The 70,244-nt window shown below is 34.7% G+C and overlaps 7 protein-coding genes and 1 pseudogene across 15 annotated transcripts; 6 read left to right on the top strand and 2 right to left on the bottom strand.

Moving 5' to 3' along the window:
- The first annotated feature begins 5 nt into the window (after nt 1-5).
- Nucleotides 6-6,363, top strand: LOC104890558 (DEAD-box ATP-dependent RNA helicase 10). 4 transcript variants are annotated; one of them, XM_048643395.2, is made up of 14 exons: nt 6-350; nt 457-583; nt 660-796; nt 991-1,060; nt 1,437-1,499; nt 2,113-2,187; nt 3,844-3,963; nt 4,311-4,352; nt 4,439-4,513; nt 4,841-4,984; nt 5,178-5,315; nt 5,711-5,822; nt 5,897-5,985; nt 6,067-6,363. In XM_048643395.2, the coding sequence occupies exons 2-14, from the start codon at nt 572-574 to the stop codon at nt 6,187-6,189; spliced, it is 1,200 nt and encodes a 399-aa protein (XP_048499352.1). In that variant the 5' UTR covers nt 6-350; nt 457-571; the 3' UTR covers nt 6,190-6,363. The 4 variants fall into 4 exon arrangements, with proteins under 4 accessions (XP_048499352.1, XP_048499351.1, XP_048499350.1 ...); XM_048643394.2 differs by having other exon boundaries at nt 7-320; XM_048643393.2 differs by having other exon boundaries at nt 8-350; nt 667-796.
- Nucleotides 6,364-10,419: 4,056 nt separating this feature from the next.
- Nucleotides 10,420-11,793, top strand: LOC125496779 (uncharacterized). The gene has a single exon (XM_048642354.1). The coding sequence runs from the start codon at nt 10,420-10,422 to the stop codon at nt 11,791-11,793; it is 1,374 nt and encodes a 457-aa protein (XP_048498311.1).
- Nucleotides 11,794-12,945: 1,152 nt separating this feature from the next.
- On the bottom strand, nt 12,946-13,713 carry LOC125496778 (uncharacterized). The gene has a single exon (XM_048642353.1). It carries the CDS (start codon nt 13,711-13,713, stop codon nt 12,946-12,948), a length of 768 nt encoding a protein of 255 aa, XP_048498310.1.
- A 53-nt stretch (nt 13,714-13,766) lies between these two features.
- On the bottom strand, nt 13,767-14,324 carry LOC125496777 (uncharacterized). Its single transcript, XM_048642352.1, has one exon. It carries the CDS (start codon nt 14,322-14,324, stop codon nt 13,767-13,769), a length of 558 nt encoding a protein of 185 aa, XP_048498309.1.
- A 7,439-nt stretch (nt 14,325-21,763) lies between these two features.
- On the top strand, nt 21,764-28,006 carry LOC125497054 (DEAD-box ATP-dependent RNA helicase 10-like). Of its 5 annotated transcripts, none has more exons than XM_048643390.2 (14): nt 21,764-21,919; nt 22,042-22,201; nt 22,281-22,410; nt 22,605-22,674; nt 23,048-23,110; nt 23,738-23,812; nt 25,466-25,585; nt 25,935-25,976; nt 26,064-26,138; nt 26,463-26,606; nt 26,804-26,941; nt 27,341-27,452; nt 27,527-27,615; nt 27,704-28,006. In XM_048643390.2, exons 2-14 carry the CDS (start codon nt 22,075-22,077, stop codon nt 27,824-27,826), a joined length of 1,308 nt encoding a protein of 435 aa, XP_048499347.1. In that variant the 5' UTR covers nt 21,764-21,919; nt 22,042-22,074; the 3' UTR covers nt 27,827-28,006. The 5 variants fall into 5 exon arrangements, with proteins under 5 accessions (XP_048499347.1, XP_048499348.1, XP_057250399.1 ...); XM_048643391.2 differs by having other exon boundaries at nt 21,765-21,919; nt 22,050-22,201; XM_057394416.1 differs by having other exon boundaries at nt 21,788-21,919; nt 22,075-22,201; nt 22,274-22,410.
- Nucleotides 28,007-35,532: 7,526 nt separating this feature from the next.
- Nucleotides 35,533-43,064, top strand: LOC104890556 (DEAD-box ATP-dependent RNA helicase 10). 2 transcript variants are annotated; one of them, XM_010676096.4, is made up of 14 exons: nt 35,533-35,654; nt 35,788-35,939; nt 36,019-36,148; nt 36,371-36,440; nt 36,814-36,876; nt 37,478-37,552; nt 40,487-40,606; nt 40,955-40,996; nt 41,083-41,157; nt 41,551-41,694; nt 41,891-42,028; nt 42,431-42,542; nt 42,617-42,705; nt 42,787-43,064. In XM_010676096.4, the coding sequence occupies exons 2-14, from the start codon at nt 35,813-35,815 to the stop codon at nt 42,907-42,909; spliced, it is 1,308 nt and encodes a 435-aa protein (XP_010674398.2). In that variant the 5' UTR covers nt 35,533-35,654; nt 35,788-35,812; the 3' UTR covers nt 42,910-43,064. The 2 variants fall into 2 exon arrangements, with proteins under 2 accessions (XP_010674398.2, XP_010674397.2); XM_010676095.4 differs by having other exon boundaries at nt 35,537-35,654; nt 35,780-35,939.
- Nucleotides 43,065-46,990: 3,926 nt separating this feature from the next.
- On the top strand, nt 46,991-53,842 carry LOC104890559 (hypothetical protein). The gene is made up of 10 exons (XM_010676100.4): nt 46,991-47,742; nt 48,643-48,740; nt 48,831-48,876; nt 49,847-49,929; nt 50,075-50,139; nt 52,465-52,526; nt 52,678-52,737; nt 52,903-52,935; nt 53,390-53,455; nt 53,547-53,842. The coding sequence occupies exons 1-10, from the start codon at nt 47,329-47,331 to the stop codon at nt 53,589-53,591; spliced, it is 972 nt and encodes a 323-aa protein (XP_010674402.2). The 5' UTR covers nt 46,991-47,328; the 3' UTR covers nt 53,592-53,842.
- A 1,738-nt stretch (nt 53,843-55,580) lies between these two features.
- LOC125497053 (suppressor of mec-8 and unc-52 protein homolog 1-like) lies at nt 55,581-66,569 on the top strand (annotated as a pseudogene).
- Nucleotides 66,570-70,244: the final 3,675 nt, after the last annotated feature.

Raw genomic sequence — 70,244 nt, 5'->3', positions numbered from 1 at the left:
AACTAAATCCTAATTCACAGAAAAACAAACAAACCATAAAATCGAACTTTGATCCCTAAAATACTACCGACGTAAACCCCTAAAGAAAACACCACTGATTTGGGGAAGAGGCTAGGGTTTAAGAAAGAACACAAGTGTGCAACTGCAAGTCTGCAACCCTAACTCTCCAAATTTTAGCGCGTTGAATTTGCGGCGACTACAAAACAAATTTGATATCTCTCTACAAAGTTACAGATTATCAATCACAGATTTCGTTCCACAGTTTTTATCTCAAAAGTTTTCGATTGCAGGAATTTTTCGACGATTCCAAAAGTTTGAAGGTATTATTAGGAATAATTTTACTATATACTGTAAGTTATAAGTGTTCAAAGTTTGTAGTTTAGCATTCAATATTTGAGTAAGAAATTTTCAATTTAATTAACTAGTATATACGTCATTTGGTTGTTGTGATCAAAGATGGAGGAAGAAGTGAAATCATTCACGGAGCTTGGTGTATGCGAGGACTTAGTTGAAGCTTGTGTGAGATTAGGATGGACTGTTCCTACCAAAATTCAAGCGGATTCTATTCCTCATGCTCTTGAAGGTCTTTTTGTTTTGTTTTCTTCTGAATTTTGATTCATGATTAATTTTTGGAATTTTATTTCAAGTGATAATTTCAGTTTACAGGCAAAGATATAATTGGACTTGCTCAAACTGGCTCTGGTAAAACCGGAGCATTCGCATTGCCAATCATTCAGGCTTTACTGGATGCAAAATCACCTCAGCCGTTCTTTGGTTGTGTGCTTTCTCCCACTCGGTAAGTTCTCGGTGTGTTATTGGGTTGAGTTTTTGCGAAAAAAGATAATCGACTTTGCATATTATTGTCCTGTAAACCATTCTCTGTTGTGCCGTATGCGTGCATTTTCCAATATAAGCTCTAATGTGATTACGTTTGAGTTATGATGAATGTATGATACCTCTCTTCTTATTGTCTTATTTTTGTTCATCTAGGGAGCTAGCAATTCAAATTGCTGAACAGTTTGAAGCTTTAGGAGCTAGCATCGGATTGAGAACTGCAGTGGTAAGCTTTGTAGTGCATCCGCATTGAATACTTTTCATCAACGTGCTTTTGCTGGACATGATGCTTTACATCGTGGAGCTTTGGGATAAGAAGTTTTTGGCCATGTAGTAAAGCTTGGGATGTAGAAGAATTCTACAATAAATGCACATGAACCATTTGGTTCTTTCTTGACTTAGATTTATGCAATGAAGTAATCCTTAGAAGGAATTAGTTAATGCTCCATCTCATTATCATCTTATTTGTTTCTTTATATCGATATCAAATGTATTGAATATAATTGCTCTTTTGAAGCGAGTTACGTGACTTTGTTTGTGTCTGAAAGCAATTTCATTACTATATGGCTCTCTGGATGCTGACTACTTTATATCTGTTGTAGCTTGTTGGTGGAGTGGACATAAACCAGCAGCAAATTGCTCTTGCAAAAAGGCCTCATATCATAGTACGTGGTTGCTGGCATTTCTTTTTTCTCTATTACATGATTACATTGTTGCATGATTTTGAATAAATAAATGACTGATCGTTGAAACTTGCTTAGTACTGTACTAGCCTACTAGGGTGCATTAATTGTGCATATAATTTCTTGGACTTTCTATCGAGAATAACACGCTAGTGAACTCCCAACCTAATCGTTCCCCCCTGCCCTCCAGAGAAAGGAAAGATGAATTAATTAGCCAGGCAGAGCAAGCTTTTGTCATAGTGTTCAACAGTTTCTGTTAACGGCTCATGGCCTTGTTGTGGTCTGAAGATCTGCATGGTGATGAGCCAATGAAATACTTTCGAGTATTGACCTGCAGTTTTCTATTAGAGAATGTAAGTCAACGCGCCTAGGTCAGCACCTTATTGTATTTTTGATTCAGTGGTAGAAGACTGATAAGGCATGTGTGGGGTTTAATCCTTTTGCTGTATCTGAAAACCAGAAGGCATGAGGAAACATTGCATTTCTCTAGTTTTTGTTTGTTATCTTCTTGGGATGGTGGGAGTATGTCAGTTGCGCTTGCTCTAACCTATGTTACTGTTCCTTCTTTGTCATCTAATTTTACTTTTTTTTGTAGGTAGGGACGCCTGGACGTCTCATGGATCATTTGTCTAATACCAAAGGGTTTTCACTTCGTACCTTGAAATATTTGGTATGTTCTGCCTTCATATGGGCTGTATCTTTTCTGTTGGAAGGTTTATTTGCTAAGCTGACGTCTATTGTTTTATCATGTATCATACCTTCTTATCCCTATATCATAGAACTAGTTGACCTTTTTTCGTCTATAAAGACAGATGCCTGGTTGTAAGTGGAGAAAAACGCACTTATTGTTTTTATTTATTATAAAAATCGACCTGTAAGTGGATCTATAGACTATGTTGTACCACCCTTAAGGGTCTGTTTGTTTTGATGGAATACGTTTTCCATGGAAAATATTTTTGGTGGAAAATGAATAGTAGGTGTCTTTTGTTTGGTTTGATGGAAAACTATTAAGCTAAGAAGGGAAATTGTGATATTGGGAATGAGAGAATGGAGGAAAATGGTTTTCCTTCAAATTTTGGAGGAAAATGTTTAAAAAGGGATGGAAAACTTTTTTCCACTTCAGTTTTCTTTTCTAAATTCCTTTTCCAACCAAACAACAAAAAAGGGGTAAAGTTTTCCTTCAAAACGAGCAGACCATAATTTTCATTTTCCATTTGGATGAATTCCTATGTCCTTTTGTGAACTGTTTTATGTGATGTGAACAATTGTAGGGTCATTTTAGACTGATTTCCCTGCTCCATTTCATTGTCCATGATACTGTCTTTCTAGATTAGTTTGGGAGTGTTGCTGAATGCTGATTAGTGAGGATAAATATTCGGGTTGTGCTCATCATCTGTTTTTGAAGCTATTAAAACTTGTTGATTTTATTGCTAGCTGCCAATTGGGGACTTCTTATAACTTGAAAACTTTGTATGGATCTGTTTTCTACTTTTTTGTTTGCTACAAGTTGGTGCTCTTACTGTGGGATAGAGGGTGTATAAAACTTTGGGAAACAATATCTCTCTTGGTTAGCTAGATAGGGAAACTTGTATTGACATCAGCTCTTTGCCTGCTCGAATGTGGTCTTGATTTTCTGCACCCCTCAGCCCGGCGCATCATCTGTCCATTTCTGTTCATTCCCCCTCACCCCCGAGACAAGGAGAAGAGAGGAGGAATAAAAAGGAAAGATGGTATCTAATATCTGTTTTGTTTTTAAGCTGTCTTAGCCCATCCTTCTGTCGTCCAATGCCATTAAAATTTCTAAACCGCAAGTTCTTTTTTAATAGAAAATTCTCTTATCTTGTTATGCGTCTGTCACATTTTCTGTTTCCTGGGTTCGTTGTTCCTTGTACCTAGCCCCAATTTAATTCTGACCAAGTGCATGTTTATATCTCAGTCACTAAAGCTATTGTTTGGTTCTGTTAAGTTTTAATATTATATTATTCTCTCAATTGGAGTTTGGTGTCAAATGCTTAACTGTATATATGTCATTTCTAGTTGTTGGAGACTATCGGTTCTTTCCAATGATTCTTTAACAATATTAATGTGGAACAAAAAGATATGAAGGTTTGTAATTTGGGAATTTGTAATTGACTCCCTATAGCTTACGCCACACCAGTCAGCCTGGAGAATTTGCTGTCTGTACTTTAATGTCTATTTTTTTTTTCTCAAGAATGTGCTTGGTGCAAGTACCATTTATATGGATGCCATTTTTGGTCTCTTTTTGTTTTTATTTTTTTGCGGCATTTTTGTAATGTATTAGTGCTTACTTACCACGATGTTGCAGGTACTGGATGAAGCTGACAGATTGTTGAATGAGGACTTTGAGAAAGCACTTGATGATATTTTAAAAGTTATCCCTCTTGAGCGAAGGACTTATTTGTTTTCTGCCACTATGACAAAAAAGGTAACCGCTGAATATAATTGATCCTGATAAGAAGTTATGACAATTACTCCTTTTTATTGCTTGTCTTTGGTAACCTGCTGTTAGTAGGAATTGAATTTGTGCATGTATTGGCAGGAATTCAAGAGAATTCACTGAACTTCTATTTGATCTTTTTCCGTTCTTTCACCAAGTTCTCATTGAGGACTTGGAGTTACCTATGTCCATCATGGCGTTCTTTTTTTTTTTTTGAATTCTTTGGGGTGACTACAGGCTGTATCTTAAAATTTTTTTACTGGCAGTTGTTAATTTCGATAGTGATGAGGTACTTTTTTTGGGGGAAAATATGAACAAGGCCTTTTTTGTGGCAGGTTAAGAAGCTCCAAAGGGCTTGCTTAAGAAATCCTGTGAAGGTGAGATCCAGTTGCACTATTGCTAACATCTTTATCTAGACAGTTGAGTATTTTCTTAATCCTATTGATATGATTTATTTTTCCAGGTTGAGGCAGCATCTAAATATTCTACTGTTGATACTTTGAAGCAGGAATATCTTTTTCTTCCTTCAAAATACAAGGTTTGTCTCGTTGTGTGCTTCATTCTATTTATTTGTGCGGCTTAGAAAATTTGGACTCTGCAGTTTTTGATCCTGATATACCTTGTCACTGTGACTTGGGAAATGATCCGCAGACCGAGAGTTTATTTATGTAACATTCTTGTGATATATGATGTGTATTATAAGCCTTGAACTAGTTTGTTTGGCCAATACAATATATTACTTTTTGCTGATATGAGGTCAGATATGCGCTTGACTATTTGATCGCTTCCCCATTTGGCATACAGAGTAGCTTATCTTGGAGATTTCTATTAAGTCTTACTCTTTATGTACTCTTTCTTTTCTCAGGATTGCTATCTGGTGTATGTTTTGATGGAGTTGTCTGGAAGCACGATGGTTTTCACTCGTACATGTGAAGTTGCTAATCTTTTAGCACTCATGCTCCGTAACCTTGGTCTAAGAGCTGTTCCAATTAATGGAAAAATGACTCAGGTTTGCTTTCTGCTTGTTTTATATTACCGTTGTTTATCTGTTTGAGCTGTATCGATTAATGGGAATAACTTAGGTTTTCTTTCCACTTATATTATTATAATTTAATTTTTAATATATAAGGTTTTTGGTCCTCCAATTTAGAAGTTCTTTTTTATGCCCTTCATACTGATTGACCCCTACTTGTTTGTGGTAGGCAAAACGACTCGGAGCTTTAAACAAGTTTAAAGCTGGTGAATGCAGTATCCTTACTTGCACTGATGTAGCAAGTAGAGGTCTTGATATTCCTTCGGTGGATATGGTGATTAATTATGACATTCCTGCCAATTCGAAGGTCACTTTTTGATGCCCCTGGCTCTGCAGTATAGTTATTTATTGGTGTTTTTCTTTTTTATCTTTTATTGGGGGGTTGGTTGCATTTTGTGCATGGTTTAGGAGATGATGAGTTCAATGTCCATCTGCAGGAATAGGTCTATGTGCATACTTTATTTCCCCTCTTTGTTTTTGGGCGCAAGTATCATTGTCCTTGGTGGTGGTTATATTTACTCCTTTTTTCTGCATTTGCTGTGAGAATTTTTTGTTTTTGCTGTTGCTTACGTGGTATACTAAATGACATTCTTCATCTGCCTTGTTTTGGTGGAAGTGCTTATCGGGTTTTGACTGTAGAGATTTAATCTGCTTCTAATGTATGTATGATGTATCAATTTGATGTGTTATTGTTGGTTTCAGGATTACATACATCGGGTAGGAAGAACAGCTCGTGCTGGAAGGTCAGGGGTTGCCATCTCGCTGGTCAATCAGTACGAGCTGGAGTGGTTTATCCAGATAGAGAATTTGATAGGTGAGTATTATTTTGAGCATTATATACATTAATTTATTTTCTTTTGGGGCCTGTATTTATCATCTGAGATGCAGGGAAAAAGCTACCTAAGTATGCTGCCGAGGAAGAGGAAGTTTTACTCTTGTTGGAACGTGTTAGCGAAGCTAAAAGGATCTCACAAATGGTACATATGTTTACTTTTGTGTTTTGTGTTGATCTTTTTCTTAATGGTGTTATAAATCTCCCATTTGTTTTGGATGTATAGAAAATGAAGGAGTCTGGTGGGAAGAAAAGAAAAGGCATGGGAGATGACGACGGAGAGGAGATACAGAAGTACTTGAAAAAGGGCAACAAAAATGGCAATACATCGAAAAGGTCGAAGAGATGATACTTTTTACGCTAATATACATAATCGCATTCACAACAATTTTGTTAGATACAGGAACACTAATCTAGGATAATTGTGCTTTATCTCTGTCTCCATTACTGTGATAAACTCAGATATCACAGTTATCTTATTTGTAAGTTTATTATTCTTGTTCATGGAGTTTATTTACCCTTCTGATTATATCTCTTGCTTTTTTTTGAATTGCTATTATCAAACACCTTGTTATTATAATAAGGCGAATAACCAGATCTTATTACTATTCTATCTTTAATCGAGTTTTGGAAAAGATGAGCAAACATTTCCCTTGGCTTTTTAAACAGATTTGCATTTAGTCAATCTTAGCTAGAGTAAGTTATTAACGAGTTGGTCAGATTTGCCTATCCCACATTTAGTCTTGAGTAGGAAGGCCGAAGGCTTCAAAACTTCACGTTGGTGGGTGCTCTTTGCACGACCAATTTCTCATGTAATGACACGAGATAACTCAATAAAGTTGGTTGATTAATAGTGTCAAAAATGAACGGTGCAATTTAAAAAAGGGAGCATGTTTAAAGTTTCTATGGTAACAGATGTTATGGTAAGAAAGATGAATAAAAGAGAGATGATGTTGAGGAGCAAAGTCGTGGTGTTGTAGCTTCATCCTGTTGTTCTTCTCTGTCTGGAGTTGGTCATTCTTCTGGTATTTTTCTCCCTCTCTCTCCTCATTTCTTTCTTTCCCATTTGCCTTCTAAATTTCACTTGAGATTTCCATTTCTATCTCATTTTTCTTGTCGAAATTACACACATCGTGCACCAATTCATTATATTGATATCGATGTATTGTTGATGACCGTCAATGGTTTTTAAAGTTTGCGAGACAGAAATGCAAGCTAATGAAGAAAATGGTAAGTCATGGTGGATTCCTTCATCGTAATGATGTGAAAAAGGCGTTGGAGCTTGTCAATATTATGACCGGCAAAGGGTTTGCAGCTGACATTAAGACTACTTCATTTTTCTTTCACGAGTTAGTGGAGAAAACAAGGCTTTGCTTCCAAAGTTCTTCAAAATAGGGTTTTTGTTAAATGTCGCCCTATTTTTTCCTGCTAACGTCTTGTATACATACTTCTTATACCAAAGTTAGTTAGGGGTGGTGGGGAGGGATGAGGGTGGTGGGGTGGTGGGGAGGGTGGTTATGTTTAGGGTTTAGTGTTAAGGTTATGGGTAGGATTAGGATTAGGATTAGGATTAGGATTAAGGTTAGGGTTAGTGGTTAATTAGAGTTGAAAAAAAAGGATTAATGACTAACAGAGGTTAACGAAGTTAACCGCCGTTAGTCATTAAGGGCATTTGAGTGTATTTTGTTGAAACTGAGTGGTACCAAGTGTATTTTCAAAAGTGCGAGGGTACTCGGTGAATTTCGTAAAAACTCGAGGGTAGTTGGTGAAAAAACCGTTGTATTTATTTCATTTTGATATGTATTTGTTTAGTTTCTACTTTTATTGTAGATGTCGTATAACTTTGAATCAACGAATCAATGTTAATTTAAAAAAAAAAGCTTTCATCATCTTGTTAAATTCAAATGATTATATTTACTAGACCAATAACAAAAAATACAGTGTTACATGTGCTTGTACAAGTGTATATGAAATTGAGTTATCGTCATTTCTTTGTTGTTGAAACAAATTCTAAGCTCTATTCAACTTCAAATTGTCCTTGTCCAGTAGCTAGCTCATAACCTCGCAACCTACTATGTATCTAAAATCCCTATCACATACCATCTCCATTTCTTCAACTTTGCCTTAATAGTCATTTTGGTTTGTCCCACTGAGTTTGCCACATAGTAAAAATGACAGTAAAAAATACTTCCTCTGTTTCTTTTTACTTGCAACAGTTTGACTTTCACACTTGTCAATGCATAATTTCAATCATCAATATGTTTACTTACCGATAAATAAAAATTATAAAAAGTATATATTCGAAAAATATACATTCAGACGAATCTAACAAGATCTCATATGAATATGTTTTTCCTTAACTATAAATCACCAAACATAAACTAAGTAAAGTTGGTGAATAGTGTAAAAGTCAAACCGTTGCAAGTAATAAAAAAAACGGAGGAAGTGCAACTTAGCTCTCGCATGTACTCTACTTAAGAGCACCTCCAATGGGTTAAAAGACACTCCCCATATGGAGTATCTCTCCTCAAATGGGGCTCCACATGAGTGGGGTTGGTTCCCCATTTAATGAGCATGCTGAAGTTCTAGGGGAGGTGCCCAAATGAAAAAGAAATCAGAGGCTTACACGTGGCACAGGACCACTTGGGAGAGAGAAAAAAAAAACTGAACAGCTGGCCCTGCCAGCCTGACGCGCGCGCCCAGCACCAATCAGTGGCTGCCAAATGTCAACTTCCCCTTTAAAAGCAACGGTTATTTTTTAAAATAGCCGTTGCATAATTTTGCCATTTTAAAAAAAAATCTGCTAATAAAAAAAAAAAAAAATTATACCAACGTTCATATTTTTTAATTGTCTATAAATAGAGACCAATTATGCCATATTTTAGATACATTCAAATTTCTCTACCTTTTCCAATCTTTAATTTCTCTAATTTTTCTCATCTTAATTATATATTTTATTCCTCTACTCTTTAAATACTTCCAAACAAATTATCCATAATTATGAATCCTAATAATTCTAATTATGGAAATAGGCCTCAAAGAACCCCAAATTATCAATTTAATCTCAACCACCCACAAAATCCAAATTTCCCACAAAATTCTAACTCCCCACAAAATTCTAATTTCCAACGTAATCCAAATTTCCAACAAAATTCAAATTCCCCACAAAATCCAAATTTCCATCAAAATTTCGAACAAAACCCAAATCGTCAAAATACTAATATTGCTTTTGATCCAAATATGCTCAATAACCCTCAAATCCAAGCCTTATTCCAAGCATTTGTACTCCAAAGTCAACAACCTTCTAATTTTGAAACCTCGCCCCATACTCCGGTGAATCTCTCATCTCCAATGTCTCAATATATGGATCAAAATCCTACAACTCCAGGGGGAGACGGGAGCAATAACCGAATACCGATTGGAGATTATTACCAAACTCAACAACTCAGAGACGATGATGATGCTTATGATGATGATGATGAAGATGAAGCGGACCAAGGTGGAAAAGGTAAAGATAAGATACTAAAAGAAAGGTGGGGACATGATGAAGATATAGCATTGGTCTCCGGATACCTTAATTGTGGTGGTGATCCATTAGTGGGAACAGATCAGTCAAAGGCAAAGCTTTGGAAAGAAATCAAGCACATCTACGATGTTGAAGTGGTAAAAAAACCATCACTCATCCACCCAAGGACCATGAAGTCAATTAAAGCGCAATGGAGAACCATCAACCGACTCGTGACTTTGTGGGTATCGCAACTCGGTGAAGCCGAGCGAATGAAATCAAGTGGAATGACTATTACGGATGTAGAGGCTAAAGCTCATGAACTATACCAACAAAAACAAAATAATAAAGCTTTCAAATTGTACCATTGTTGGATGGGAATGAGACACCTTTCAAGATGGCAACCCGGATACGATTCAACTGTTGTGAGTCAATCAAGTTCAAAAAGGTCAAGTGATGAAGTTGTATCAGTTCGCCCGGATGGTGCGAAGAAGGCTAAGGCACAAAGAAAAATGAAAGGAGTAGCTACAAGTTTAGATGATTTCAACAACACTTTAAGTGAAATGCAAGGTGAACGAATTACAATAAGGAAAAATAAGAAGAATGATGGATTACCAAAAGCAGCGAGATGAAAAGAAAATGAGGTTCAAGATGTATCAATTGTTGATGACCAAACCATCTCTTGATGCGGTTGAGTTCGAATACTATGAGAAGCTAAGAGAAGAGTTTATGAAGTAGTTTAGTTATAAGGTTGTTTTATTTAGTATCCTTAATTCTTTCGTAATTCTAGTATTTACTATCCTAGTTTGTATTGTTTTAATATTTTTTATCTATTGAGAATCTTATCTTCTGAAAAGTGGATTACAATCTTATCTTTTGAAAATCTTTTTTTTTGGGATTGTGTAGTCCTTTCTTATCTTCAGAGATTGCACTCTTATCATCAAATGTCTATAAAAGATGAATTGGTTGAATGATAACATCACACCATAACACCATCCTTCTTTCTACAAAAAATATCATTCTTCTTCCTTCAAACCACTTCATTCTTCTTCTCTTCTTGCAACAAAAGGAAACATGAACTTGGATTACAATTCTTTAAGTTCAAGTGATGACCAGTTTGATGATATGGTCAATAACATGATTTTATACAACGCGTATCTTGAAGAACAAGAAGACTACGTAATTCAACAAGCTGTTCAAACAATTGTTGCTCCAATCATAGAAGCCACTCAAAGAAGGTCTCCCAAAAAAAAAATTATTCCAAGAGACCGTGCTGATGCAAATCAAAGGTTAATGAACGATTACTTTGTTGATCGTCCTCTATATACCGAAGACATGTTCCGACGCAGATTTCGTATGCGTCGTCCTCTTTTCTTTCGAATTATGAACGCAGTCGCTGCGAAAGACAAATTTTTTCAACAACTACCAGACGCAACTGGGAAGCTAGGTGCCTCCACTCATCAGAAATGCACAGCAGCATTGAGGTGTCTAGCATATGGATCAGCATCTGACGCAGTCGACGAGTACATCAAAATTGCTGAATCAACAGCAAAGGAGTGCCTTGTGCACTTTGTGCAAGGAATTCGAAAAGCTTTTAAGACCGAGTACTTAAGGAGGCCTACAGTAACCGACTTGCAACGCCTCTTACGTGACGGGGAAAGGCGGAGTTTTCCTGGAATGATGGGCAGCATAGATTGCATGCATTGGCAATGGAAAAATTGCCCACGAGCATGGAAAGGGTTGTATCAAGGTAGGTCCAAATCTGCAACGGTAATTCCAGAAGCCGTGGCCTCCGGAGACTTGTGGATATGGCATGCATTTTTCGGAACACCGGGAACTTGCAATGATATCAATGTATTGGCACGCTCTCCGGTGTTTGATGATCTTTATCAAGGAAGAGCTCCTGAGGTCACATTTAATGTGAATGGTAATACCTATAATAGGCGATATTACCTAACAGATGGGATCTACCCTAAATGGGCAGTGTTCATGCCAGCAATTCGACTCCCACTATCTCCCGTCGATGAGTTGTTCACCAAACGTCAAGAATCAGTTCGGAAAGACGTCGAACGTGCGTTTGGGGTTTTACAAGCACGCTTTGCAATAATACAAAGGCCATCACTCATTTGGGATGAGCACTTAATGTGGGAAATAATGCTGGCGTGTATCATTCTTCACAATATGATTGTCGAGGATGAACGGGATACATATCTAAATTATCAAGACGCATCAGACTTCGAGCAAGAAAATGCCTCGATTGCTAGTACTTCGTCTAGCCATAGGCTTGAAACATTTTCTGTTCAACCTGGTCGCTACAATGATATAGGGATGCAACAATATTTGCAAAGAAGAGCTGATGCGTGGGATAGAGATGTTCACAACTCCTTACAAAAAGACTTGGCTCAACACATTTGGCACAATTGTCGCCAATCAACCAATGATGAGTGAATTATTGTTTGTAATATTAAGTTTAGCCATTGTTGTAAGAAATCTCAATTAAGTAGCTTAATTAAAAGATGAGCATAAATTAACGATTTATCGTTTTAATAGCGTGATTAGCAATTTACATAGCATAATTAGCAACTACCGAATTTAATTAGTGTGTCAATTATTTATTGATTAATTATGAAATTAATGAGGATAATTACGATTTTTTTATTTAATTACAAAGAAATCATGTTAAATATGGAATATATAATCAATAGATAAAATATTGGTGGGGTATGGTAAAGTAGGAGAGAGAAAAGGTGGTGGGGTATAGGAAATAAGATAGAGAAGATAAATGGGGAGGTAGATGAGTGGAGGTATGTGTTTCAAATTTGAGTAAGGTAAAATGGGGAGGTAGTGGAAAATGAGGTGGACAAATAAGGTGAGGAGAGAGAAGAAATGGGGTGCCCCATGAATGGAGATGCTCTAAGAGCATCAACATTCATTAACATCCCCATAATTTCTCTCTTTTCATCTCATTCGTCCACATCACTTTTCACTAACTTTATCACATACCTTTCCCATTTCACAATTCCACACCTTCATTCATTAAGAGCATCTCCATTCATGGGGCACCCCATTTCTTCTCTTTCCTCACCTTATTTGTCCACCTCATTTTCCACTACCTCCCCATTTTACCTTACTCAAATTTGAAATACATACCTCCACTCATCTACCTCCCCATTTATCTTCTCTCTCTTATTTCCTATACCCCACCACATTTTCTCTCTCTCCCCTACTTTCCCATACCCCACCAATATTTTATCTATTGATTACATACTCCATATTTAACATGATTTCTTTGTAATTAAATTAAAAAATCGTAATTATGCTAATTAATTTTATAATTAATCACTAAATAATGACACTAATTAAATCGTTAATTTACACTCGCCTTTTAATTAAGCTACATAATTTGATAATTTTTACTAAAACAAATAATACATTTATTGTTAAAAACACTAATTAATTCGGTAGTTGCTAATTACGCTACGTAAATTGCTAATCACGCTATTAAAACGATAAATCGTTAATTTATGCTCGCCTTTTAATTAAGCTACTTAATTGAGATTTCTTACAACAATGACTAAACTTAATATTACAAACAATAATTCACTCATCATTGGTTGATTGGCGACAACTTTGCCAAATGTGTTGAGCCAAGTCCTTTTGTAAGGAGTTGTAAACATCTCTATCCCACGCATCAACTCTTCTTTGCAAATATTGTTGCATCCCTATATCATTGTAGCGACCAGGTTGAACATAATATGTTTCAAGCCTATGGCTAGACAAAGTACTAGCAATCGAGGCCTTTTCTTGCTCGAAGTCTGATGCGTCTTGATAATTTAGATATGTATCCCGTTCCTCCTCGACAATCATATTGTGAAGAATGATACACGCCAGCATTATTTCCCACATTAAGTGTTCATCCCAAATGAGGGATGGCCTTTGTATTATTGCAAAGCGTGCTTGTAAAACCCCAAACACACGTTCGGCGTCTTTTCGAACTGATTCTTGACGTTTGGTGAACAACTCATCGACGGGAGACAGTGGGAGTCGAATTGCTGGCATGAACAATGCCCATTTAGGGTAGATCCCATCTGTTAGGCAATATCCCCTATTATAAGTATTACCATTCACATTAAATGTGACCTCAGGAGCTCTTCCTTGATAAAGATCATCAAACACCGGAGAGCGTGTCAATACATTGATATCATTGCAAGTTCCCGGTGTCCCGAAAAATGCATGCCATATCCACAAGTCTCCAGAGGCCACGGCTTCTAGAATTACCGTTGCAGATTTGGACCTACCTTGATACAACCTTTTCCATGCTCGTGGGCAGTTTTTCCATTGCCAATGCATGCAATCTATGCTGCCCATCATTCCAGGAAAACCGCGCCTTTCCCCGTCACGTAAGAGGCGTCGCAAGTCGGTTACTGTAGGCCTCTTAAGTACTCGATCGTAAAAGCTTTTCGAATTCCTCGCACAAAGTGCAAAAGGCACTCCTTTGCTGTTGATTCAGCAATTTTGATGTACTCGTCGACTGCGTCAGATTCCGATCCATATGGTAGACACCTCAATGTTGCTGTGCATTTTTGAAGAGTGGAGGCACCTAGCTTCCCAGTTGTGTCTGGTCGTTGTTGAAAGTATGGCTCTTGCGCAGCGACTGCGTCCACAAGTCGAACGAAAAGAGGACGATGCATACGGAACCTACGTCGGAACATGTCTTCGGTATATAGAGGACGATTAACAAAGTAATCGTTCATTAACCTATGATTTGCATCATCACGATCTCTTGGAATAATTTTCTTTTTTTTTTTGGGAGATCTTCTTTGAGTGGTTTCTATGATTGGAGCAACACCTGTTTGAACAGCTTGTTGAATTACGTAGTCTTCTTGTTCTTCAAGATACGCATTGTATAAAATCATGTTATTGACCATATCATCAAACTGGTCATCACTTGAACTTGAAGAATTGTAATCCAAGTTCATGTTTCCTTTTGTTGCAAGAAGAAAAGAAGAATGAAGTGGTTTGAAAGAAGAAGAATGCTATTTTTTGTATGTAGAAAGAAGGATGGTGTTATGGTGTGATGTTATCATTCAACCAATTCATATTTTATAGACATTTGATGATAAGAGTGCAATCTCAGAAGATAAGAAAGGACTACACAATCCCAAAATATAAGATTTTCAGAAGATAAGATTGTAACAATATAAAATAATATCGAAACAATATTAACAAATATTAAAACAATAACATAAATAATTTCGAAACAATATTAACAAATATTAAAACAATACAAACTAGGATAGTAAATACTAGAATTATGAAAGAAGAGTACTAAATAAAACAACCTTATAACTAAACTACTTCATAAACTCTTCTTTTAGCTTCTCATAGTATTCGAACTCACCCGCATCAAGAGATGGTTTGGTCATCACCAATTGATACATCATGAACCTCATTTTCTTTTCATCTCGCTGTTTAGGTAATCCAACATTTCTTCTATATTTTTCCTTATTGTAATTCGTTCACCTTGCATTTCACTTAAACTGCTGTTGAAATCATCTAAACTTGTAGCTACTCTTTTCATTTTTCTTTGTGCGAGAAAAGTTAAGAAGTTAGGCAAAATAAATTAAAAATATACAATAAGTTTAGAGAAAAGCATACCTTTGATAATTTAGGATGGGTGAAAAAGAATCTGTTTAAACCAAAATATAAGTAGAGGGTTTGATGGTCCCCTTTATTTTGTGTAAAGTTTCAGTTCATTTCAGTTGGTTTTCACTCACAAATCCAAAAGAACAAGATCTTAATATACACATTTATAATCACAAATATCACAAAAAATTTCAAATATATGGTTTTCCAGAAAAAAGAACTCAAAATTTGTAAACTATACTAATTAAATTACCCCCACACATTTTACACTATCTAATTTTTATAGGGGTACATGAACCACACATCTCTCATGAATAGATGCAAATATGCAATCAATTCACCCCATAGGTCATAAGGCCACAAGGTTCCAACTAAAAAATTGCAGCTTGATTATTCATCCAGAACACTGGTTTGTTAATTAACAAAATAGGAGTATCACTATCTATAATCTATATGTTTATGTTCCAAGAAAAAGGCCAAGTCTTTCTAGTTTAGAACAAAACCGTTTGTACTGACTAACTGAAAATGCAAATTTCATGATTCTTTTGTAGAAGTGACCTCTATATAAGTTATAACGACCAACTCCATTGAATTATAGGCAATGTAAGAGTGGCATGTTTTGATAATATGTGATTATTAGTTTTTTTTTTTCTATTGATGGTTTTTGCTCCTAAGTTGGTAAAATTTTGGAAATTGATAGATTCGTGATGGTATAAATTTAAATCTTTACTTGTTCAATAATAATACAAAAAAGCCCGCCCTTGTTGATTTGACTTGAATTCTTTTTTGTGTTTATTTAATTTGTGGGGAGATTGGTCTTGATATCTGGATCCTGGACTCCATAAAGCTAATCAGTTAATATGATCATGCATTTATAATACTAGTAATTTTGTCGTGGCCTCAGAAAGGTGCGGTCACCGGAGACGTGACTTAGAATGAAGAATTGCAAGAATGATAAATTCCTTAGAATGATACAAATGCTTCCTTATCTCGGTTTAATGATTTGCGTTCAAATCATATTTCACCACAGGTCGGGTTTTCACAAAAAAAAAAAAAAGTTTCATTTCAAGCCAAAGTGTCTAGTCTAGGTGGTGGTGTAATTTTCGAGGAGAAGTTTTGCGTCCGGCCAAATCAGTATAATTCGACTTTATTTAATTAAGTTCAGGAAAATAAGGTGAATGGAGTGTATCTTAACCTAATGTGTATTCAGCGTTGTGTCCAACAATAGAGTTGAACTGTTGGAAAGCGTGAAAAAACAAATGTTGTGACTAAGGGTGAGTTTATCCATTATATTCACCCTCTTTTATAGACTTTGCCATATCAACTTTTCACTATTTTTACCTATTTTTTCTTATAATTTAGGCTAAATAAGATTCTATCTATTTATACACTTTATACCTTAAGTAACTCCAACTTCAACTGTAAGTTATATTTGTTAAGTAGCTAGCTCGTAACATAATATGCATCTAGAATTCATCGTGTATACTCTCTTTCTTGCTCATCATTTCTTTAAATTCGCCCAAATTCTCGTTTTGCTTTGTACCATCATTTTTGCCTTCCGGGACTCTACCCAGCCAAAAATCTAAAATGAAGAAAACTCAATAGGGGAAAACAATACAAAATTAAATGTAGGAAGTAGTACATTTACAGTTTGTACATCACAATAAAAGATATCTATTATCCTCATACTTCCACAAATATTTGTTTATATGCTCAACTTATTATTACTTATTTTCAGATAAATTAAATAAGTTTAAGCAAAGTTCAATTTTTTTGAATGATTAGGAAATGTTTAGATTAGTGTAGAAGAAATTCAGAAGAATTACGTAAAGTTAAAATAAACATACAATAAGTATCAGTATGCAAAGTTCATATAATTTTTTTTTTTTGAACATCCTCTTGATAATTTTAGGATGGGTAAAAAAAATGTGGTTGAACCAATCTAAGCAGAGGGAGTATTAATATATCATATATTCCATTGGTATAACGGCTGAAAAACTAAGAATTAGATGATGAAAATAACAAAATGTATGATTTTCCATTGGTATAATAAATAGAGGTGAAAGTTATTCGGATAAAAATTGGAATGCAATCCGACCCAAAATCGAATTAGAGTTATGGTTCTTTTTTTCAGTTTAGTTTGTTTTGGGGTTGAATTTTTCATACAATTTGATTCTTTTTTCGGTTTGGATTGATTAAGAGAGTTTGAATAAAAGAAACCGAACAAATCCCAAATTTATAGGGAATTCTCCTGGGTGAAACACAATTCAACTATAGGAAATTAGATTTCAAGTTAATTTTTCGCCAATTCCAGAGGTATGTTCTCCCAATTCCTTTTTCTATATTTGTTGCGATGTGGTCCAAAAAAATCCGTAATGAGCACCTTTTCACAAGGATGATGACTCAGCCTAGCAGATACTAGCTAGTGCTTAGGATGAGAGAGACACATAGGAGAAAGGAGAATGAATTTGAGAGAATAACATGATAGTGAAGTAAGGTTGGTGAAAGGGAAGTAAGAAAGATGAAGAGTGAAAATGGGAGGAAAAAAGAGTTAATAGAGGATAGTGGAGTCACGGGTATTTGAAAAACAAAAAAATACAAAAGTGGAAGGGCGAAACGAAGTCAATGTATTGAAATTAAAACATTAAAGTACTTAAAGGTACTAGTTGACAAAATAAAATATAAAATGTACTAGTTTACAAAATCAGTGTTATTAAAAGTACTATTCACCATTTGTTCAAATTTATACTCCCCTGTCCCTTAATAGAGTTTTAATTTTTTCATTTATGTCCGTCCCAAATAGATTTCCCATGTTTTTATTTGGTATGGGTCTACCAAAGTAAAATATTATTCACCTTTTATTTCTTATTATATTATCCACTTAAATAACTTTGTAAAATGACACATTCTCTCTTCTCAATAAACAATTTATGCATAGTGTATCAACTTTAATTATTAATTATGATAAACTAAGGTTCCACATATTTATTATACTAATATATTAAAAGGCGTGTGTAAATCAGGAACGGTGCCACGTGGCGCTTTCCCTAGGGAGTTTTAGATCATGTAATCCATGTACAATAAAAATGTGATCTCAAGTTCATGTACTAAAGTTTTAACCACTAGACCAAGTAGTATTTAGTGCTATCATATCAAAGTACAATATTAATAAATGAAAATTTTCTTATCCGGGGCATAGTCCGGACCTAATAACTAGTTATTTCTCTAATACTTGTATTGAAAAGAACTGAAAACTCTATTTCGGGACGAAGGGAGTATGAATTATACTTATTATGACCTTGTTTGACAATTAGTGGATAGTTGTTAGCTATTAGTTGATTGTATTATCTGATAGATGATAGCTGCTTATTTTAGTTGATTTGACTAGCTAATTGTATTAGTTGTTTGTATAAAGTTTTATTAAGTAGCTGATATCTGATTGCTACATTATTGTGTAAAATGACCAATAAGAACATGTGCATAATTTATTGTTGGCCTACTCATACCCAAACCTCTAACGTTAAAAAGCTCATCCCCCAACTTTTTCAAAAAGAGCTTTTTGGACTCAATTAATAAGCTAATTGAATTCTCTTTTTACGGAACATTCAAATTAGAAAATTGACTAGTCAAATCCTCTAATATGAACTTAAACTTCTAATTTTACCCCAAACCTCTCTTTACCAAACAATATAATGTATACATGTACATGGCATCTCCGTTATTTCACTAGAATTGTCCAATGTGTGCATAAGTCATGTCAATTAACAAAAGTAAAATTAGTTTGCAAAAAAAATTGAACCCGTGATCTCTTGCTATTATACATGACACAATTACCATCTCAATTAACTTTTAATCATGCTTTAAGTATTCACATTATTATATTTGTATTTTATAAATTTTGAGTTTTCCTTAATATATCTTAGTGGGAATGAAAAAAATATCAAGTTCGGAAACACAATACCAATCGGGGGCAAATCCCGAACGTTCGGGCCAAAATATTTTTGTATTTCAATTTCAATGCAAACCGGAAATAAAAATATCACCTTGATTTGTGTTAACTAAATCCTAATTCACTTTAAAAAATACACAAACTTTTATATGAGGCGGGCCACACCTTCAACTAATGGTGTGGCCACCCCTTTCCTCTCATTACCCTCTCCCCTTCCCTCATGCACGTGCCCCCCTCCCCCCTTTCTCTCATTTTTTTTTTTACTCTTTCTTTTTTCTTTTTTTTTCCTTTGATGTGTTTATCATTTTTCCTATTTTTTTGCCTCATTTTCTCTCTCCTCTTATTTGCCCTATTTTTTTCCTATTTTCTCTCTCCTCTTATTTCCTCTAGAATTTTACCATTAATTACCCTTCCCTTCTCTCACGCACGCCCCCCTTCTCTTATTTTTTTTAAAAACTCTTTTTTTTTTCTTTTTTTTTTCTCTTTGATGTGTCTCTCATTTTTTCTATTTTTTTGCCTCATTTTCTCTCTCCTCTTATTTCCCCTTTTTTTTTTCTCTATCCTCTTATTTCCTCTAGAATTTTACCATTAACACATTGATAAATAAGGACGTGGCCAGCTAATTTAAGTCCAAGCTAGGCCTTATAATGATGCTCGTGTCCCCTTTAAAAAAAGCTTAAGCGTGAATCCGTTTTTGGATAACCCTACTTAAATGTACGTGTAACCCTTATTATTTGTAACCTTATTTTATAATACGAGGAACCCATTACTTCATAATAAGTAACTATTATTATTTGTACCCTTATTTTATCATACAAGTAACCCATTTATTCTACAAGTATATCTTATATATTTTTCAAATGACTCATTAAATTATAAAAGTAACCTTATTAGCTAATAAAAGTAACCCTAATTACATGTTTGAGTAACCTTATTTATTTGTTCGAGTAACCTCATATGTTCGCAAAAGTAGGTGCTACTTTCGTAATTATAAGGGGTTACTTTTATTGAAATTAGGGGTTACTTTTACAGTAAATAGAGGTTACCTTTTGTAATTATAAGGGGTTACTTTTGTAATTATAAAGGGTTACTTCTACAGTGAATAGGGGTTACTTTTTGTAACTATAAGATGTTACTTTTACTGAAAGTATAAGTTAGTTTTTGTAACTATATGGGGGTTACATTTACTATAACTAGGGGTTACTTTTACTATAAATAGGAGTTACTTTTACTAAAAGTGTAGGTTACTTTTTACGATAACCAGAGATTACTTTTATTGAAACTAGAGGTTACTTTTTGTAATTATAAGGGGTTACTTTTACTGAAACTAGAGGTTATTTTTTACGAGGAACCCATTGCTTCATAATAAGTAACTATTATTATTTGTACCCTTATTTTATCATACAAGTAACCCATTTATTTTGCAAGTAACCCTCATATATTTTTCAAAATATCCATTTATAAAAGTAACCTCATCATTAGTTAATAAAAGTAGGTGTTACTTTTGTAATTATAAGGGGTTACTTTTATTGAAATTAGGGATTACTTTTTAATTATAAGGGGTTACTTTTATCGAAATTAGGGATTACTTTTTAATTATAAGGGGTTTTGAAATTAGGGATTACTTTTTAATTATAAAGGGTTACTTCTACAGTAAATAGAGGTTACTTTTTGTAATTATAAGGGTTATTTTTGTAATTATAAAGGGTTAGTTCTACCGTGAATAGGGGTTACTTTTTATACTTATAAAAGGTTACTTTTACTTGTGAGTGTCATTATAAGAAGTTAATTATACTGAATTAGAGGTTACTTTTTCCCCCTCTCTCTCCTCTTCCCCCACCCCCTCTCTCTCCTTCTTCCTTCTCTATAATTTTTGAAGTCCAAGAGAGAAACCAACAAATTGATGCTAAAATATGAACGAATTATAGCCTAATCATTAGTATGCAAATTGATATGTCCTTCTTCCTTCTTTGGCAGCATCTCTTTCTCTCCTGCACCATGACTATCACTCCTGCACAAACCTTTAGTATCGTTCACCATGCCATATGATCAATGATCTTTCAAACATTCTCTTTAATTTGTTGATGCCTCGACACAGCTTTCTTTAAGAGGGTTTAAATTAATTGTAAAATTCAAGCAAAATTGAATTGCAGTCTAAAATATTCAGTAATTGAAGTTCTAAAACTGAAAAACAATTTAAAAAATAAGAACTTAAAATTCAAAAGAAAAAAATTTGATTCAACAATATGAAAACCGATTTAAGTTTTTTATAAGATTAAAAAAAAAAATTGAATGAGAAAATAAAATTCCAAAATTGCACAAATTACCTTGAGGAGAGAAAGGAGAGAAGGAACTGGCGCAGGAGGAGAGAGAAAATGACAGAAATGAGGAAGGTTTGGAAGGGGAAGCCATGGAAGCAAAGGAGAGAGAGTGGCGAGCAGAGAGAAATGAAAACCAGACTGTTGGAGAGAGAGAGGAGTTCAGGAAATGGGGCGAAGAAAGAAGAAGTATAGTAAAATGCGTGGCCGCACCGTTTAGTTTATATGTGGCATGTTGCACAAAAAACGGACTCTAAAAAATATACTTCCTCCGTTTTTATTTAGATGTTACACTTTTCAAATTACGGACTCTTAGGTAATTTTTGGAGAGGAGAGATAGAGAGAATGAAAAACAAGAGGGTCCCATGTGAACATGTGATAGGAGAGATAGAGAGAAGTTATCACCAATATAAAAGTATAACATCTAATTTAAAACTTCCTAAAATATAAAGTGTACCATCTAAAAAAACGGAGGAAATATATAAATCGAACTTTGGTCCCTAAATTAACTACCGACGTAAACCCCTATATATACGAAACAAATTTGATTTCCCTCTACAAAGTTACAGACTTACAGATTATCAAACACAGATTTCGTTCCACAGTTTTTATCTGAAAAGTTGGATTGCAGGAATTTTTCGACGATTCCAAAAGTTTGAAGGTATGATGAGGAATAATTTTACTATATATCGTAAGCTTTTTAGCATTCAATATTTGAATAAGAAATTTTCAATTCGATTAACTAGTATATAAGTTGAAATTTAGCGTATGATTGTTGGTAAGATTTGTAGTTGTTGAAGGAAAGAAAGATCAAAGATGGAGGAAAAAGTGAAATCATTCACAGAGCTTGGTGTATGCGAGGACTTAGTTGAAGCTTGTGTGAGATTAGGATGGACTGTTCCTACCAAAATTCAAGCGGATTCTATTCCTCATGCTCTTGAAGGTCTTTTTTGTTTTCTTCTGAATTTTGATTCATGATTAATTTTTGGAATTGTATTTCAAGTGATAATTTCAGTTTACAGGCAAAGATATAATTGGACTTGCTCAAACTGGCTCTGGTAAAACCGGAGCATTCGCATTGCCAATCATTCAGGCTTTACTGGATGCAAAATCACCTCAGCCGTTCTTTGGTTGCGTGCTTTCACCCACTAGGTAAGTTCTTGGTGTGTTATTGGGTTGAGTTTTCGCGAAAAAAGATAAACGATTTTGCATATTATTGTCCTGTAAACCATTCTCTGTTGTGCCGTGTGCGTGCATTTTCCAATATAAGCTCTAATGTGATTACTTTTGAGTTATGATGAATGTATGATACCTCTCTACTTACTGTCTTATTTTTGTTCATCTAGGGAGCTAGCAATTCAAATTGCTGAACAGTTTGAAGCTTTAGGAGCTAGCATCGGATTAAGAACTGCAGTGGTAAGCTTTGTTGTGCATCTGCATTGAATACTTTTCATCAACGTGCTTTTGCTCGACATGATGCTTTACATCGTGGAGCTTTGGGATAAGAAGTTTTTGGCTATGTAGTAAAGCTTGGGGTGTAGAAGAATTCTATAAATACACATGAACCATTTGGCTCTTTCTTGACTTAAATTTATGCAATGAAATAATCCTTCAAAGCAATTAGTTAATGCTCCATCTCATTGTCGTCTTATTTGTTTCTTTATATCGATATCAAATGGATTGAATATAATTGGTCTTTTGAAGCGAGTTACGTGACTTTGTTTGTGTCTGAAAGCAATTTCATTACTATATGGCTCTCTGGATGCTAACTACTTTGTATCTGTTGTAGCTTGTTGGTGGAGTGGACATAAACCAGCAGCAAATTGCTCTTGCAAAACGGCCTCATATCATAGTATGTGGTTGCTGGCATTTCTTTTTTTCTCTATTACATGATTACATTGTTGCAGGATTTTGAATAAATAAATGTCTGATCATTGAAACTTGCTTAGTACTGTACTAGCCTACTAGGGTGCATTAATTATGCATATAATCTCTTGGACTTTCTATCGAGAATAACACACTAGTGAACTCCCAACCTAACCGTTCCCCCCTACCCTCCAGAGAAAGGAAAAATGAATTAATTAGCCAGGCGGGGCAATCTTTTGTCATAGACTCATAGTGTTCAACAGTTTCTGTTAATGGCTAATGGCCTTGTTCTGCTCTGAAGATCTGCATGGTGATGAGCCAATCAAATACTTTCGAGTATTGACATGCAGTTTTCTATTAGAGAATGTAAGTCAAGGCTCCTAGGTCAGCACCTTATTGTATTTTTGATTCAGTGGTAGAAGACCAGGATTGTGGGAGTATGTCAGTGTGGGGTTCAATCTTTTTGCTGTATCTGAAAACCAGGATGCATGGGGAAATATTGCATTTCTCTAGTTTTTGTTTGCTATCTTCTTGGGATGGTGGGAGTATGTCAGTTGCGCTTGCTCTAATCTGTTACTGTTCCTTTGTCATCTAATCATACTTTTCTTTGTAGGTAGGGACGCCTGGACGTCTCATGGATCATTTGTCTAATACCAAAGGGTTTTCACTTCGTACCTTGAAATATTTGGTATGTTCTGCCTTCATATGGGCTATATCTTTTCTGTTGGAAGGTTTATTTGCTAAGCTGACGTCTATGGTTTTATCATGTATCATACCTCCTTATCCCTATATCATAGAACTAGTTGACCTTTTTTCGTCTATAAAGACAGATGCCTGGTTGTAAGTGGAGAAAACCACACTTATTGTTTTTATTTATTTATTATAAAAATCGACCTGTAAGTGGATCTATAGACTATGTTGTACCACCCTCAAGGGTCTGTTTGTTTTGATGGAATATGTGTTCCATGGAAAATGCAAATGATACTAGGTTTCCTTTGTTTGGTTTGATGGAAAACTATTAAGCTAAGAAGGGAAATTGTGATATTGGGAATGAGAGAATGGAGGAAAATGGTTTTCCTTCAAATTTTAAAGGAAAATGTTTAAAAAGGGATGGAAAACTTTTCTCCATTTCAGTTTTCGTTTCTAAATCCCTTTTTCCAACCAAACAACAAAAAACGGGTAAAGTTGTCCTTCAAAACGAGCAGACCCTAATTCTCATTTTCCATTTGGATGTAGTTCCTATGTCCTTTGTTTTATGTGATGTGACTAATTATAGGGTCATTTTAGATTGATTTCCCCTGCTCCATTTCATTGTCCATGATACTGTCTTTCTAGATTAGCATAAGCATGAGAAATTGGGAGTGTTACTGAATGCTGATTAGTGAGAATAAATATGCGGGTTTGTACTCGTCATCCGTTTTTGAAGCTATTAAAACTTGTTGATTTTAATGCTAGCTGCCAATTGGGGATTTTTTATAACTAGAGAACTTTGTATGGATCTGTTTTCTACTTTTTTGTTTGCTGCGAGTTGGTGCTCTTATTGTAGGATAGAGGGTGTATAAAACTTTGGGAAACAGTATCTCTCTTGGTTAGCTAGATAGGGAAACTTGTATTGACATCAGCTCTTTGCCTGCTTGAATGTGGTCTTGATTGTCTGCACTCCTCAGCCCGGCGCATCATCTGTCCATCCCTGTTCATTCCCCCTCACCCCCGAGACAAGGAGAAGAGAGGAGGAATAAAAAGGAAAGATAGTATCTAATTTATGTTTTGTTTTTAAGCTGTCTTAGCCCGTCTTTCTGTTGTCCACTGCCATTAAAACTTCTGAACCGTAAGTTCTTTTGTAATAGAAAATTCTCTTATCTTGTTATGCTTCTGTCATATTTTCTGTTTCCTTGGTTGCTTGTTCCTTGTACCTAGTCCCAATTTAATTCCGACACAAGTGCATGTTTATATCTCAGTCACTAAAGCTATTGTCTGATTCTGTTAAGTTTTAATATTATATTATTCTCTCAATTGGAGTTTGGTGTCAAATGTTTAACTGTATATATGTCATTTCTATTGGTCGAGACTATCGGTTCTTTACAATGATTCTCTAACAATATTAATGTGGAACAAAAAGATATGAAAGTTTGTAGTTTGGGAATTTGTAATTGACTCCCTATAGCTTACGCCACGCCAGTCAGCCTGGAGAATTTGCTGTCTGTACTTTAATGTCTACTATTTCTCAAGAATGTGCTTGGTGCAAGTACCATTTATATGGATGGCATTTTTGGTCTCTTTTGCTTTTATTTTTTGCGGCATTTTTGTAATGTATTAGTGCTTACTTACCACGATGTTGCAGGTACTGGATGAAGCTGACAGATTGTTGAATGAGGACTTTGAGAAAGCGCTTGATGATATTTTAAAAGTTATCCCTCTTGAGCGAAGGACTTATTTGTTTTCTGCCACTATGACAAAAAAGGTAAGCGCTGAATACAATTGATCCTGATTAAGAAGTTATGACAATTACTCCTTTTTATTGGTTGTCTTTGGTAACCTGCTGGTAGTAGGAAGCGAATTTTGTGCATGTATTGGCAGGAAATCAAGAGAATTCACTGAACTTCTATTGATCTTTTTTTCGTTCTTTCATGAAGTTCTCATTGAGGATTTGGAGTTACCTATGTCCATCACGGCGTTCTTTTTTTTTCTTGAATTCTTTTGGGTGACTGCAGGCCGTATCTTAAAAAATATATACTGGCAGTTGTTAATTTCGATAGTGATGAGGTAGTTTTTTTTGGGAAAAATAAGAACAAGGCCTTTTCTTGTGGCAGGTTAAGAAGCTACAAAGGGCTTGCTTAAGAAATCCTGTGAAGGTAAGATCCAGTTGCACTATTGCTAACATCTTTATCTAGACAGTTGAGTATTTTCTTAATCCTATTGATATGATTTATTTTTTCCAGGTTGAGGCAGCATCTAAATATTCTACTGTTGATACTTTGAAGCAGGAATATCTTTTTCTTCCTTCAAAATACAAGGTTTGTCTCGTTGTGTGCTTCATTCTATTTATTTGTGTGGCTTAGAAAATTTGGACTCCTCAGTTTTTGATACCTTGTCACTGTGACTTGGGCATTAATGATCCGCAGACCGAGAGTTTATATATGTAACATTCTTGTAATATATGATATGTATTATAAGCCTTGAACTAGTTTGTTTGGCCAATACAACATATTACTGTTTGCTGATATGAGGTCAAATATGCGCTTGACTATTTGATATCTTCCGTGTTTCGCGTAGAGAGTAGCTTATCTTGGAGATTTCTATGAAGTCTTACTCTTTATGTACTCTCTTTCTTTTCTCAGGATTGCTATCTGGTGTATGTTTTGATGGAGTTGTCTGGAAGCACAATGGTTTTCACTCGTACATGTGAAGTAGCTAATCTTTTAGCACTCATGCTCCGTAACCTTGGTTTAAGAGCTGTTCCAATTAATGGAAAAATGACTCAGGTTTGCTTTCTGCTTGTGTTATATTACTGTTATTTATCTATTTGAGCTGTCTCGATTAATGGGAATAACTTAGGTTTTCTTTCAATTTTTCTTATATTATTATAATTTAATTTTTAATATATAAGGTTTTTGGACCTCCAATTAGAAGTTCTTTTTTATGCCCTTCATACTGATTGACCTCTACTTGTTTGTGGTAGGCCAAACGACTTGGAGCTTTAAACAAGTTTAAAGCTGGTGAATGCAGTATCCTTACTTGCACTGATGTAGCAAGTAGAGGTCTTGATATTCCTTCGGTGGATATGGTGATTAATTATGACATTCCTGCCAATTCGAAGGTCACTTTTTGATGCCCCTGGCTCTGCAGTACAGTTATTTATGGGGGTGATTATCTTTTATTGCGGGGGTTGGTTGCATTTTGTGCACGTCACTGCACGCTTTAGGAGATCATGGGTTCAATGTCCATCTGCAGGAATAGGTCTTTGTGCATACTTTATTTCCCCTCTTTGTTTTTGGGCGCAAGTATCATTTTCCTTTGTGGTGGTTATATTTACTCCTTTTTTCTGGATTTGCTGTGAGAATGTTTCTATTTTGCTGTTGCTTACGTGGTATACTAATGACATTCTTCATCTGCCTTGCTTTGGTGGAAATGCTTATTGGTTTTTCACCGCAGAAATTTGATCTGCTTCCAATGTATGTATTATGTATCAATTTAATGATGTAATTGTTGGTTTCAGGATTACATACATCGGGTAGGAAGAACAGCTCGTGCTGGAAGGTCAGGGGTTGCCATCTCACTTGTAAATCAGTACGAGCTGGAGTGGTTTATCCAGATAGAGAATTTGATAGGTGAGTATTATTTTGAGCAATATATGCATTAATTTGTTTTCTTTGGGGGCCTCTATTTATCATCTGAGATGCAGGGAAAAAGCTACCTAAGTATGCAGCCGAGGAAGAGGAAGTTTTACTCTTGTTGGAACGTGTTACTGAAGCTAAAAGGATCTCACAAATGGTATATATGTTTACTTTTGTGGTTTGTGTTTTGTGTTGATCTTTTTCTTAATGGTGTTATAAATCTCCCATTTGTTTTGGATGTATAGAAAATGAAGGAGTCTGGTGGGAAGAAAAGAAAAGGCATGGGAGATGACGACGGAGAGGATATACAGAAATACTTGAGAAAGGACAACAAAAATGGCAATACATCGAAAAGGTCGAAGAGATGATACTTTTTACGCTAATATACATAATCGCATTGACAACAATTTTGGTAGATACAGGAACACTAATCTAGGATAATTGTGCTTTATCTCTGTCTCCATTACTGTGATAAGCTCAGATATTACAGTTATCTTATTTGTAAGTGTATTATTCTTGTTCATGGAGTTTATTTACCCTTCTGATTATATCTCTCGCTTTTTTTTGAATGGCTATTATCATACATCTTGTTATTATAATAAGGCGAATAACCAGATCTTATTAATATTCCATCTTTAATCGAGTTTTGAAAAAGATAATCAAACATTTCACTTGGCTTTTTAAACAGATTTGCATTTAGTCAATCTTACCTAGAGTAAGTTATTAACGAGTTGGTCAGATTTGTGTATTCCACATTTAGTCTTGAGTAGGAAGGGAAAGGCTTCAAAACTTTACGTTGGTGGGTGTTCTTTCCACGACCCATTTCTCACGTAATGACACGAGATAGCTCAATAAAGTTGGTTGATTAATAGTGTCAAAAAAATGAACGGTGCAATTTAAAAAGGAGCATGTTTAAAGTTTCTACACAATTTGAAGGGTTTTGGAGGTTTTCGTTTCCATTAATTAACAGATGTTATGGTAAGAAAGATGAATAAAAGAGAGATGATTTTGAGGAGCAAAGCCGGTGTTGTTGTAGCTTCATCATGCTGTTCTTCTTTGTCTGGAGTTGTTCATTCTTCTGGTATTTTTCTCCCTCTCTCTCCTCATTTCTTTCTTTCCCATTTGCCTTTTAAATTTCACTTGAGATTTACATTTCTATCTCATTTTTCTTGTCGAAATTACACACATCGTGCACCAATTCATTATATTGATATCGATGTATTGTTGATGACCATCAATGGTTTCTCAAGTCTGTAAGATAGAAATGCAAGCTAATGAAGAAAATGGAAAGCCATGGATGTCCTCCAAATAAGTGCACCTACAATACAATTATTAGGGATTCCTTCATCGTAATGATGTGAAAAAGGCGTTGGAGCTTGTCAGCATTATGACCAACAAAGGTTTTGCAGCTGACACTGAGACTACTTCGTTTTTCTTTCACTTACTCAATGATCCCAGAATTAGTGGAGAAAACAAGGCTTTGCTTCCAAAGTTCTTCGAAATAAGGTTTCGTTAAATGTCGTCCTATTTTTTCCTACTAACGTCTTGTATACATATTTTTTATACCAGAGTTAGTTGGGTCTGTTGGGGTGGTGGGGAGGGTGATTATGTTTAGGGTTTAGGGTTAGGGTTATGGGTAAGGTTAGGATTAGGGTTACTATTAGTATTAAGGTTAGTGTTAGTGGTTATTTAGGGTTGAAAACAACAAAAGAAAGATTAATGACTAACGAAAGTTAACGAAGGTTAACGGAGTTTACCGCCGTTAATCATTAAGGGCATTTGAGTGTATTTTGTTGAACTGAGGGGTACTAGGTGTATGATTAATGACTAATGGAGGTTAATGGAGTTTACCGTTGTTAGTCATTAAGGGCATTTGAGAGTATTTTGTTGAAACTGAGGGGTAGCAGGTGTATTTTCAAAAGTGTGAGGGCACCCGGTGAATTTCGTAAAAACTCGGGGTATGTGGTGAAAAAATCGTTGTATTTATTTCATTTTGATATGTAGTTGTTTAGTTTCTACTTCTATTGTAGATGTCGTATAACTTTGAATCAACTAATCAATGTTAATTTCAAAAAAAAAAAGCTTTCATCATCTTGTTAAATTCAAATTATTATATTTGCTAGACCAATAACAAAAAATACAGTCTAAGCTAAATGTGCTTGTATAAGTGTATATCAAATTGAGTTATCGTCATTTCTTTGTTGTTGAAACAAATTCTAAGCTCTATTCAACTTCAAATTTTCTTTGTCAAGTAGCTAGCTCATAACCTCGCAACCTACTATGTATCTAAAATCCCTGTCACATACCATCTCCATTTCTTCAACTTTGCCTCAATAGTCATTTTGGTTTGTCCCACTGAGTTTGCCACATAGTAAAAATGACAATAAAAAAAATACAACTTTATTCTCGCATTCACTCTACTTAATCCCACCATTTTGTCTTTTACGAGCTCTACCCAGCCAAAAATCCAATAATGTTAGCAAAACTCAATAGAGCAAACAAAAAGAAACACATAAAGTACTACATTTAAAGTCCAACCATCTATCTCAATAAAGGTAACAAGTGTCTTCATAGTCACAAAAAATTTGTTCATTTGTTCAACTTATTTTTACATTTTCTAGAAAAATAAAAAAGAAAATTCAGAAAGTTAAAGAATAGCTTTAAATTTTCAAATTTATTGAGAAAAGTTAAGAAGTTAGGCAAAATAAATTAAAAATATACAATAAGTTTAAAAAAAAAACATGATGAAAAAAGCATACCTTTGATAATTTAGGATGTGTGAAATAAGAGTGTTTAAACCAAAATATAAGCAAAGGGTTTGATGGTCCCCTTTATTTTGTGCAAAATTTTAATTCATTTCAGTTGGTTTTCACTCACAAATTCAGTCCAAAAGAACAAGATCTTAATATGCCACATTTATATTCTCAAATACACAAAAAATTTCAAATATATGCTCTTCCAAAAAAAAGAACTCAAAATTTGTAAACTATACTAATTAAATTATCCCCACACATTTTACACTATCTAATGTTTATAGGGGTATGTGAACCACACATCTGATCTCATGAATAGAAGCAAATATGCAATCAATTCACCGGCATAGGGCCATAAATCATAAGGCCACAAGGTTCCAACTAAAAAATTGCAGCTTGATTATTCATTCAGACCATTGGTTTGTTAATTAACAAAATAGGAGTATCACTATCTATAATCTATATATTTATGTTCCAAGAAAAAGGCCAAGTCTTTGTTTCAGTGTGACTGACTAATTGAAAATGCAAATTTCATGATTCTTTTGTAGAAGTGACCTCTATATAAGTTATAACGACCAACTCCATTGAATTATAGGCAATGTAAGAGTGGCACGTTTTGATAATGTGTCATTATTAGTTTTTTTTTCTCTATTGATGGTTTTTGCTTCTAAGTTGGTAAAATTTTGGAAATTAATAGATCTGTGATGGTATAAATTTAAATCTTTTCTTGTTCAATAGTAACATAAAAAAGCTCGACTTGTTGATTTGACTTGAATTCTTTTTTGTATTTATTTAATTTGTGGGGAGATTGGTCTTGATATCTGGATCCTGGACTCCATAAAGCTAATCAGCTAATATAATCATGCATTTATAATACTAGTAATTTTGCACTGGCCTCATAAAGGTGCGGTCACTGGAGACGTGACTTAGAAATGAAGAATTGCAAGAATGATAAATTCCTTGGAGTGATACAAATGCTTCCTGATCTCGGTTTAATGAGTTGCATTCAGATCATATTTCACCACTGGTCAGGTTTTCGCAAAAAAAAAAGTTTAATTTCAAGCCAAAGTGTCTAGTCTAGGTGGTCTGATTTTCGGGGAGAAGTTTTGCGTCCAAATCAGTAAAATTCGACTTTATTTAATTAAGTTCAGGAAAATAAGGTGAATGGAGTGTATCTTAACCTAATGTGTATTCAGCGTTGTGTCCAACAATAGAGTGGAACTGTTGGAAAGCGTGAAAAAACAAATGTTGTGACTAAGGGTGAGTTTATCCATTATAAGGGTTTTTTGTCCCAAACTACCTTTAACTTTTATGTTTTTGCGAGAAACTACCTTATAAAAAAATTGTTGTCCCAAACTACCTTACTTTTACCATTTTGTTGTTGACAACTACCTTAGGCCGATTTCCGACGTTGACTTTTGTTTTTTCCGCTTTTTTATTGTCATATTATATCACTTGACCTTTTCAAACCCTTTTTTTTAGTTTTCCCCACCCTAATTTCCTCATTTTCCGGTGTGCGCGCGCTCTCTCCCTCATATCTATGTGACACTTTGTACCACCAATCCACCATTAAATTCCTCTTCTACTTAAACTAAAATTGAAACAATCACCCTCCTCAATTTCCACAAGGGTAATTTTGTTTTTCCCACAATTTTGAACTGAAAAAACAAAAGTCAATGCCGGAAACCGGCATAAGGTAGTTGTCAACAACAAAATTGTAAAGTAAGGTAGTTTAGGACAACATTTTTTTTATAAGGTAGTTTCTCGCAAAAACTTAAAAGTTAAAGGTAGTTTGGGACAAAAAACCCCATTATAATCACCCTCTTTTATAGACTTTGCCATATCTTTTTTTTTTTGAGGAAAAGGAGCAACATACCATTAAATAATCTCAAACCATACAAACTAAGCTAAGATCCCCCCAAAGAAGAACCTGGGAGGTCCGCATAAATGTTAGAAAGCAGCGAAATAGGAGAGTCTAGTTTCTCTTTTAGGTAAAATATTCATACAAACCGGGGGAGGGTCACTCAAAATACAAATAATTTCCAAACCATTTTCCTTTCAAAATGAAGGGAAAACTATTTTCCTTCTTTCTCTTGTACACTCCTCTCACTACCTCCTTACTTTCCCTTTCATTTTCCTTTCATTTCATCATTTTTTTTACATCGAACCAAACAACGGAAAACTAATTTTGGAGTTGTGTTTTCCATTGTAAATTGTTTTCCATGAAAATCATTTTACACTGAAAATATTTTACGCCCTACCAAACGAAGCCGAAGAGTGAAAATGGGAGGAAAAAAGAGTTAATAAAGGACAGTGGAGTCACGGGTATTTGAAAAACAAAAAAATACAAAAGTGGAAGGGCGAAACGAAGTCAATATCGAAATTTTGACCATTTTTGTCGGAAATTTGAGAAAAGGTACTGAAATTAAAACATTAAAGTACTTAAAGGTACTAGTTGACAAAATAAAATATAAAATGTACTAGTTCACAAAATCGGTGTTATTGAAAGTACTACTACATATTTTGTTCAAATTTATACTCCCCCGTCCCTTAATAGAGTTTTCATTTTTTTCATTTATGTCCGTCCCAAATAGATTTCCCATGTTTTTATTATTTGGTATGAGTCTACCAAGTAAAATATTATTTACCTTTTATTTCTTATTGTATTATCTACTTAGATAACTTTGTAAAATGACACATTATCTCTTCTCAATAAATAATTTATGCATAGTGTATCAACTTTAATTTTTAATTATGATTAACTAACACATATGATTTCTCTAATACTTGTAGTGAAAGAAATGAAAACTCTATTTTTGGGACGAAGGGAGTATGAATTATACTTATTATGGCCTTGTTTGACAATAGCGGATAGTTGTTAGATGTTAGTTGATTGCACTATCTGATAGATGACAGTTGATTATTTTAGTTGATTTGACTAGCTAATTGTATTAGTTGTTTGTATAAAAGTGTTTTACTAAGTAGCTGATATTTAATTACTACACTATTGTGTAGAATGACCATAAGAGCATGTGCATAATTTATTGTTGGTCCACTCATACCCAAACCTCTAATGTTAAAAAGCTCATCCCCTAACTTTTTCAAAAAGAGCTTTTTGGACTTATTATTATTATTAAAAATAATTATATAACTCAAGTCATTATTTTATAAGAGCACTTATACAATGTTTCACACTTTCCCTTAAAAAAAAGTTTCACACTTGAGAAGTCGGCAAACTGAACTCTTTTTTTTTTAATATAAAATAGAACAAGATATACAAACAACTATGACTTGAGCAAAAAATAAATAAATATTGTGCAACTTCAAATAGCTAGAGAGATTTGGAATTCGGTAAGAAAAGGTATACCGAATCTAAATTTATAATTTGTATGTCACACTTAGCTTATTTTGAAATGTAATCCGAAATTAGTAGTTTCGTTGTCATGAATTTGAGATATCATTATTTTATATATTTCTTATTTTTGCGTCAATCTTATGTTCTTAACATGTGGCTTTTAATTTTCTATTATTTAATAACAACAAAATAACTTAATATAATAATAGCAATGACATTTATAATGGTAACAACAAGATTAATAATAATTACCAATAATAATTTAATAAGTACAACAACAACAACAATAATAATTCTTTTGAACAAATCCCTATGTATTTTTTTATCTTTGTCACTTAGAATCTTGACACAATCCACAATTAGAGATAATCTTTTAGATTTTTCTTAATATATAAGAAAAATATATAGTCATGTGGGGTCTTGTTTGATTCGTCTCAATGAGTACTTTATTAATATTCAATTATTATAATTTTTATTAATATGTAGTGAAAGATATTTAATAATAATAAGTTTTTAAATATAAGCATGATATGATCTGAACTGATCTGATCTGATCTGATCTGATCTGATCTGATCTGATCTGATCTGATCTGATCTGATCTGGTCTGATCTGATCTGATCTGATCTGATCTGATCTGATCTGATCTGAACTTATTTTTTCTGATCTGATCTGATCTGAACTTATTTTTTCTGATCTGATCTGATTAGATCTGAAATAAGCAAAAATAAGGTGAACTGAACATAGCCTTAATAAGCTAATTGAATTCTCTTTTTACCGAAAACTCAAATTAGAGAATTGACTCGTCAAATCCTCCAATATGAATTCAAACTTCTAATTTTACCCCAAACCTCTCTTTACCAAACAAGACCTATATATTTTTCATTTCCTAACTGATTTGCTAAATTACGCCCTATAATTTCCTAGTAACGCCCTAAATACGTATAAAATACTGTATTTTTATATTTTTCATTTCTTTTCAAACTTTCTTCTCTTTCCTCACTTCCCCTACACAGCTACACATCCCTCCACACCACCACCACCTTCACACCACCATCACCACCTTCCATATTTTTGTGAGAAAAAGGGTAAAAAAAAACCCCAAAAAGGCACAAAGCCATAAAAAATCAACAGGCGTCTTCCTCCCTGAGACACCATTAACATTTTTCTGATTCTTCATTCCATCACCACCGTACCACCTTCTCACACCCCATCACCACCGTACCACCCATCTCTTCCGCCAAGCTTCAACATAGACACCTCACCAAAGCTTGACCGTCAACACCACCAAGAAATGATTTTTTTTTTAAAAATGGTGAGGCGTCTAATATAGACGCCCCACCACCGGTGCGGACGTCTATGGTAGGCGCCTGCACCAGTGGTAAAAGTAGCTTACAACAAGATTTGAACCAACTGACCTCTTGCTATTATACATGACACAATTACCATCTCAACCAACTTTTAAATTTTAATCATGCTTTAAGTATTCATATTATTATATTTGTATTTTTTAAATGTTGAGTTTTCCTTAATACTCCCTCCGTCCCAAAATACAGTTCCCATTTCCTTTTTTCACGGTAATTTATGTAAGTTGAATCTAAGAGGAATACTAAAGATTTTTTGTTTATTTAAATAAATTTTGTATGGGAAAAGATGATTTTAGGAGAGAGAATGAAGAATATTGGTGAAAGAGCATTAATTGCAACATTTTGGTTGAATAAACAAAGGAAAAAACAAAATTCAAGAAGCAAATAAATGATGGGACATGATTTTTCTAGACAAATTACGTAAAAATGTGGAATCAAATATGGAAATGAGAATCATATTTTGGGACACCCAAAATGGAAATAGGAACTATATTTTGGGACGGAGGGAGTATATTTTAGTAAAAATGGAAAAAAAAATATCAAGTTCGAAAACACGATACCAACCCCGGGTGTATAAAACTTTGATCTCTAAATTAACTACCGACGTAAACCCTGCCCCCTATATATACAAACCAAATTTGATTTCTCTTTACAAAGTTACAGATTATCAAACACAGGTTTCGTTCCACAGTTTTTATCTTCGACGATTCCAAAAGTTTGAAGGTATGATTAGGAATAATTTTACTATATGTTGTGAACTTTTTAGCATTCAATATTTGAATAAGAAATTTTCAATTGGATGAACTTATAAGTTGAAATTTAGCGTATGATTGTTGCCTGTTGGTAAGATTTGTAGTTGTTGAAGGAAAGAAAGATCAAAGATGGAGGAAAAAGTAAAATCATTCACAGAGCTTGGTGTATGCGAGGACTTAGTTGAAGCTTGTGTGAGATTAGGGTGGACTGTTCCTACCAAAATTCAAGCGGATTCTATTCCTAATTCTCTTGAAGGTCTTTTTTGTTTTCTTCTGAATTTTGATTCATGATTAATTTTTGGAATTGTATTTCAAGTGATAATTTCAGTTTACAGGCAAAGATATAATTGGACTTGCTCAAACTGGCTCTGGTAAAACCGGAGCATTCGCATTGCCAATCATTCAGGCTTTACTGGATGCAAAATCACCTCAGCCGTTCTTTGGTTGCGTGCTTTCACCCACTAGGTAAGTCCTTGGTGTGTTATTGGGTTGAGTTTTCGCGGAAAAAGATAAACGATTTTGCATATTGTTGTCCTGTAAACCATTCTCTGTTGTGCCGTGTGCGTGCATTTTCCAATATAAGCTCTAATGTGATTACTTTTGAGTTATGATGAATGTATGATACTGTTCCTGTCCCAATTTCCTTATGATATCTCTCTTCTTATTGTCTTATTTTTGTTCATCTAGGGAGCTAGCAATTCAAATTGCTGAACAGTTTGAAGCTTTAGGAGCTAGCATCGGATTAAGAACTGCAGTGGTAAGCTTTGTAGTGCATCTGCATTGAATACTTTTCATCAACGTGCTTTTGCTCGACATGATGCTTTACATCGTGGAGCTTTGGGATAAGAAGTTTTTGGCTATGTAGTAAAGCTTGGGGTGTAGAAGAATTCTATAAATACACATGAACCATTTGGCTCTTTCTTGACTTAAATTAATGCAATGAAATAATCCTTCAAAGCAATTAGTTAATGCTCCATCTCATTGTCGTCTTATTTGTTTCTTTATATTGATATCAAATGTATTGAATGTAATTGCTCTTTTGAAGCGAGTCACATGACTTTATTTGTGTCTGAAAGCAATTTCATTACTATATGGCTCTCTGGATGCTAACTACTTTGTATCTGTTGTAGCTTATTGGTGGAGTGGACATAAACCAGCAGCAAATTGCTCTTGCAAAACGGCCTCATATCATAGTACGTGGTTGTTGGCATTTCTTTTTTCTGTATTACATGATTACATTGTTGCAGGATTTTGAATAGATAAATGACTACTAGAGAATGTAAAACTAGCCTACTAGGGTGCATTAATTGTGCGTATAATCTCTTGGACTTTCTAGCGAGAATAACACGCTAGTGAACTCCGAACCTAACCGTTCCCCCTGCCCTCCAGAGAAAGGAAAGATGAATTAATTAGCCAGGCAGGGCAATTTTTTGTCATAGTGTTCAGCAGTTTCTGTTAACGGCTAATGGCCTTGTTGTGGTCTGAAGATCTGCATGGTGATGAGCCAATCAAATACTTTCGAGTATTGATCTGCAGTTTTCTATTAGAGAATGTAAGTCAAGGCTCCTAGGTCAGCACCTTATTGTATTTTTGATTCAGTGGTAGAAGACTGATAAGGCATGTGTGGGGTTTAATCCTTTTGCTGTATCTGAAAACCAGGATGCATGGGGAAATATTGCGTTTCTCTAGTTTTTGTTTGTTATCTTCTTGGGATGGTGGGAGTATGTCAGTTGTGCTTGCTCTAATCTATGTTACTGTTCTTTCTTTGTCATCTAATTTTACTTTTCTTTGTAGGTAGGGACGCCTGGACGTCTCATGGATCATTTGTCTAATACCAAAGGGTTTTCACTTCGTACCTTGAAATATTTGGTATGTTCTGCCTTCATATGGGCTGTATCTTTTCTGTTGGAAGGTTTATTTGCTAAGCTGACGTCTATGGTTTTATCATGTATCATACCTCCTTATCCCTATATCATAGAACTAGTTGACCTTTTTTCGCCTATAAAGACAGATGCCTGGTTGTAAGTGGAGAAAACCACACTTATTGTTTTTATCTATTAATTATAAAAATCGACCTATAAGTGGATCTATAGACTATGTTGTACCACCCTTAAGGGTTTGTTTGTTTTGATGGAATACGTTTTCCATGGAAAATATTTTTGGTGGAAAATGCAAATGATAGTAGGTTTCCTTTGTTTGGTTTGATGGAAAACTATTAAGCTAAGAAGGGAAATTGTGATATTAGGAATGAGAGAATGGAGGAAAATGGTTTTCCTTCAAATTTTAGAGGAAATTGTTTAAAAAGGGATGAAAAACTTTTTTCCACTTCAGTTTTCGTTTCTAAATCCCTTTTCCAACCAAACAACAAAATAGGGGAAAGTTTTCCTTCAAAACGAGCAGACCCTAATTCTCATTTTCCATTTGGATGTAGTTCCCATATCCTTTTGTGAACTGTTTTATGTGATGTGAATAATTATAGGGTCATTTTAGACTGATTTCCCCTGCTCCATTTCATTGTCCACGATACTATCTTTCTAGATTAGTATAAGCATGAGAAATTGGGAGTGTTGCTGAATGCTGATTAGTGAGGATAAATATCCGGGTTTGTGCTCATCATCCGTTTTTGAAGCTATTAAAACTTGTTGATTTTAATGCTAGCTGCCAATTGGGGATTTTTTATAACTAGAAAACTTTGTATGGATCTGTTCTCTACTTTTTTGTTTGCTGCAAGTTGGTGCTCTTTTTGGGGGATAGAGGGTGTATAAAACTTTGGGAAACAATATCTCTCTTGGTTAGCTAGATAGGGAAACTTGTATTGACATCAGCTCTTTGCCTGCTTGAATGTGGTCTTGATTGTCTGCACCCCTCAGCCCGGCATTATCTGTCCATCCATGTTCATTCCCCCTCACCCCCGAGACAAGGAGAAGAGAGGAGGAATAAAAAGGAAAGAAAGTATCTAATCTCTGTTTTGTTTTTAAGCTGTCTTAGCCCATCCTTCTGTTGTCCACTGCCATTAAAACTTCTGAACTGCAAGTTCTTTTGTAATAGAAAATTCTCTTATCTTGTTATGCTTCTGTCATATTTTCTGTTTCCTGGGTTGGTTGTTCCTTGTACCTAGTCCCAATTTAATTCTGACCAAGTGCATGTTTATGGCTATGTTTAGTTCACCTGAAATTTTCTGATCTGAACTTATCTGATGTGAGATCTGAACTTATTTTTTCTGATCTGATCTGATCTGATCTGATGTGATCTCATCTGATCTGAACTGATGTGATTTACAAGATCTTATCTTTTATAAAATATATTATTACTATTATATTATTACTTTATAATTCATTATTATGCAATACATTATAAGATCTTCTTTATAGTATTACTATTATTATCATTTATTTCTATTACAACTTTTACACAACTTTTATTATTAATAATAATAATTATTATTATCATTATTATAAGAACAATAATAATAATTATAATCATAATAATAATAATAATTACTAAAAATAATTATATAACTCAAGTCATTAATTTATAAGAGCACTTATACAATGTTTCACACTTTCCCTTTAAAAAAATGTTTCACACTTGAGAAGTCGGCAGACTCAACTCTTTTTTTTCATATAAAATAAAATAAGATATACAAGCAACTATGACTTGCGCATAAAAGAAATAAATAGCATGCAACTTCAAATAGTTAGAGAGATTTGGAATTCGGTAGGAAGAGGTGTACCGAATCTAAATTTTTAATTTGTATCTCACACTTAGCTTATTTTGAAATGTAATCTGAACTTAGTAGTTTCGTTGTCATGGATTTGAGCTATCATATTATATATATTTCTTATTTTTGCGTCAATTTTATGTTCTTAACACGTGGCTATTAATTTTCTATTATTTAATAACAACAAAATAACTTAATATAATGATAACAATGACATTTATAATGGTAACAACAAGATTAATAATAATTACCAATATTAATAATTAATAAGTACAACAGCAACAATAATAATCCGTTTGAACAAATGTACTAGTAAATAATAATACTCCCTTTGTATTTTTTTATCTTTCTCACTTAGAATCTTGACACTATTCACAATTAGAGAGAATCTTTTAGATTTTTCTCAATATATAAGAAAAAATATAGTCATGTGGATCTTGTTTGATTCGTCTCAATGAGTATTTTATTAATATTCTATTATTATAATTTTTACTAATATGTAATGAAAGATATTTACTAGTAATAATGAGTTTTTAAATATAAGCATGATCTGATCTGATCTGAACTGTTATGATCTGGTCTGATCTGATCTGAACTTATTTTTTCTGATCTGATCTAAACTTATTTTTTCTGATCTAATGTGATTAGATCTGAAATAAGCAAAAATAAGGTGAACTGCACATAGCCTATATCTCAGTCACTAAAGCTATTGTCTGATTCTGTTAAGTTTTAATATTATGTTATTCTCTCAATTGGAGTTTGGTGTCAAATGCTTAACTGTATATATGTCATTTCTAGTGTTCGGAGACTATCGGTTCTTTCCAATGATTCTTTATCAATATTATTGTGGAACAAAAAGATATGAAGGTCTGTAGTTTGGGAATTTGTAATTCACTCCCTATAGCTTACGCCAGGCCAATCAGCCTGGAGAATTTGCTGTCTGTACTTTAATGTCTACTTTTTTTTCAAGAATGTGCTTGGTGCAAGTACCATTTATTTGGATGGCATTTTTGGTCTCTTTTGCTTTTATTTTTTGCGGCATATTTGTAATGTATTAGTGCTTACTTACCACGATGTTGCAGGTACTGGATGAAGCTGACAGATTGTTGCATGAGGACTTTGAGAAAGCACTTGATGATATTTTAAAAGTTATCCCTCGTGAGCGAAGGACTTATTTGTTTTCTGCCACTATGACACAAAAGGTAAGCGCTGAATATAATTGATCCTGATTAAGAAGTTATGACAATTACTCCTTTTTATTGCTTATCTTTGGTAAGCTGCTGGTAGTAGGAAATGAATTTTGTGCATGTATTGGCAGGAAATCAAGAGAATTCACTGAACTTCTATTTGATCTTTTTCCGTTCTTTCACCAAGTTCTCATTGAGGACTTGGAGGTACCTATGTCCATCATGGCGTTCTTTTTTTTCTTGAATTCTTTTGGGTGACTGCAGGCCGTATCTTAAAAAATATTTACTGGCAGTTGTTAATTTCAATAGTGATGAAGTAGTTTTTTTTGGGGAAAATAAGAACAAGGCTTTTTCTTGTGGCAGGTTAAGAAGCTCCAAAGGGCTTGCTTAAGAAATCCTGTGAAGGTGAGATCCAGTTGCACTATTGCTAACATCTTTATCTAGACAGTTGAGTATTTTCTTAATCCTATTGATTGATTTATTTTTTCCAGGTTAAGACAGCATCTAAATATTCTACTGTTGATACTTTGAAGCAGGAATATCTTTTTCTTCCTTCAAAATACAAGGTTTGTCTCATTGTGTTCTTCATTCTATTTATTTGTGTGGCTTAGAAAATTTGGACTCTGCAGTTTTTGATCCTGATATACCTTGTCACTGTGACTTGGGCATTAATGATCCACAGACCGAGAGTTTATTTATGTAACATTCTTGTGATATATGATGTGTATTATAAGCCTTGAACTAGTTTGTTTGGCCATATGTAACATTCTTGTGATATATGATGTGTATTATAAGCCTTGAACTAGTTTGTTTGGCCAATACAATATATTACTGTTTGCTGATATGAGTTCAAATATGCGCTTGACTATTGGATATCTTCCCCATTTTGCGTAGAGAGTAGCTTATCTTGGAGATTTCTATTAAGTCTTACTCTTTATGTACTCTCTTTCTTTTCTCAGGATTGCTATCTGGTGTATGTTTTGATGGAGTTGTCTGGAAGCACAATGGTTTTCACTAGTACATGTGAAGTAGCTAAACTTTTAGCACTCATGCTCCGTAACCTTGGTTTCAGAGCTGTTCCAATTAATGGAAAAATGACTCAGGTTTGCTTTCTGCTTGTGTTATATTACCGTTATTTATCTATTTGAGCTGTCCCGATTAGTGGGAATAACTTAGGTTTTCTTTCCACTTTTCTTATATTATTATAATTTAATTTTTAATATATGAGGTTTTTGGATCTCCAATTTAAAAGTTCTTTTTTATTCCCTTCATACTGATTGACCACTACGTGTGTGGTAGGCAAAACGACTTGGAGCTTTAAACAAGTTTAAAGCTGGTGAATGCAGTATCCTTACTTGCACTGAGTTAGCAAGTAGAGGTCATGATATTCCTTCGGTGGATATGGTGATTAATTATGACATCCCTGCCAATTCGAAGGTCACTTTTTGATTCCCCTGGCTGTGCAGTATAGTTATTTATTGGTGTGTTTCTTTTTTTATCTTTTATTGGGGGGGTTGGTTGCATTTTGTGCACGGTTTAGGAGATCATGGGTTCAATGTCCATATGCAGGAATAGGTCTTTGTATACTTTATTTCCCCTCTTTGTTTTTGGGCGCAAGTATCATTTTCCTTTGTGGTGGTTATATTTACTCCTTTTTTCTGGATTTGCTCTGAGAATGTTCTTATTTTGCTGTTGCTTACGTGGTATACCAAATGACATTCTTCATCCGCCTTGCTTTGGTGGATGTGCATGTGCTTATTGGGTTTTGACGGCAGAAATTTAATCTGCTTCCAATGTATGTATGATGTATCAATCTAATGATGTTATTGTTGGTTTCAGGATTACATACATCGGGTAGGAAGAACAGCTCGTGCTGGAAGGTCAGGGGTTGCCATCTCACTGGTAAATCAGTACGAGCTGGAGCGGTTTATCAAGATAGAGAATTTGATAGGTGAGTATTATTTTGAGCATTATATGCATTAATTTGTTTTCTTTTGTGGTCTCTATTTATCATCTGAGATTCAGGGAAAAAGCTACCTAAGTATGCTGCCGAGGAAGAGGAAGTTTTACTCTTGTTTGAACGTGTTACTGAAGCTAAAAGGATCTCACAAATGGTATATATGTTTACTTTTGTATTTTGTGTTGATCTTTTTCTTAATGGTGTTATAAATTTCCCATTTGTTTTGGATGTATAGAAAATGAAGGAGTCTGGTGGGAAGAAAAGAAAAGGCATGGGAGATGACGAAGGAGAGGAGATACAGAAGTACTTGAGGAAGGGCAACAAAAATGGCAATAAATCGAAAAGGTTGAAGAGATGATACTTTTTACGCTAATGTACATAATCGCGTTTACAACAATTTTGTTAGATATAGGAACACTAATCTAGGATAATTGTGCTTTATTTCTGTCTCCATTACTGTGATAAGCTCAGATATTACAGTTATCTTATTTATAAGAGTATTATTCTTGTTCATTCTGATTTCTGATCATATCTCTCGCTTTTTTTCGAAGGGCTATTATCATACGCCTTGTTATTATAATAAGGCGATTAACCAAATCTTATTACTTATTCCATCTTTAATCGAGTTTTGAAAAAGATAATCAAACGTTTCCCTTGGCTTTTTAACCAGATTTGCATTTAGTCAATCTAACCTTAAGTTATTAACGAGTTGGTCAGATTTGTCTATGCCACATTTAGTCTTGAGTAGGAAGGCCGAAGGCTTCAAAATTTTACGTTGGTGGGTGTTCTTTGCACGACCCATAATTGTAGATAGACTTTTGCTTGTGTTCGTAATTATCTAATGTAACTTAGGAAGCATGACAACAATGAGAGCCTTACATATACGTCATCCGTTCTTTTAATTATTACACTTTACTTAGTGGAGAATTAAGAATATTTTGCAAAAGAAAGAAATACATTTAAAGAATAGTATTTGGTTTTGGAAAATATAAAATAAGCATTAAAATATTGTAAGCGTTAATGTGGTATCAAATAGACTTGATACAAAAGTACTCTAATTTTGGTTCCACTTTGACTTAGCTTTGGTACCAAAAAAATTTGTGAGAGGTCATTTTGCCAATACTTTCTCCTCACAAAGTCACAATTCATTAATTTTAGAATTCGCTAAAGGAGCTAATTTTGGGTGTTTCCAAATTTTGCCTCTAATTTTAGAAAACCCTGTTTAATAAGCAAACTTTGATAAATTAACGAAATTTTTTTGGATGTTCTCAAATTTTGCCTGTAATTTTGGAAAACTCTACATTAATAAGCAAACTTTGTCTAGCATAGTCATGCAAATTATTATCTATTTTGTTTGTTTATATATCCTCAAATTATCAAACTTTGAAAAAATGTTGCACTTCATAAGAAAAGGAGGGAGGCAATTTGTATAAGCTTAGGGCCTGTTCTCTTTGGCATAAAACAGCTGAATTGAACTGAACTGATTGGAGCTGAACTGAATTGAATTAAATTGAATTGAATTAAATTAAATTAAATTAAATGTAATAAATATATAAATAATATTTAAATAATAATAATATGAATATTAAATAATAATTATAATGATAAGTAATAATAATGAATATTATTATTATTATTATTATTATTATTTTGGATATTTTTAAATGATAGTTATAAATAAATAATATTAGTAATCATAAATTAATAATAATAATAATTAATGATAATAATAATTATTATTTTATATTATTTGTATTAATATATTAATACTTGATGATGATTATATAATAACAATAATATCTAAGAAGTAAATTAATATTACTATTTTAATAATTAGATTTAATAATATAATAATATTTAGTAATTAAAAATAATGATTGGATTGGACCGCAAAAATTGCATCATAAACCGTTTTGACGCGATTTGATTGGTTTATGGGCTAAAAAACGTGGGTTATTTGCGCTTTGACCTAAACCATGTTCCTCCTAATAATAATACTAATAATAATGAGTAAAGCTATAATAAACAAAATAATATATAGAAATAATAATAATAATACTTAATAGTAATGATATAAAAATAAATAATAATAATAATACTTAATAGTAATGATATAAAAATAAATAATAATAATAGTAATAATAATAATAATAAGAGTAATTAGTAAAACAAATTATACCAACATAATAATAATATTTAACAAAATGGTTATAAAAGAATGGAGCTGAACTGAACTGAACTGAGATGAACTGATTGGAGCTGAACTGAACTGAAAATAAGTTGGGGAGAACAGGCCTTTAGTTTAATTTACGAATTTTCAATCAAAATGAACTTCATGGCTTAATAAGATGAGAAATATATGTCAAGAACATCTTACCGGTCTAGCGCATGTAAGATTGGCTTACCGGTCTAGCGCATGTAAGATTGGCTTACCAGTCTAGCGCATGTAAGATTGGCTTACCAAATTTTAAAATCAAGGGCTCATGAGTTAGCAAATAAAGCTATAAGTGTTGTAGCTTATTATTATAGTTGCTTACCAATTTTGATAGTTGATACTCCCTCCGTTTCCTAAAGATCTTCCCTCTTTTCGTTTAAGAGTGTTTCCAAAAGATCTTCCCTCTTTTGCTTTATTTCTTATTTGGCAAAACAAATTTCCCTATTTACCCTCTCATGTCACTATCATATGGTCCACCATTACATTATTAATTCAATTTTACTCCCTTTCTCTCTCCTACTTTAACCCCTTTTTATTTGTTTATTTATCTTAACCCCTTTCTCTCTCCTACTTTACTCACACCATGCCCCACACAACTTGATTTTCCTTGGTATCTGTAGGAACAGTAAGTGGGAAGATCTTTAGGAAACGAAGGGAGTATTTTCTAAGATATTTTATAATAGTTAATTAGTTATGATTAAATTGTAGTCAACTAGTCATGATAACTTGTCTAATCTAGACCATTCATTTTTAATCTAAAATTTACATCATTCATTTAATTAACTTTTATAATTAAATTTTTAAAAACAATAGTTGTTATACATTAATGAAGGGATGAGATGAGTAATTGTAGTGGCTACCATTTTATTGTAGCTAGGGGTGTTAGTGAACCTACCTGGCTCGCAAACTATTTGAGCTCCGTTCGAAATTTTCTAGAGCCGAGCATAGCAAAGATAGATTCGAAAAGCTCGTGAGCAGGCTCGAAATATATTATAGCTATAATATTTTTCATATTGTAGATTTTAAACAAAAAGTTATACTTAAATTGTGCACAATACTTATGAAAAAAATCAAAATAAGTAGTATAAACCTATTTATATAATATATGAAATATAAATTTTTAACTCAAGTTGAGTTATAAGGTAAATGCCCTAGAAAAATTAATTAGCTCAAAAAAGCTCGAGACTCGGCTCGAGCGCGTAAATAAATTATGAGTTGAGCTGAGTAACCCTATGTTCGGTCTCGATTAGACTCGTTAATAGCCCTAATTATACCCACTCAAAAAGCTTCCTCTCTTTTTTTTTACTACCATTACAAGCTTTTTCAAATTTTACCTGAATTATACTTCCTTCATTTTTTACTTGCATCATTTGTTTTTGCACAAGGACCAAGAGGGAAGAGAGATAGAGCAAGATAAAAAAACAAAAAAAAAACCCATGCGGCCATGTGTTAAGAGAAAAAAAGAGAGAATATATTTTCAAAAATAGAAATTATGCAAGTAACATGTAATTGCCAAAAGCGAGAAACAAAACAAGCTAAAGAAATGGAGGAAGTATTATGGGATGTTATGTGGGGGTCATCTTAGGTAATAAATTCAAGTCTTAAAAGGTATCATATATCGTTGATCAAAGCGAGCTCGGTTTTAGGCAAAATTTTTGGGCCCATCCCGATTTTTTTTGTTTTAGAATGTTTTTGGCCAACTTAAAAATGATTTTTGATTTTAATTTCTAGCCAAAAAAGCGGATGTTGTGCATAGACCCAACACTAGAAATATTTTGTAGGGGTGGCCCGACTTTGCCATGTAATCACCGCTAGTATTAGAGATGAGCATGGGACGGGCCAACACGCGTTTTGGTTCGACGCTATTTGGGCCCCACCCCTGACCTATCCTAGGTCCGGCCCGTTGTCCGCTACATGGGCCTGCCACAAACAAGAAATTTTATATCAGTTCCAGCTCGATGCGAGCCTGCCTACATGGCCCGCTGGCCGAACACCACTTCTCTGTGTATTTTAGTCTAAAACTGTCAAGAATTCAAAAAATAACATAAAATATGAGCCAGTCCCGCATGAGGCACAAACCCGGCCCGCCAGTCCGTGGAGAAAATCTGAAAATTTCAGGCTCGCCCGGCCCCGCCCCACCATTGTCCCAAATCCGTGAACAGGCCCAGTGGATGCCCTAGTCTTATCATCGAGCAAGCAATAGGGGAGATTGGGAGAAGGTGAAGTCATTTCCACCTCAACCCGGTTCTTAGCTCACTTAAATTCTATGTTAAGGCCTAAGGGCTTCATTGTGGAGGGAGTCGACTGTCGAGAGAAACTCGTTAGGAAGACAAACAAAAAAAAAAAAAAAAAAAAATCTTTGGTAGTCCAAGTTGATATTTCTTCCCTCCTAATTCTCATCTACAAAGGTCTGCAAGTTGCAACTGTTGAACAACCCCTGAAAGGCTGAAACATCCTTTATCTTCCTCCAAATAAACAAAAAAAAACTCCCAAGTAAAACGAACCACTAACCAAAAATACCCAATTTCCAGTTTTGCAGAAATCAAACAAAAAAAAAAAGCCATGGCCTTATCTATATCTTCAACATCACAATTATCTCTCCTAAAAAACCCATTTACTCAACTCTCTAAAACCCTCCCACTTTGTTTCTCTTCAATTTGCATTTCTAACTTTAAACCCTTTTCACTAAACCCTCAAAAACTGCAAAAATCCATTGTTTGTGCAGCTGCTAAGCAACAAAGTGGGTCCACTAAGAAGAGGAAAAAGAAGGCCCCACCTCCTCCTGTTTCTAAAGATTTGAGCTTGGAAGATTTGGATTTTTTGGAGGAGATAGAAAGTGAAGTTGAAAATGGTGGTGGGAAGTCAAAACGTTCAGATGTTTATGTTCCTTTGCCTATGCCAAAACCACCAGCTGGGTTTGTGGTTGATGATCAAGGGCGTGTTTTGATGGTTGCACCTAGGAGAATTGCTACTATTGTTGAGTGACTTTCTAATTCTCTTGTTATTGTTTTTCTTGTCTTTAAGTTGTTTTTTTAGTGGTTGTTGTGAATTGTGATATTGGCTTGTGTGTTTGTTGAATTTCGCTTGTCGTTTCGACTAATTTGATAGTGTAATGTAATCTTGGTTTGATTATCTGACTAGGATTCAGCTTGTGAGTGCAAATGGGTTTTTATGTTATGGGAAGATTGAGGGTAAATACTAGTCTTAGATGTTTTTTATGGATTCTTGATTTTGCTCAGAATATATATAGAAGACCCATATGGAGGATTGGTTGTTTGGTGGGTTGGTTGATGATTGGAGTTGTATAGTTGAGAATTTGAGATTGGTCTGGCTTGCAATTGGGACTTGCAGACGTATGGAAAATCGATATTGTGAATTTGGTGGTCTGGCTTGGAGTCTAGTTCTTATATCCCTTTATCCTAGTAATTTATGCATTCTATGTATTGCACTTTTCGTAGGTGGCAATAAATTATGGTGATGGTAATGAAAATATAACTGATTTGGTGAAGAAAGTAACTTTTTCCATCCCTAAATACCTATTTTGTTCACAAATTTATATTGCCATCCATTACCTTTATAGAAGTGGTGTTAAGTGGTAATGGAATTTTATGAAGAATGACACATGCTTGGGGATGAAGTTGTGTTTACAAAGTTACACATAAATTTACTACCATTACCACCATTCATTATTGGCTATCAAATGGGCGAGCATTAAGCAGTGACCTTTAGTTAGCAGCTTGAGCTCGTGAGTAGTGAGGATTGCTAGGCATTGTTTGATGAGGGGTGCTCCATGATTGCAGGAAATGAGCTTCATGTATAGTGATAATCACATTATATGTCTCTGTTTGATGTGAAACTGATTGTTTATGTGTACAGGTTGACCCGACCAATAACCTTCCTTTGGAGTGCATGATAAGGAGAGTATTTACAAATTCGAAAGGGGATGATTGCCTGCTGTTGTGCCCAGTCGATACGTAAGTGATGCTCCATCTTAGATATTTGAGCTCTTCATGTGTCATCTTTCTAGCTCTGGATGTTATGATAAAAATGTTTGTATTTGACAGGCCTGTTCAGATTTTGAAGAGCACGAATATAGAGGGATGGTCAGCTGTATGTCTCTGTTTCCCATTATCCAACTAGTTTGATTTATGCTTTAGCTGTAACTTATATGGAACTGTTTGAACATGTAAATACACATCTTTAATGAACATTACAACTAAGTGGTTCAGCTTGTGCCCATCTTTAATCAGTCAAGATAAAGAACAAGGATTAGTGGCAAATAGCAGTCCTGAATTTCAGCTTCTATGGGGGTTTTATGCATTTGAAAAGATTGCCTGTTTTCCCATCATGTAGTTTTTCTGGATGGAAGAGTGTTTTACTTTTATCTAATATCAGGGGTATCTAGTGTGTGACTGTGCTCACAGCTTCATACGCTTTCCTACTCACTTTTTTATTTTGTTAAAAGTGCAGAATGGATCTCACCCTTCCGTTTCTATCATTGAACATTTGAGCAAGTTTTACCATGTTTTCTATTAGACATTGTTGTTTGCATCATATGCCTTTGCTCTAGGATTTGGCATCAATATCACACTCTCTCTCCCATTTCTACCTTTCTTTCAACTCTATGACCATTGCCACTCCATTATCTATATTCTATCTGATGGATGACCAGTTTGGTTTATCAACACATGACGCAACTGAATGATGTGTCATCGAGTTAGAGATAGCATGCAGTTCATCTCTGTTTAGTTTTTACTATTTTTTGTTCCTATGCATATTATCAACCCTCTGGTTAGGAGCCTAGAGTTCAAATAATTCCCAATTCTATCTACCATTGATTTTAAGCTTCTGCTTTGGACATAGTAGCTCTGCACAGCAGCTTTTGTGATACTTGGTTCTTTTGTTCTTGTCTTTGTTATCTATCCATGCCTTTTGTGTATCAATTTATCTTTGATCACACTGAAGATGTCAAGAATGTTAGTTTTTTTTTTCTGTAATTGTTGATGGCTCTTTTTTGATATTGTAATAATTGTCTTTTTCAAAAATTAAGTTCCTCATTCTCTTTCACTGTAAAATACAGGCTAGTGATGAAGAAGTGGAATCTGTCCTTCCTACTGCAGCTTATGCACTTGCAAAAATACATATGCATTTGGTACATAGTGGGTATGATTCAATAAATGATCTCTTCTTGCAATACCATCCTCTATTGTTGTTTATGACTTTATGTGCATTATAAGTTGTTTTGGGATTGTATACCTAAAGCTTGTGGCGATATCCATGTTCATGCCTTCTATTGTTTGCAAAACAGGTTTTGTTATACAGCTCGTGGAGGATTTTGCTACTCAGAAGAAAGCATATTTGAATTCCGATCAGGTATGACACTTACTGGCCCCCTCTTCTTCTTCTTGCTTAGAGCTATCTTTCTTTCCTCTGATTCTTTGACTGCGTAACTGGCATGGTCCTGTTCCAAGTTATGTTATTTATGAATTACCATTTCAGGTTTGCCTCTTGTGGGGTATACCCTTTCAAGAATAACAATTTTATAGAAAGAATTAACTTTTCATTTCTCCTTATCCTAATTAATAAACATATAATCAAATAATGGAAATAGAGTAACTCCTATTATGATACTAAAATTGTATAGCATTAACAATTTCAACTAGCTTTGACCTTTAAAAAATTTCTGGCTGCTTTGAATTTTTTTAAAGCTGTACAGTCTCCTATTTTTGTAGTTCCATAGTCTTACATGGAGTAATAAATAATTGATACGTCATATCTTTCTGAGTATCCAGAGTTCTATAGTTTATTAGATAACAGGACGCATTTGGCATGTAGGTGGGGTATCAAGTGTGAACTCCTGAGTGTCTAGTTAGTGAAGTGTCTAACCAAGTCTGAGTGACGTTCTCAAATGAAGAATCTCAATAATGTAGATGGGGTTTTAAGGGTTTGGAGCAGGGGATGTATCATCGTATAGTAGCATATTATACCATTAGCTTAGTGTCTGTATATAGTCTCCCACCTATGACATTTTAGTGGGTCAGATGCATGGAACCTTACCATTGCAATTGAAGAGAGGTTAACATTGTTAGACTGTCAGTAGGAAATGGAGTTGATGTACTTGTTGCTTTTGCGATTTATAAGTGATGCAATCCAAATAGGTCCGAAGGTTAAATTTTGTGGATAATGACTTTGTTGAAACTAATACTTAAAGGAGAAAAATAAGAATATTAGAGAAACATGAAGCAAGTAAGATAAAGAAACTGAATAATATCTTTTTGCATTCCACTTCACAAAAATACGTGAGCCATATATATAGGCTAAGAAAACAACAAATTAAAAGCTAATAAAGTATTATGATTAAACCCACTAACAACTAGATTTATTTGAGTCTCTAACTCAACGGAAAGACTAACGTAATGCTCCTAAGAATACTCATTCAACTAATGACCCAACTTCCTAAATACTAGCTAACTGCAAACCCACAGACTTTATACAATTTTGTTGAACTGGGTCTATAAAAACAATGCCATTATTCCCCCCAGTTGATTTCTGACTCCTTTACTAATAGTTGTCTCCTATAAAAGCTTAATCCATTTGAAGTTTTTGAAAATTGAAACAAATTTATAATTTTATATTTTGGTCTGAGTTTAGAGATCAAGTTTGGCTTCTCTGCTGATTGACTATTGCTGATAGATTGAAAAATTGGGACAAATTATCCTTGCACCAAGCTAGCTGGACCATTGATTTATCTAGGAGCCTAATGATAAGAGAAGGAAACTTGACTGATTTAGTTAAGTCTTTTGATATTGTTTTAGGTACTGCAGAAAGTAGCTTGCAGAATGAAGATTTTGTTAGGCCCAAACTGACTTGTAATTAATTGAATCTTGGGGACAGGGTATTCAGTGCTCAAGTTATGTAAATATGTTTTTAGGTATCTCATGAATGGTCCAATCTTTGATTTATACAGTGATCGCGTAAGGATCCAACGAAGTCAGTTATCACGTATGCTACTGCCAGCACCTAGAATTTTGAAATGACATGCTGCTTGCGAGCTGGCAATAGAATAAGTAAATTGTTTTAGCTGAGATAATCCATGCCTGGCTCAACTAGATGTGCCTAGAGTTAGCCTGCATATGTAATTGGGCCAAGTTGTGGGTACATGCTGTGTAAGCTTTAGATCCTCTAAGTTATTAGCTCAAGCACTATACTACAATGATTGTCTCACAGCCGGCTTCTTTTCCTTTCTTATAGATATGTCTTAGAGCAAAACAAAAGGAGATCTTGGGTCTCAGGGACTTCTATCTTCATCATTCATCTCTTCATTTTTTCTTATGATGATGACCTGGTGGTCTTCGAGATCAAATTATTTTCCCTAAAATTTCTAGTTGGCCTTGGCTTTGGCCTGTACCTCTTGAATGTTTGAGAACATGGTGTTTTGTCATATAAATGGGATAATTCCTCTCCATCCGCAATGGGTCTGAAAATTGAACAAGCAATTGTAATAGGTTCCTTGAGAAGGTAGGCGAATAATTGTGGTGCCTATTAGCATAAATGTCTTTCTGATGGAAAATGCTTGGTTTTTATGATACGATTTATTTTCAATGTATAATTTGCTTAAAATCCTGTTTGGGGTGCTTGGAAGTTGGAAATACCTAAATGGATGAAGTTTGTCTATGACATAACACATGTTTCATGCAGATGATGGACAAGGTGTAGATGGTGTGCCAACTGAAGGTGTTGAGATTACTTGCTTCCATCTGGTAAGGTTTTAGTAATATATAAATGGTTGAAATATTGACTAAGACTGTCTACCGATTTACGAAACATACTTGCTAATTTTAATATTTGTTGTCTGCTACTATTTGTCAAGATATTGTTTCCATCATTTTGTTTTCTATATGGTCTTCTCAGGATGGGACCCATTATATGATTTACACACCTTCAGATCCTCTCCTTTTTGTCGCTGTTAAGGTACTTTTAACTTTATATCTTTTTCAACTAGACATTGCTTTGTTCATTGCCACTGCCTATGAATTTTATGTGTGAAGAACATGGTTGTCTTGCCAATGTTGTGTCCTGGAGTTCTGCTTACATTGACTGATAGATATTTACTTTTCCTTTCTAAATTTGGCGCAGGATGAGAATGGCCAGTTGAGAATTGCCGATGATGTAAGTTTCTTCCTTTTCTATTCTTTATAGAAGAAAGTCAATAGGACTGCCATTCTCTTTTTATATTTCTGTATTGGATAAGAGGCTTGAAACATGGGGGCACATAATTTGACCCTTTAGAGATATGGCAGTAATAAATTGTCGAAATGGTAGCTATTCTATAGGTAAATATATGATGAAGACCATGCTTATGTTTATGTTAATGTTTGTCCCCTTCCCCAAATATCTCTTACCACCTGCCGAACAGGCTGTCTCTTCTCTTTGCAAATTATTTTTGTTGGTTTTGAGGCCATGCATTGCCTGTGAGTGTGAATTCTGAAAGACATTACACCTGCTGTTGTTTGCAAGTGCTATTATAGTTGAAATATCTGCTAGGAAAGAAAAGTGCCTCGTATTGATTGTGAAGACGATTGTATTTCCGTATTTCGTCATCATACTTGTTTATGAATTTCAGGATGTTTTGGATGACCCTGCTGTTGTAGGTGCGATAGACGAGGAGACAGAATTTAATGCATTAGTGGTATATGAATCTTCTGTCATTCTTCAAATCTTGTAACAGGCATCAATATTGATCAAATAGTTATAATATCTGGTTTTACTTACAATGTCAGGAGGAGGAAGCTGCTCTTTTAGAGTCGATGTTTGGTGAAAGATGACGCGTATGTGGATGAGCAGAACGTCGTCTTTTTTTTCTGTAGGAATTAATAGTTACTTCTTGTCTTTGTACAGGAAATTTTCTCTGTATATGTTGCCTTCTGATTCTGATTAGAGAGGAGATAAATGTAGGTTCGTTTCTGAAAGGGCTTAGGCAGTTATAATTAGTGCTAACTCATTCTCTTTCAGTTTATACATCAGATGTGTCTGCTTCAAGACTTTGGTCTCAAGTTTAACAGTTCCATTTGAGCTACGTTACTGAGTTTTTCGCATTGTATTCCAACAATTCAACCTTAAGTTTTAACTATGTTTTATTCGAGGGGAAGCCTTGACGATGTTAGTATAGTTGGAAAAGTTTTGTGAAAGTGAGGATATCAATAGGGCACGGCGGATGCAAATGATGATCTCCTCATCTCCAATCTTACGACACACCTACCATTTGCATCCTCATCCCCACCTACCACCCGTGGCGGGTACAAGGTTCCTAAGCCCTCCCTATTTACGATGAATGTAAAATTAAAAATCATCCATGTCTTACCATCTACTATGATATATACACAACTTCGTGATTTGCCTCATGAGTCATGACTATCATTCTCCAACTCAATAGTTGAAAACGATCACAACTTTCAATTAGTTATATAGCGTACCTTGTTTACAAATTAGAGTTTTTTTGTATGAATAATGTTAAAAAGAGTATTAATTACTCATATGCATCAAAGTTCAAATTAATTCCATGTGTATGTTCTCGTAGTACAGAATGCGAGAAAATCATTTTTTTTGTTTTTGCCAAAATAAACCGATGTCTAAAGTAGTGGTTCACTTTAAGATTAATCGTTATACCTAGTAGCAATGAACTACGGTAAAATGCTATACTGAGTAGCGGTTTATGAGCCTAAATCGCCACTTGGAGTAGCGGTCCCTGTGGTAACTAGCTGCTGTCTAGATCTAGGCATTTGTGAACCGTTGTATGGAGTAGCGATTTGTATGCCCAGCCACACCATCCACTTTTGCTTTCCCATAATTGGCCAAAATGCTAGATTCATCACAAAATCGGCTCTCCAACATGCAATTCCAGTAACAAATCACCTAATCTTCAATTTCATTCAACAATACCAAGTTTATCCACACATCAATCACCAAACACCAAGTTTATCCACACATCAATCACCAAACACCAAGTTTATGATGAGTTAGAACAAAAGGAAGATTATCATGGTAATAACTCTATGTTTTGGACAATTATCTAAATTGGTCTTATTCATAGCAAAAAGAACTTTATAGGTTTATCATAATACTTATTACAAGAGTCGGATACAAATGATGATCTACTCATCCTCATCTTATATTTTCCATCACCGTTCCATCACTCATGGTAGATCCTACGTCCAAAAATCATATTTGTCCCAGTGTGTATAAAATATAATATATTTTTGTGGCACTTAGGTATTTACATTATACATACCTACCTAATTTACCCCATAACTCATCTTACAAAATGGATAAACTAATTGTTACTCTTGTTTTTTTGCAACATTATAAACATTGTTTATTTATTAATCAATTAGATTTTTCTCTTAATACAATCGAGTTTAAAAAAAAAATCACTCTATACCATCAATAATTTCAAAATTTACGATAATACTCTTACAATTATATTTATCAAATACTTCCCCGTTTAAAATATATGCACCATGTTATGTTTCACGCTTGCCGATACATGATTTCAAAAATTCATATCTTTGTTGTCACTAAGTAAAAGTTATAAAAGGTATAGATTAAAATAATATATATTGAGATGAGCTTAACAATATCTATGTCTCTCCAAAAATATAAATCACCAAAGATAATAAAAGTATAAGAAATAAATAGTAAATCCTATGTCAATATTCAATAATGCAACTATTTCTAAACACTGATACTTTTAATGAAGTCGGTTCTCTATTTATTACTATTTTTTTTAATCACTATTCGTTTGGGCTATTGCATAGGCCCAATATACCATTTGTATCATCTCTTTGTTCTTCTCCAGAAAATCTCGGAAAGAAGTTGAACAAAAAATCACTGCAAAACCCTAACTTAAAATCTCTCTTTTCATTCTTAAATTTTCTCCAAGTTTTTGGAGTTTCAACAACAATGTCTACTCTTGAAATTGAAGCTCGAGAGTAAGCCTCTCCATCTTTTTATTCTTCTTTTTTCCTTATAATAATAACATGATTCTTCTCAAATTTTCCAGTATTATAGAACAATGTGCGTTAATTGATTTATGTCATTTAATTATTTACAAAATTCATTATCTTATCTTGAAATTCGTATTAATTGCAGCGTGATTAAGATAGTGCTACAATTTTGCAAAGAGAATTCGCTGAATCAAACGTTTCAGACACTACAAAACGAATGTCAAGTGTCATTGAATACAGTGGATAGTCTTGAAACTTTCATTGCTGATATTAATAGTGGGAGGTGGGATGCAGTTTTGCCACAAGTTTCTCAACTTAAGCTTCCTAGGAAGAAATTGGAAGATTTATATGAGCAGGTGTGGTACTCTTAATTATACAATTTTTTTTTTCTGTTTCAAGATATGATTTTGTGGAGATTTTTTGATCAATTGTTGGGATTGTTTGTGATAGAATTTTGGTGGGTGTTTGCTAGATTGTTTTAGAAATGATTGAGCTGCGAGAATTGGATACGGCACGAGCAATTTTGAGACAGACCCAAGTAATGGGTGTGATGAAACAAGAGCAGCCGGAGAGGTACCTGCGGCTGGAGCATCTTCTCGTTCGGACCTATTTTGATCCTCATGAGGTTCCTTGTTTTACTTTTGTTTATTCATGTTCTGTTGCCTTTTTCTGTTGTATATTGGATTGCATATGGACTGTTGGAAATATGTGAAAAGACAGTAGTTTCGGATTTATGTTGGTTTTATTTGTTGATTCATTTTTTACTCTTTAGAAAGGATTCATATCTTTGTGTGAGGGGGGGGGAAGGAGTGGAGTGGGAGGTGCAATGAATTTTGCGAAGCATAAAAGTTGGCAACTTGCTAGTGACAAAAGGGGAGGGGGATGGGGTAAGTAGTGTGGAGAATTGAACTCTTGTAGATGTTCATTCAATGAGGGTTTGGAGTCTTGACATTCAGTGAGTTGAATTCTGTGTATGGCTTTAAGTTATAGCTTTGATCCTATTAGATGAAGCTAATGATGTGTTGCTGATCTGTTGCCGTTGTTGGAACTATTATAGTTTCTATTGTTTCATAAAATTATAAACATATTACTAGGATCTTATTTCATCTGACGGCTAGATGATTGAGGGAATTTACTATGCTTCTTGATTGTAGATTGATGTTTTCAGTCACTATTGAAATTTATTATGGTTTTGCAACTGGTTGTATACCTTGCGGCATGCGGGATCTATGTGTAGCAAACTCCATTCATAAGTTTTTTAAGCTATAGTTGATGCAAGACAGGTAGCTTGCGAGTGAGCTCTATTTTTGACGAACACTGTTCATAAATTTTCAAGCTATAGAAGATGCAAGATGGGCAGTTTGTGGGCGAGATCTATTTGTAGTGAACTCAATTCATATTTATTTCGAGCTATCGAAGATGCAAAATGGACACATAGCCTTGAGTTGCCTGTCAATGACATGTTTGTTATTCTTGATGTTTTCGCTTGTTACTTGAGATTTTTAACTGGATTCTCATTGCAGAATAACTATGATGTGCATCATCTATGTTGTTGAGCTATGGTTTGTGAACTATGAACTTAGTGAATGTTGGTGGATATCCTGTTTTGGTAACTAAAGCAGAGTCTTCCAAGTAGTATGAAGGTTTTCATTTGTGTGTTTATGAGCGTGGCATTGTCTATACACCATTTCGTGTTGCATAGTTAACTTAGCTACTAAGCAGTGGTTGTTAATATGATGCACGATGTACACAATAAGGTAGTTGGACTTCTTTCCAATGGTTCAAAGTTTCACCTCATTAAGTGCCAATTGGGTGCTTTTCAATTGGATAAAACGGGAATCACTATTTTTTTTTTTTTTTGTATTTTGGTCTATTTGTGGAGTTGTGGCAACAAAGCTGTCAACCATTTGTCCATAGCTTTAGCCTTTAGGATTATTTTGAGGAATTGGAAGTTTGCAAAGAAGTTTTGAGATCATTTAGTTATTGAAAAAAGGTCTTGGATGATGTTAGTGTTTTATGAAGAAATATTATGTCGCAAGGATCATTGTGTACAAAATGATGGTCTAGAAGCAATAGGCTGTTAGTTGAGGTGTTGTAATAGAAAAGTCATTCTTTTGGTAAATTTTGGAGATTTTGACTTAATACTAGAAGTTTATAAATAAGAAGATGAATGGAAGTTGGTTAGGAGGCAAGTTGTAGTCATAAGATCTTTCCCAAGGTATTGAATGAAATGATAATGGTCCTTTTTGAGGAATTGGCAATTAATTTTGTAATCTGTCCAGTATTTCTAAAACTTATTCTCGAGGACTTTTTGGTGAGAAATTTAAGGATTGATAAAATTAAAAAGATTCTAATGTAAAATGAGTGTATTTGGTAGCAACTAGCAAGTTAAACCAAAATACTATACCCGACTACTCTATATGAGAGTAGTTTATCAAATATGGATACTTCAAGCCTACCAACTTCCTCAAATCTCAATGCTGTGATTATAATCTTGACCTAGGTTGTTTTTGATAGTGCTTTGTGGAGGGAAATTGATTGAAACATGGTTCCTTTGGCCAACAAGGTGGCTTATGATTCTATATATTCCGAAGGAAAGGTTATGGTAAAGCAAGTGGGTCAATTAAGATGATGGAGCAGTGAGGTTTTGATCATGTGGAGGTGGTTCCTTGGTGGCATGTTTTCATAATTAATTATATGGGCGGTGGAGGGATGGTTTACTAGGCTTGGTGACCATCTTTTGTCTTATTGATAGGGCAATAGAACTTTGAAAACTCATGACTTCGCTGAAGGGAGCTACCCGACTACCGAGCTAGTAATTGCGTTGTATTTTTCGCGGTCTGAGTGACAGACATAGGGCTGGCAATGGGTCGGGTTGGGTCAAGATCAGGTTGGGTTGGTGGGTTGGCGGGTTGGGAACCCTTTGACCCAACCTGACCTGTTAACTTAAACGGGTTGAAATTTACAACCCAACCCAACCTTATGATAAACGGGTCAACCTTCAGGTCGACCCGTTTAATTTTTTTTCGTGATTTTTCTAAAAAAAATATAAAAACAACATAATTTATCTGCAAATTACAGTAGGTAGCAAACTAAAATTAAGTCATTACATAACCATATGATAATATTGTTCAAAATCAACATAATTTTTGTTCAAAATCAACACAAATGTTCAAAATTAACATCATTACAACTTCGTAAGCAATTGTTCAACCTTAAGTGTAATGACTAAGTCATAATAAGTAAGTGCAGTAGAGGACTCCAAATTTTTTTAGGGATTTTTTTAGCTTGTTTTTTCATAAATGGATTAGGTGGGTCAAAATCAGGTTGGAATTTTCAACCTGACCCAACCCATTTAATTAAACGGGTTGGGTCAGGTCGACCCATTTAATTAAACGGGTTCAAAATTTTGACCCAACCCATTATTAATGGGTTGGGTTCGGGTCGGGTTGGCGGGTTGGGTAATATTTTGCCAGCTCTAGACAGACATATGTTTGTAGTTAACACTTCATTCTATCTCGTTCGCCTTTGATGACCTTCATTAGTTTTAAGAGTGATCCCAATCCCTTGTAAGCATTTGAGGTGATTTTGAGATTTAGAATTGTTTGAAGTCATCTTTGCTGTTAATTTAGAATCTCCTTTCCTTTGTGCCTTTGCCTTAGCCTTTGCCTTACTTGCTAAGTGAGGTGGAGGTTTTCAGCTTCTATCTGGGCGTCATTTTTTGAAGGTAATCCAAAAGGGTCTCTTTGGAGATACTTAGGCTTTCACTTTGAGGATGGTTAGCGCGCATTAAATTTTTTGGAGAGACCTATGGTATATATCTTGGTGTAGAACAGAAGCTACATCAGGATTTTAGTCTTCGTTTACGAACATAATGGAATTTTAGGTCTATGTATTGTAGGATATCTTTTTATATGTACTATGTGTGTGTGGGGTGTGTGTTGGGGTGTGTGTGTGTGGGGTGTGTGTTGGGGTGTGCGTGTGGGGTGTGTTTGTAATGGAACTTTAGGTATATGTATCGGAGAACATCTTTTTATATGTATTTTGTGTGTGTGTGTGTGCGCGCGCGCGCGTGTGTGCGTGTGCGTGTGCGCGTGTGTGTGTTCGTGTGTGTGTGTTTGTGTTTGTGTGTGTGTGATTATAGGTTCATGTATCGAAGGTGCTAACTTTCATAAATTTTTACTACGTCCCCCGTTTCATATTACTCGCTACACTTCTCAATTCACGGACTCCTTGGCAATTTTCGGAGAAGAGAGAGGTAGATAGTAAAAAGGAAAGGGATCCATGTGAGAGGTGAGAAATAGAGAGAGTTTATTGCCCAAAAAGGAAGTGTAGCAAGTAATGTGAAACTTCCCACAATGAAAAGTGTGGCGAGTATTATGAAACGGAGGAAGTAGTTGCAATATTAATGTTCTGTACACATTGTCTCTTGAAACGCAAAAGTTTCAATCAGAGTTCATGGAACTGTATTTACCTTATCAGTGGCTTCTTTTGACAGGCTTATCAAGATTCAACCAAAGATAGGTGACGTGCACAGATTGCACAAGGTGTTTTTTCATCTTCTCTCTTTCCTTGGCATTTGTCTAATTAGTAACTTTGTCATGAAATTTAGTTGCCATCCATTGCTGTAAAGGATGCTTGATTGATCTTGTGTCTCTTATTTTTTGTGAAGTGGATGTGAATAAGTCAATTGAATGTTTATACCTGCAGTCTTTGTGCCTCATACTCAAAAAACTTTTTGAGGAAGAATAGTAATGGTGGTCTCTGGTTGGATACTTAAAGCCTCATAATCATAATAACTGTGGTCTCTGGTTGTATAATCATAACAATTGTTACTACTTTTATTCCAGTTTATTTGAATAAGCAAATTGTGAATAGATGATAAACTATTGATAGAATTCATGGATATATTTTTTGCTTGATCTGTTTGGATGATGTAATTACCCTCCTAAATCCTAATAGAACATCTATTTGGACTTCAATTGTAAGTATTAGTTTTTTAATCTCTGTCTGTACCTATGTGATATGATTTTGGAGAGAGAGAGAGAGAGCAGCCACTTACCAGAATAAAGTATGTTCAATATTTTCAAACGAAGAAAGTAGCAACTTAAAGAAGGGGACAGAGGGAGTTCATACTTTGCCTTCTAATTCTTTTTCCTAAAGTTATCCTCTTATTAGTTTGCTACTCATCAAAGGTGTAGTTATTCAACTCAATGTGAGTTTTGAACTTGTATGAACTTATTGCAATATATTGGAATTTATGGAATGAACTTGTTGGACCTTATCAGAACTTATTTGAATTTATCTGAGCTTTTATGGATTTTTTTCCCTCTAAATAGTATCGAAGTTATATGAGCAGTACACTACCTAAATGTTAAAACCTCATATGAGAATCACAATAATGATGAAACTGATGTATGGTTTTGTGGGACCTTGTGTGTACTTTCGTGGAAAGTTACGACACAATGGAATAAGTATGCAGTTTTTCTGAGGATCGTGCGATTGATTGTATTGAGGCGAACCTAAGTTGTGATAAGACGAGCTCCTGTGTTCTGTACTTTGAATAATCTTATGGAAATTGAAAATCAAAATGCATACTTGTTGGGTAAGGAAATCTTTAAGAATAAAATGGAACTGGTATATTTTAAGATTATTCCAGGAGGTGTACTTATTATTGAGGTCAACTTATGTGATTGTGATAGCACATCGTCCGTGCTCTATTCTTTTCAGACTCTGGTTGCTACTTGGGATTTTGCTGCCCATAAGCTCTCATACTCCCGTTGTCCATTTTACCTTTACAAAATATCTTCATATGGGTGATTGAAGTAATAGATCCTACTCTTTTGCTCTTAATTGCTGTCAGTAGATTTGTTGTGAGAGGAAGAGATCTGTGACTGATTCAGAAGGCTTAGAAGTTATCATCTCTACAGTACCTTGATGCACGTCAACAGAAGAAGCCCACTGTGCACTCTTGTTTAGATCATTGTCTTTTTAAATGCTCTATATGCATTAAATCTTGAATTTTTTTTTTGTTTTTTTTTTTAAATTTTATTTATCTATCTAGCTATTATGATGCATTACTACTGCTAGGCTGGTGATGTTTTACAAATCTTTTTTTTTCTCCCTAAATACTTGATTTTGAATGTCTTATTAATAGTAGAAACTAGAAATGTGTCTTGCTTGACAAAGATGTGCCTTATGGTGTCATAGTATGCCCAGGCCTCTAGGGCCACTATTGCCCCAATTTCTGTAAATTATACGTTTGCACAAGTGCAATATCTATCAAAGCCTGCCTTTGGAATTTCTATTACTTGACTCGTGTGATTTCTTTTCCTTTCTCTTTTTTCTCTTTGGTTTTTCAGCTCTTTCTTCAGAAGTTAATGTTGTGCCTCCGTCACGATTGATGGCTTTGATTGGGCAAGCTTTGAAGTGGCAACAACACCAAGGTCAGTCAGCCTTCTGCATTAAGTGATGGAAGGGAAAATCAATATTATTATGTTAGATGTTTATTTTGGATGCAAGGGGATATTGGTGACACTTGTTGAAATACTTCTCTGTAGTGTTCATTATGGGATTGGTGTGTGCATATAGAAAAGTACCCCATTTCAAATGTGAATGAAACACTTGCTTTTGGCATGTTTGTTAAGGATGAAGAAGAGAGATATAAAGAGAAAATGATTTGTCTTTCGGATGAGGAGAGAGATAGACAGACTCTTGTGCCAAAAAGGCGTTACATCTGTTTTGGTAGAATGAAAAGTGAGAAAAGATTCATCTATTTTGAAGGATGCTAGAAGTTTGATTGCATTAGTGTTTCTAAAAATATATTTCACCTACTGAAATGGGTTAGTCACTTACTCCATGAATTCACTTTTGTTATTTCAAAGTTACGGATTTTCCGAACCTTATCTTTGATTGAACCGATATGTTTTATTATAGAAGTTTGTTTGAACTTTGAGATTGTGTCAAACATAAGATTCGGATCTGTTTTTTCTGGTGACGAGCTTCTCTGTTGGAAAATGAAGGTTGTATTCCCTGTATCTTCTCATTGATTGACGCCTTTGCTACCTAATCTGCAATCCTAGTGTGCCATTGGTCACTGTTCTGATTGTAGTAAGAAGCTAAGAGCACCGATAGCAGTGTAGCACCACTATATATAAATGTTGTATTTGATGTTTCCTTTATTCCTTCCCTTTAAAGTTACTGTATTCCTTCCCTTTAAAGCTAAGAGCACCGATAGCAGTGTATTTGATTTTGAATGTCTTATTAATAGTAGAAACTAGAAATGTGTCTTGCTTGACAAAGATGTGCCTTATGGTGTCATAGTATGCCCAGGCCTCTAGGGCCACTATTGCCCCAATTTCTGTAAATTATACGTTTGCACAAGTGCAATATCTATCAAAGCCTGCCTTTGGAATTTCTATTACTTGACTCGTGTGATTTCTTTTCCTTTCTCTTTTTTCTCTTTGGTTTTTCAGCTCTTTCTTCAGAAGTTAATGTTGTGCCTCCGTCACGATTGATGGCTTTGATTGGGCAAGCTTTGAAGTGGCAACAACACCAAGGTCAGTCAGCCTTCTGCATTAAGTGATGGAAGGGAAAATCAATATTATTATGTTAGATGTTTATTTTGGATGCAAGGGGGATATTGGTGACACTTGTTGAAATACTTCTCTGTAGTGTTCATTATGGGATTGGTGTGTGCATATAGAAAAGTACCCCATTTCAAATGTGAATGAAACACTTGCTTTTGGCATGTTTGTTAAGGATGAAGAAGAGAGATATAAAGAGAAAATGATTTGTCTTTCGGATGAGGAGAGAGATAGACAGACTCTTGTGCCAAAAAGGCGTTACATCTGTTTTGGTAGAATGAAAAGTGAGAAAAGATTCATCTATTTTGAAGGATGCTAGAAGTTTGATTGCATTAGTGTTTCTAAAAATATATTTCACCTACTGAAATGGGTTAGTCACTTACTCCATGAATTCACTTTTGTTATTTCAAAGTTACGGATTTTCCGAACCTTATCTTTGATTGAACCGATATGTTTTATTATAGAAGTTTGTTTGAACTTTGAGATTGTGTCAAACATAAGATTCGGATCTGTTTTTTCTGGTGACGAGCTTCTCTGTTGGAAAATGAAGGTTGTATTCCCTGTATCTTCTCATTGATTGACGCCTTTGCTACCTAATCTGCAATCCTAGTGTGCCATTGGTCACTGTTCTGATTGTAGTAAGAAGCTAAGAGCACCGATAGCAGTGTAGCACCACTATATATAAATGTTGTATTTGATGTTTCCTTTATTCCTTCCCTTTAAAGTTACTGTGTTCCTTCTAGATGTTTATTTAACAACTTTTCTGGGCTGTCAGGTTTACTTCCTCCCGGGACTCAGTTTGATTTATTCCGTGGTACTGCTGCAATGAAACAAGATGTCGAGGATATGTATCCTACGACACTCATGCATACTATCAAGGTAGAATTGGCTTACTCTATGCAAATAACCATTTGTGCATACTAATTAATGAACTTGCGCATGTTTTTTTCCTTGAATTTGAAAATGTTGCTTGTACAATACCTATGTGCTTGACTATGATGTTTTCACATGCTGTTGCTTAGTACAGCTGTGATTTTATTTGTCAGATTGGACAATTTTTGCTGGAGACAGTTCTAATAAGTAACCAGTTAATGCTGTTTAGCTTAGTTGTTGAAGGTTGGATTTTTTTTAAGGGAACTTGCAAACCTCCAGCTTTACTTGAGTTGAGTTGGGGAGTAAGTTTTAGGCTCCCATGTGCTTTCCCAGTATGGGGTCTGTAGGTCTAAATGAAAAACACATATTTTTTGTGGCACAAAAAATGTTGTTAAAGTAGTTAACTGATAGTGTTTTATGTGTCAAATGGATTGAACTGGATATGATATGATATGGAGCAATAAAGTCTAAGAATTTCTTTATGGAAGTTTTTGATTAGGTTGCCAACTTGCCACTTAGCTATTATTGTATTCTATTAGAGTTTCTTTTGAAGATTATCTGTTTGGCTTCTAAAATGATATGGGATGAATTTCCATGAGATGTAAGGTTATCATACATATAAGGTTATTATACCTTCGTGGAAGTATTATGCATACCTGTTTTTATTTTTATATATTGAATGCTTTAGAAATCCTCCATCATTTATATATTTTTATATATTGAATGCTTTAGAAATCCTCCATCATTTATATCTCATTAATTTAATGTATAAGGTTTTTCTTCACCATTTGCTTCATTGATATCTATTTTGCAGTTTGGGAAGAAAAGTCATCCGGAATGTGCTCGGTTTTCACCTGATGGGCAGTTCCTTATTTCTTGCTCTGTTGATGGTTTTATTGAGGTATAAGATAGTAAGTATATCTTCCTTGTCTATATATGCTATTACTTGTGATATCACATGCTAACGTCCACGAGAACCAGGTATGGGACCACATTAGTGGGAAACTCAAGAAAGATCTGCAGTACCAGGCTGATGTAAGTTTCTCATCATTTGGTTAAATTGTTATTGAATCTATTCTCCCCTGAACATCTTTTATGTTATTTTCTTTAAAACCTATAATCAATTGACGCAACTTGTGGTTTATAAAGCGGATGGTGTGGTAAATTACATGGTATTGTTGCTATGAGGATTCTCATTTCCAGTATATGCTATTTCAATGTAGAAGTTACATATTTCCAATTATTTAGCTATTTGCTAGGGAGCTGTTTTCAGATTTTATGGATAACCAAAAATTTTGTTACCAAAGTTCCAGTATCCTCATAACCTGTATGATCTTTTAATCTAATATTGGGATTCTAGATGAAGCTTAGGTAGACCAAAGATGACTTGGTTGGAGGTAAAAAGGATATGAAGAATATGGGTTTACAGGAGTGTATAACACTAAATGGAGGAATCTGTCTTTGTGGACGATCACAAAAATATTTTCTTGGCTCATGCAGCCAACCATTTCTTTTGAGTTTAAGGCGTTGGCATTGTTGATGTATTCTAGTCGTGCTCATAGGTATCAATTACTGCCTCAGTATTTGAGCTTTGACATGATCTGCTCATTGGCGTATTGCTCTGAATGTTGAGGAGAAGAAGATTTAAACAAATTTAATGTATAAGGCTCATATGTTCTCCTCTTTCAATTTGTTTAAACTGAACAGTCGAAATATCCATCAGCTGTGGCCGCTGGGTAATTAGTTTAATAAACTGTATTGTTAGTCTTGCTTCCTTCATGATAAATCTGACCCCTTCCATAATGCATTTGTATTATAGCAACCTAATCTTTTCCCCCCCACAAATACCTCATCACTTCCGTGAAAGTCAACTAGGCAATTATAATGAACCTGATCGAATAGTTTATTGTCAATGTACATTATTGGTTGCTGGACTCAGAATTCTGTGTTTATACACTTGGTTTCTATGTTAACAGGAACTTTATGATGCATGAGGAAGCTGTCCTCTGTGCTGATTTTAGCAGAGATTCAGAGATGCTTGCTTCTGGCTCTCAAGATGGAAAGATCAAAGTAAGCAATATTCTTCTTTTTTCTTTCTGAACTTTGAAGATTCTGCTTCACACTCAGATGAAGGAAGGATCTTTTGTAATGATTCGCCTTTAATATTTAGCTTTTTTGCCTGGAAATATTCTGTAGGAGGTCTATACAACAACAAAGCCTTAGTCCCTAAATGATTTGTGGTTGGCTAACATGAATCTTCATAAGAATTTGTTTCCGTTATAGAATGTCTTATCTTGTACTCCCTCCATCCCATAATATAGTGCTTGTTTATCTCTCGACACTGCTCTGTTCTTGTTGTTCTGCTCCGCTGCTCGACTCCTCCTACTCGCCGTTCGTCTCGTCGTTCGTCTCGCCGTTGCTCAGCCTGTTAGCCGCCAGGTATTAAGTGCTGGAAGGATAAATTGAAAATTGCTTGGATAAAAACACATGATTTGATTCTGTTTTTTATGGAAAATCCTCACCAGGAATGACCCAACGCTTAGCAAATAATTGAATTGAAGGAATCAGATGAAATCAAAAATTAAGTAATGAAATCAGATGACAACTTACAGAAGGACATGTTAAAAACTTCCTATTGTGGTTCACCCCCGGTTTTTTTGTGGTTTTGATAGTAAGATCACTTGCTCCACATGGACATGGATACTTCGGATCCATTTTAAAAGAAGCCTCTGTAATAAGAACAAAAGATCAACAATTCACTAAGCACTTGAAAACATCAACAATTCAGAATTTGAATTCTATGAATTCAAATCCAAAATACGTGTTTGGAAAATATAAGAATTGCATTTCCCCCAGTTCTCCAAGTACATAATGTAGGCAATCTCTTGCATGCATTTGTACCAGAAGAACCAATGAGGGAAACGCACAACCGTGACTTTCTTTGAAATCAAAAAGACACACCTAAGTGAGATCAAACGTACAAGAATAGTCCCAAGACGGGGACTATCCAAGACTTACTCCTAATGAGTAAGCCTTGGACGGGTATCTAGATCTATAATGTCATGAAATATGTGCTGGTACTTTTTTCTTGCAACAAAGAGCAAAACCTAATAGGCAATAGAGTATGCATTTCGATTAAGCGATTTTGCGATATGCGTTGCATGTGATTGCGCCCCATCTAGGGTCATCGCCTCCCTAGACGGCCCACGCAGAGCACGTTTGCATGCATTTCGATTAAGCGATTTTGCGATATGCGTTGCATGTGATTGCGCCCCATCTATGGTCATCGCCTCCCTAGACGGCCCACGCAGAGCACGTTTGCATGCATTTCGATTAAGCGATATGCGTTGCATGTGATTGCGCCCCATCTAGGGTCATTGCCTCCCTAGACGGCCCACGCAGAGCACGTTTGCATGCATTTCGATTAAGCGATTTTGCGATATGCGTTGCATGTGATTGCGCCCCATCTAGGGTCATCGCCTCCCTAGACGGCCCACGCAGAGCACGTTTGTATGCAATTAAAGTCATGCGAAACTGCGAATAAATTTTGCTCCTTGTTGCAAGAAAGAGATTGCACATTAAAATTTACTCAAATAGGCATAAATTGGTTCACATTTCAATTATTCTCTTTTTCCTCCAATTATAATGGTAATGCCATTCATTAACCCAAAGGAACCAACCTTTATTTTTCTATGTTCATTATTATTATTATTAAACAGTAAATATTACAACAATATAAACTCATCATCTTTTTATACTGTAAATCAAGAAAGAAAGAACAAAAGATCCTGGTAATTCATTAATAAAAAATAAATAAAATTAGCCATATTTGAACGATATTATTGTTGTGAACGAATGACATATACGTTAAACAACTAATCACCATATGAAAACAAACTTTAACGAGGAAAATCACCCCAGTAGTGACAAACAGTCAGAACACGCACATCAAAGCCTATAATATACATACATTCACTCCCGGTATTTCCTTTAATACTTCTCCTCCCAGAAAAGGGGGAAATTTTGTCCCAAAAAAACTAATTCAAATAAGTTCCAACATGCTCAAATGTACTCAAGCAATAATTATAAACATCCACAAGCATGATTGAACATAACCATAAGAATATTTGAGCAGCCAAAGGAGGGCAATTTTTCTTTTTGATGACACTATCATTCAACATCATTATAAGTTTATAACATCTAAACTATTAAACATAGTAAATTAGTAACACATGAAAGACTAATTAAAGATAAAATTCATCAAAAAACTTATAAAGCATAAAAAAATTGATGTTACCGGGGGTAGCTAACCTCAATAACCTAAAGTGGTACGCGGGAAATCAGGATTCGTACCCTGTTCTCCACAAATTCTACTTCCATTTTCTCATAATTCTGGGAATATTGCAAAGTTTTATTCCTCCATAGATAAAACTCGCCTTTGGTTCAATTTGGGGGAAAAGGTTGACATGTCAACATGAGGGTTTTGAATTTGGGGCTCAATTCCCAGTAGTAATGTTATATCGTCATTCCAAATTAAAGAATCCCTAATTAGAAACTGATCACACACTCACTAAAATCCTAAAATATACTTGCTGCAAGTAACTTTCCAATATTCAGATTTTTTTCAGTAATAATAGAATAAAGACTAAAATAAATGCAGGAAGAACAAATCAATTATGCAGTCAACATAATTACTTAAGTAATTAACGAAATTTTATCAACATTTATAGAATAAAAAAACGAAAAAAGAGAATGAAATAATACCTGTAGAGGGGATTAAGCTACAGCAAATCAGGAAGACACATGACAGTAGGCGAATTTGAGGCTCGAAGAAGATGCCAAGTTGCGAGATCAATTGTGATTCGACTGAAATCTCATATGCAAAACCCTAAGTTTTCTAGTGGAAGAAATAAGAATGAGCAACTCTACAGATTTCACTAGATTAGAATAACGACATTATCTCCAAAATAGAATGGCAGTATTGGGCCTAAGAGCATCCTCCTGAATTGCTGCCCCAAATGCTTGGGCCTAAGAGTATTGGGCCTAAGAGCATCTGCATCAGCCCATAATGTTATTTATTTAGATCAAAATAGCGGGATACGGCAAATAGTTGGTTAGATGTCATATGGATTATAGCAAAATGTTTAAGACAGCGGTATACTCGGATGTCGATCACGCTCGCCTCTCCGAGGACCCTCCTCCCGTGTATAATTCCGACGCTGACGTGGACGGTGACGAGAAGGAGAAGGAGGACGATCACGAGCACAAGGAGAAGGAGGACGATCATTGTTATCAGCGTAATCATCAACACACACTCTTTTAGCCCACAACATAAGCTCGCGCTTATATGACTCGTAATAATCGTGCTTGTTACTGCCACGATTATCCACAAATGTTAGAGGATGATCAAATATAGCGAGCTTGTCCCTATCCATGAACCGGTCAAGCTCGAAGCGTCCAAATTGTTTTGTAACACAATGTGGTTTATGATTAACCACATAATTGCTACAAAAAATGGGGCCGAGTCTTGTTATGAATTTTTTATCTTCTTTTAGCTCATCTGGAAGCACCCAATTGGTATAGGGTGTCCAGGAAATTTGCTGTCAATAAAACATCAAATACAACATCAAAACCAAAAAAATAAATTCAAGTGTATGAACCTTAACATAGTGACACAAAAACAACATATAGATGGACAAAACTCGTTCAAACTTATTCTGCCAGGGACTTCAGCACACTTGCTTCAGTTTAATTAAACTTCAAAATCAGATCAGAATCGATTTATGGTTGTCAATATAAAGAATGACATACATATACATACATACTGCTTTATTTACCAATACATACCTCATCTTTAAGATTATCAAAAACAGACTTCATCTTCGTGCGGCAACCCGCCCTCCGGTCATAGCCGAGTGTGGAATTTAGAAGAAGCTTATCAAGTATCCATTTCATTGGAAATGGATGTTGTTCCAATTCTCCTGCCTCAATCTCCTCCCTCACTGAGCCGAGGCCT

Source organism: Beta vulgaris, chromosome 4, assembly GCF_026745355.1.
Source record: "Beta vulgaris subsp. vulgaris cultivar EL10 chromosome 4, EL10.2, whole genome shotgun sequence".
Taxonomy (NCBI): Eukaryota; Viridiplantae; Streptophyta; class Magnoliopsida; order Caryophyllales; family Amaranthaceae; genus Beta; species Beta vulgaris.
The sequence above is the reverse complement of the archived record's forward strand: the minus strand, read 5'-3'. Positions and strand labels throughout refer to the sequence as shown.

What these genes read in the sequence shown, in the direction of transcription:
- LOC104890558 (XM_048643393.2), top strand. Translation starts at nt 457, where the DNA reads ATGGAGGAAGAAGTGAAATCATTCACGGAGCTTGGTGTATGCGAGGAC. An exon ending in TGTGTGCTTTCTCCCACTCG is followed by an intron (nt 797 to 990) that starts GTAAGTTCTCGG and finishes TTGTTCATCTAG; the next exon opens with GGAGCTAGCAATTCAAATTG. An exon ending in ACATTCCTGCCAATTCGAAG is followed by an intron (nt 5,316 to 5,710) that starts GTCACTTTTTGA and finishes TGTTGGTTTCAG; the next exon opens with GATTACATACATCGGGTAGG.
- LOC125496779 (XM_048642354.1), top strand. Translation starts at nt 10,420, where the DNA reads ATGAACTTGGATTACAATTCTTTAAGTTCAAGTGATGACCAGTTTGAT.
- LOC125496778 (XM_048642353.1), bottom strand. Translation starts at nt 13,713, where the DNA reads ATGGGCAGCATAGATTGCATGCATTGGCAATGGAAAAACTGCCCACGA.
- LOC125496777 (XM_048642352.1), bottom strand. Translation starts at nt 14,324, where the DNA reads ATGAACTTGGATTACAATTCTTCAAGTTCAAGTGATGACCAGTTTGAT.
- LOC125497054 (XM_048643390.2), top strand. Translation starts at nt 22,075, where the DNA reads ATGGAGGAAAAAGTGAAATCATTCACAGAGCTTGGTGTATGCGAGGAC. An exon ending in TCGGATTAAGAACTGCAGTG is followed by an intron (nt 22,675 to 23,047) that starts GTAAGCTTTGTT and finishes TATCTGTTGTAG; the next exon opens with CTTGTTGGTGGAGTGGACAT. An exon ending in TTCTTCCTTCAAAATACAAG is followed by an intron (nt 26,139 to 26,462) that starts GTTTGTCTCGTT and finishes TTCTTTTCTCAG; the next exon opens with GATTGCTATCTGGTGTATGT.
- LOC104890556 (XM_010676096.4), top strand. Translation starts at nt 35,813, where the DNA reads ATGGAGGAAAAAGTAAAATCATTCACAGAGCTTGGTGTATGCGAGGAC. An exon ending in ACATCCCTGCCAATTCGAAG is followed by an intron (nt 42,029 to 42,430) that starts GTCACTTTTTGA and finishes TGTTGGTTTCAG; the next exon opens with GATTACATACATCGGGTAGG. An exon ending in CAAGATAGAGAATTTGATAG is followed by an intron (nt 42,543 to 42,616) that starts GTGAGTATTATT and finishes TCTGAGATTCAG; the next exon opens with GGAAAAAGCTACCTAAGTAT.
- LOC104890559 (XM_010676100.4), top strand. Translation starts at nt 47,329, where the DNA reads ATGGCCTTATCTATATCTTCAACATCACAATTATCTCTCCTAAAAAAC. An exon ending in CTAGGAGAATTGCTACTATT is followed by an intron (nt 47,743 to 48,642) that starts GTTGAGTGACTT and finishes TTATGTGTACAG; the next exon opens with GTTGACCCGACCAATAACCT. An exon ending in CATATTTGAATTCCGATCAG is followed by an intron (nt 50,140 to 52,464) that starts GTATGACACTTA and finishes TGTTTCATGCAG; the next exon opens with ATGATGGACAAGGTGTAGAT.